Genomic DNA, 72,089 nt, shown 5'->3' on the forward strand with positions numbered 1-72,089 from the left:
AACTCTTGGGACATCTTCATAGGGCATCGACAATCCATGAATTTCCTTCACGAACCATGTCAGTCATTTCATCCTTTATTTCATCGGAAATTGATCTACTAGTCCATATCTAGATTTTCTTCATATAGTTACCTTTTCCACATCAAGTTTACTTCATGATCTTCCATCCCACCACATGAGTACTAGTTGTAGGTGACATCCACAGCTCAATTTTCGGTAGCCTTGTATCAGCCCATCCAGATATTGTTCAAAAATAAAAATAAAATCAAAATCAAATCAAAATTACCTTTTGTGATGGCCCTTCATCATGACGTCTGCTTGTTGCAACATCAACATCCTTATACATATTGACACATCTCCAAGATATTCATTGTCAAGGGTCTCCTTCCTTTCCAGACTTCATCAGAGTCTTCATACCTTTTCCATGGAGATGTCATGGTCAATTATTCTAGTCATCGAATGTTGATTTCCATTTCTACATGTCCATAGTTTCATCTTTCGTGATCTCTTCTTTCTTTCTTCACATGTTGCTCCTCAGGAAATTCCATCCATAGTTACTTCATATTTTTCAACCACCTCATTTTCAATATGAGGACATATTATGTTGATTTTATCTTTTTTATATGTGAATTATGCCTTCATGCATATTTTCAACAGAAGAGGTCCCTTTCCTTTGATCATACTCGTGAGGTAGAGTATTAACTCATTCTATTTGCAACTATATGAGGACATGACTTAATATATCAAAAATATATATACATACATGTTTTCTCCTTTTGGTCATCTAGACTTCCTTTGACAACTTCCTTTCCTTGATTGAGATTACTTCAACCATCTTGATATGTTGCACTCCTTTGTTACCATACTATCATTCTTCCACACAATGAATCTCGTACAAGGTGGAATTCTCAGCCAAACACTTGCTTCTTTCAAGAGAGGTGAACCTTTTAATGAAGATTCCAATGGAGGATCTTGATTATCCTCATCCTGCAACTACTCCTTCCCAATGATGATGATGTATGATGAACTCTATGCTAGATGAATTCTACTTCAACTATTCTTTCAAGCATGTGTAGTCCTTGATTGATTCTATAAGAATTGTTTGAGACCTTATTTCCGCTTCATGTATTTTGATAGAGCTTGAGCTTCTTCCTTTTGAGGTTCTACAATTAAACCCTTAACATGATCAATGACTTCATTTTATATGAGGATTAAATTTGTCCTCTTCTTCCAAGCAAGATAGTTTGTTGACCCAACCAATTTGTTTCTTTCCTTGCAAAATGAAGTCATTTTGATAGATTCGGATGTGGACATAAAGATACTTACTTGTGAAGATATTTCTTGATGACAATATCTTCAACTTGATGCCTCCTTGATTTTCATGATCATGTTGATAATAGAAGATGTCTTCTTAATGAAGATATATTCTTTCAAAAGTGATACTTGGCTCTTAGAGAGGGATATCACCTTGATTTCTAGATGAAGATGACAACATCTTCTCCTTGCTTTTATTTGATGTAGAGGCTTCAAGATGCTCCAATGTGAAGTCATTCTTTGAGATGAGAAAGAGTCCTTGAGATATTCTTTGTGATGGTGATTTAGGAATGTTTGAGCTTCTCAAGAATGCTTCAAATGTAGAACGCTTCTTCGGATGAGCTAGGGTTTTGAGGTCTTCTTCTTCGAGATGTGATGATCCTTGAGATGAATGGTCCTTCTTGATGATTGATGCTTTTGATGATATTCTCGTGCTTCGGCCTTTGAGTGTCCTTCTTTAAGCTGCCTTTCCATATCTTGCCACCTTAGCTCTAATACCATGTTGAGAAACCTAGGGTAGTTAGGTTGTGTGATTTATCTTACTTTGGTAATTGCTTGTGATGTATTTTTGCTTTTCTTAGTTATAATATTCTTCGACTTAATTATTATTGTGTTATTTTCATCAAACATCTACCAAACCATGAAGAATAGTGAGACAAGAGGACACAAGATATAGGCAATCAACTAGGGCCAAAACCTCTTCAGTTGAGAGGAAACCCCACAATAATTCTTCTCTTCTTGTAGAATCTTCAATTACTGAATTCCAAGACCTATGACCCTTGACCAAGACCCTTCAAGACCAAGTCACTTGACGAGCTTTCCTTCTAGAAGTTTCTCAGCAACTCCTGCAATTTCGACTTCCAGCAAATTCTTATGCCTAGGAAATCCTTTTTCAAATTTGACCCCTCCAACAGTTTCTTCTGCAACTTCGTCCAACAAAGTCTACTGCAACTTTGAACTCTTTAGAAGATTCACAACTTCGACCTAGTTGCAACTTCACAACTTCGATGCAACTTCACAACTTTGATGCAGCTTCAAAATTTCATCTTTCTTGGTAACTGCAAAAAAAGCTAACACAAGAGAGAGAGAGATGCCCAAACCTTCGATCTTGTTCTTCTTCTTCTTCGTCATCCTTTTTCAACTTCTATCTTGAGGAGATCAAACTTACTTGAGAGTCTGTCCAAATGAGGTTGAGTTCCTTCTTATTTATAGGGTTTTGTGGGTAATGAATTTCTATCTTGAGGCCGACTTGTCCCTTCATGTACACCGACTTGATCTTTGTGCCATGACGAGGACTTGGAGGTCTTTTGAATCAAATAAATTTTCTTTACAATATGTAACATGCCTAAAAGGGTATGTCATACATGACAATGACCCAATTGAATTGTCGTCTCAATGACAAGCCCTAGAAGCACTCAATGGGTGCTTTACCTAAAAATAAATGTTTCTTGAGAATGAAACCCATGCCTCAAGGACAACAATAATAAATTTATTTTTCTCTTTTCATTAAATACATAAAATCATGATTACACCTGTCAGTATGAAAACTGAACCTAGTTAAATATTTCAATACAAAGATGGCATTCTTAGGTTGTGTATTGATTACATGCAGCTAAACAAAGTAACCATTAAGAACAAGTATCCTCTACCCAGGATTTATGATTTGTTTGACCAATTGAGAGGAGCTACAATGTTTTCCAAGATAAACTTAAGGTTTGGGTATCACCAAGTTTAAATCAAAGATGAAGACATTCATAAAACAACTTTTTGGACTATATATGGGCATTATGAGTTTGTGGTGGTGCCTTTTGGGTTAACTAATGCACCAACTACATTCATTTGTTTGATAAAAAACATCCCATCAATTATTTCGATATATATATATATATAGATATATATATATATATATGTTCCGGTTTTCATTGATGATATATTTATTTATTCAATTACAAAATAAGCACATGAGGATCATCTTTAAATGGTATTGCAAGAGTTGAGAGAGCACAAGTTATATTCCAAGTTTAGCAAGTGTGATTTCTACCAAAAAGAAATCCATTATTTGGGACATATAATTTCAAAGCAAGGATTTGTTGTGGATCTTGATAAGATAAAGGCCATCAAAGATTGGCCTACCCTAAGAAATGTCACAAAAGTGAGATCATTCATGGGACTTGTTAGTTACTACCAAAGATTTATCAAAGGATTCTCTCAAATTGGTCATCCAATTACTTCATTGCATAGAAAGAGGGTGAAGTTTGTTTGGTCATGGAATGTGAAGAAAGTTTTCAAAAACTGAAATACTTACTTACAAATGCACCTATGTTAAGAATTTCGGACCCAAGCAAAGAATTCTTAGTATGCATTGATGCTTGCAAGGAAGGACTTGGTGGAGTTCTCATGCAATATGGGTATGTGATATTTTATGAGTCTTAGAAATTGAATGAGCAAGAGAGGAAATATGTGACTCGTGATTTGGAGCCAACAACTATTTTTCATGCACTCAAAATGTAGTGACATTATCTACTTGGGATTTGACTTATTTTGATGTCAGATCATAGTGGACTGAAGTATTTATTTAATTAGCCTTGCTTGAATGCTAGGAAAGTTAGTTGGCTAGCATTGATAAGTGAATTTGACTTTGAAATTAGGCACATCAAAAGCAAGGAAAATTATGTAGCATATGCTCTAAGTCAAAGTTTGCAAGAGAATTGAATTGGAACAATTAGTTCCATTGAAACTAGCTTGAAATATATGATAAAAAATGCCTCACGACATGGTGAACACTCTCAAAAAATTAACGAATGTTTGCAGCAAGGAAAAGAAAGCTCAGGCTATATTGGATATCAACTAACAAGGGACGGATTGTTGTTATATAAGAATAGGTTGTATGTGGTAAATTCCAATGAATTAAAGAAGTTGATCATGGATGAATTTCATAAACAACCATATTTCGAACACCCCCGGGATATCATAAAATGATAACAATAGTAAGGAAGCATTATTATTGGCCCAGAAAGAAGAGAGAGATTGTTGAGTACATTAATAGATGCTTGGAATGTCAGCAAGTCAAGGCTGAACATAAGCATCCAGCAGGTTTGTTGCAACCTCTTTGAATTCCAGAGTGGAAATGAGAGACTATAACCATGGATTTTATCACTGAATTTCCCAAGACAAGTAAACAATGTGATTCTATCATGGTTGCAATGGAAAAGTTAAGCAAAGCAACTCATTTATTTCTAGTGAATTCCAATCACAAATCAATTGATATGATGAGATATTTATGAAAGAAATCTTTAGGTTGCATGGCATGCCAAAGGTAATTGTGTCCGATAGAGATGTTAAATTTACTTGAATATTTTGAAAAGCTTTGTTTGGAGGAATTGGGACAAAACTATAATTTAGTACAGTGTATCATCCCCAGACAGCTGGACAAACATAAAGGAAAACCTAGATTTTAGAAGAGATGCTCCATATCTATGTAATAAGAAAACCAAGTAAATGGAAGTACTATTTGTTATTGGTAAATTTTGTTTATAATAATGGCTATCAAGAAACATTGAAGATGAGTCCCTTTGAAGCAATGTATGACCAAAAATATTATACACCCATTAGTTGGGATCTTCTAATGGATAGAGTTATTCTTGGACCTGATATGTTATACGAGATGGAGTAAGAAGTTCTATTAATCAAATAGAAGTTGAAGGTAACCCAAGATCGTCAAAAGAGGCATGCATACAAGAACAAATATCACAAAGAGTTCAAAATTGGGCATCATGTGTATCTCCATATTAAGCCAAAGAGAAGTTCCTTGAGAATGGGAACTTGCATCAAATTAGCACATTTCTATTGTGGACTTGTGTATGAAGGAGTGTGGACTTCACTTTTATGTTAAATATGGCTTTAAAATTGTGTCCTAAATCCCTACGTTTAGTTTTCTCTCAAAGCGTCAAGAGTGGCTTCCCTGTAATAGAAGTTTGAAATATTGGTTCACTGTAATTTTGAATATATACCCTAAGGAAGTTGGGTCCCCTGAATGCTCCTAAAATCAGAACTAATAGTTGTGTTAGCAAAGTACAAAAGAAAAAAAAAATTGATACCCCATATCCTTAATTAGGCTTTAAGGGATTGAGTTTGAGAATAGTTTGATGCCCCACATCCCTAATGAAGGCTTAAGGGATTAGGTATGTGACATGGGGTTTTAAAGGTGGAGAAAATGATATTTGTGGATTCAATGCGTCATCTTGGAATTATCGTTATAAATTTTCTTTGGTGATGTTTTAGACCATCAAATCTCGAGAATATAGAATCAATATCTATGTGTACATGTGGTAAAAAATTCAAACATTTGTTCACTATATTTTTGGATATATGCTTTGAGGAAGTTAGGGTTCTTGAAAGCTCCTAAAATGTTATTCAAATAGGTCACCTTGGAATTTTCATTATAGATTTTCTTCTAAGATGTTTTAGACTATGAAATCCGAAGGAGATAGAGAAAAGATACGTAGATACTCGTGGTAAAATTTTCATAATTTTATTCAATATGATTTAAGAGGTATGCCCTATGGAAGTCAGGGTTTTGAATAGTCTTGAAATGAACTTCAAACAGGTCATCTTGATATTTTTTCTATAACTTTTCTTCTAATATGGTCCAAAGTATGAAATCTTGATACGATGGAGTAAAGATCTCTAGATACCTGTGATAAAAATGTCATTATTTGTTTCACTATAACTTCAAAGATATTCCCATCCCTAGATACCTGAGATAAAAATTCCATTCTCTGGTTCACTACAATTTTGAAGATATGCCCTATGGAAGTTGGGATTTCTGAAGAGTCTTGAAATCAACTTCAAATGGGTTAGTTTGATATTTTTGCTATCACTTATTTTCTGAGATGTTTTAGATTATGAAACTTCATAAACCTATGGATACATGTTAGATCCATAAAATACTAGTGTATCCCCTATATTGTTATTTTATGCCCCATAGAAGCCCACTTGTGTTACTATTGTGCCCCTACATTATTATTGTTATGTAGTCCTTGATTATATTTTGAATCTTTACACTCCTATATATACCAAAGAGGTCTTGTCAATTGAATCATCAAATAATTGTTCATTTATGTTATGTAAATGGAGGTTCCCCCTTGAATTGGCTTATTATCTAGTTTTTTATCTTTCTTTTCTTATGTTTCTGTGTTATTTTGATCTGGATACATAACATTTGGTATCAAAGCTCTTGATCCTATGCTTCTGCTACTTCAAACGGGTCATCGTGGAATTTTCGTTATAACTTTTTTCTATGAAGATTTAGAGCATGAAATAGATACCACAGGAAGTAAAAATTTTGATGAACATCTCGTTACAATTTCAAACCTTGATTCACTAAATTTTTATAGATATGGTCCAAGGAAGTTATGGTCTCTGCATGCTCCAAAATTCATTCTTAAACAGGAATTCTGGGAAAAATCATCATGAATTTCCCTTCGAGAATCCAATTTGAATTTTATAAAATTTGAATGATATTGCAAAAACTTTAGTTTATTGGGTATGATTTTTAGGGTAGAAGGTTAAAACAATGACACATGGCATCCCGTATAAGTTCGATCTACTGAACCAATCCATAATCAGGTCATCATGGGAGAATTGGCATAATTTAACTTGAATAATTCAATCTCGGTCTAACTGGTGGGGTTGGAAAGAAGACACAAATGGATACCACGGGATGCAATTTCAGACCTTGGGAGGCCGAAATCACATAGATGTGATAGATTTAAGGTCAACCTTATCAACAAGCTCAAAATCAAGCTCTAAAAGGTGTGTATTTTTATATTTGCATAACTTTTGTTTGAAAAATCAGTTTGAAGTGATTCAAAGGGAATAATGAAGCATAGATATCACTAATTAGTTCCAAAATTCTTGCCAAACAAAAAAAGATATACACTCATTAAGCCCTCTGAAATATCTACTACGACGCATGAAGAAGAGGAAGAAATGTAACGTGATATATCAAAATTGTGGGAAAAAAAATCGCTCACAAAGAGAAACCAAAAATGAATTGGGAGTGATTAATGTTAATATGGATGGTTTAGAAGAAAATACATGGACAGTTTAAAATCATACATGGAATTTTTGACAAAGTTGTTAGAAGAAAGGTGTTGAAGATTGACATCTTTAGTCAGAATTTTCTCTAGCAAAATAATGAAGAAAAATAAAAGATAAAAAATGAAATTTATAATTTGAATTTTCCCTCAAAATATTTACAAGTTGGATTCATGGTTTTTCAAGTCGGTTGTGCTCCAATAAGACTCCGATTTGACCCCCACTAAAGTCTACATAAACTTTGGCAGAAAAAGGTTGTTGAGCCTCGATGTATTGTTTTCTCACTCACATAAAAAATGATAATCATACAATATATAAATACATCAGGAGTATGTCTCAATATAGTGCATCTATCTTGAACACAATCACTTTGGTTGAATGAATATCTCAACCACGCACTAATTTGGGAGCCTAACTGGTTGGAGAAAATATTTGAACCAACTAGACCTAAACAAACTTCCAAGTTTGAGGAATTGACTCATTATAGAATAGACAAGTAGGAATTAATCCAAGTTTTATAATTTTAATTATTTGGACTTATTGATTGTTTTATGTGAGAGTGAGGCTAACATTCCTCCCCAAATCATAAGTCCAAAGTAAGAACCGGGTACCATCTCAAAGTCTTCATGATGAAACTCTTGCGCTGATCCTCAATGAAGAACTGCCTGAAAAACCGTCAAAACTGGATGTCGAAAAATCTAATATGAAGAGAGCAAACCAAGAGACATGAATCAACTCCAATTCTGATACATCCCTTAAAGTTTCTTGACAACTCCATCAAATTCCAAGCTATAATGTGAAAGGATTCATCTATCCTTTGATTGGTCCAATGACCATCCAAGTGAACAAAAGAATGTCCACAAATGATCTCAATCAGCGTCCCAGTCGCTTTCCTCTGGAAAATGTCAATGCCCACTGGCAGATTTGATGATGCCCATTGGCCAATTTGTTGAGTTTGTCGAAACTTTTAGTCTGACAACCATCTTCAATTCCACTATCATTTCCCCCCTTTATGAGCTGAAAGGAGAGACAATCATCTACATTTGATTTTTTTATCTCCCCCCCAAGGTTTAGGAGAGTTTCTCTTGTTATTTCTTTAGGAAACTTTATCTTTACGTTTGTCTTAAGTAGAATGTAGGACTTATGCAGCTTCTTTAATTCTAGATTCCATTTCCAAGGGTTTATCCATCCATAATTAACTGTTATTTTAGTCTTCTTTTGCATTCAACATTTCTCTAATAGATGATTTGTCTTCCCACAATGAAGACAAGGATGGAGGTCGAAACATTTACTCTCCATATGACCATTTCTCTTACAATGGTTACACATAACAAGATTCTGGGTATTTTCTAGAAAACCTGCACTTACAAACTGAACTAGTTTTGAGAAATCTGGAACATAAAAAGTGTTTTCTTTGTTGTATCCCAAGCCATGTCGATCTTTGTTGAAAGAAATTTCTTCCCAAGGTTTGATCACCTTCTTGGAAAGATCATTTTCTTGTTGTTCTTCACACCTACTATGGTTGCTAATATTTTGCGTTGGATTCCTTAAGTCATCTATATCACACTGAACATCAATCACCTCTATTAACAATTCATTTGTATTACATGTTGCATCAAACTTTTCAATTAAATCTTCAGTACTACTAGTTGCATCATTTAGTAGCACAACTTGCTGAATGAGATCATTTGTGTCAGAAATTTCATCAATCTGGTGGATTAGATCATTTGTGTCACAAATTTCATCATCTTGGTGGATTAGATCATTTGTTTCACGACTTTTATCAGCATGTTGAATGAGTTCATCTATTTCACAAATTATATTTGTTATTTGGATGAGGTATTTTGTGTCACACACAAAATCTACCTTGTCTGTACATCTTGCATCAAGTAGATCTTGTTTTTCTCTCAATTTTATCTGGAGTGAATTAATGAGTTGTTCTTTCATATCTAGTTTGTTTTTAATATCTTTTGTTGCTTCTAATGTGTTGGTCATCTGATTGATTATCTTTTTATTTTGTTTTAACTTCCAATCAAGTACTTCAATTTTGTTATGCAATTCATGATTGCACTCTTACAATTCTTTGATTTGTAGTTCGTAGCTTTGAAGACGTTTTTGTTAGCCTCACTCTCATATGTTAAAACAATTCTAAGTCCAAATAATTAAATTAATTAAAATCATGAAAGTTAGGATTTAATCCTACCTTTCTAGATTGAGTTTGTTCCTCATGGTTAGGAGTGAGTTTAGGCTTAGTTGGTTGAGAGATTCTCTCCAACTAGTTAGTCTCCTATATTAGTGTCTTGTTGAGATATTTTCTCAACCATAGTGTTCAAGATAGACGTACTATCTTGAGACAAACTGTAGTGCCCACTCTAGTTTCCTGACCCTAATATGACATTATCTTAGATACTTTAGTCTATGAGGAACTCAGGTTGAGGATCCAAAAACGTGACTTTATTATTAGTGAATGTGATGGTTATGTATGTTCTCTATTAACATTATGATTACGATATAATTAATGGTTATGTGTACTCTCTATTGATATCATGATGGTGATAGTAGTAAAGGATAGACATGTTTTCTATTGATGTTATAATGATGATAGCTTTGATCTATATGTATGGTTCCATTAAGGTTATGATGATGCTAGCCATGATGGAGGTATCCCCTATGTTAGCTACTTACATTAGTTCTGGTTCACAATGAACAATGATGTGAATGACCAGGTGATGGTAATAATGCTATTATGACAATGACTAACACTGAGAAACCTGGTTACTAATTATTATTGAGTATGGTAGGAAACCACCAGAGGCACTCGCACATGACGAGTTGACGACACCTGGTTTGATGAAAATTTATATTATTTTATCTTTGAAATTCTAAGTTGATTTCGAAACCTGCTATATATCTTTATCTATATTCTGATGATATGTTAATGGGTGAATGACACAGATTAGTTGCTTGGCCGACTGACTCACATATGGGTGATGGGGTTGTACAAGTGGATGGAACTACATAGGAGGGGTGGGACAGTGTCCCTGATCTCACCCACTAGCACTCTCGTCGTGACTTGGGCTAGAAAGTTTGAAACACCTTCGCCTTGAAGATCACGATGCCATGAGGGCAAATCCCAAAGTTGGGTCTCTCATGAGGATTTTATCGGGGGCCGCGCATCACGTCAGATTCCTTGATCCCCAACACCATTAGTTTCACTATAGTAGGCAACATAAGAGATGATAGCGGTCTATGACGTTGCACCTATACTTTCCCCTCGTAGTCACTAAATGCTTGAAGGGCAAGTGGTGTGGCACCCTCGGAACTTCAAGGAAATTTCTTGAAGGGCACAACCAACTTGGCACCCTTGGCATCACAAATAAACTATTAAGTGTGGCACCCTTGGAACTTCAAAGGAAGTTCTTGAAGGGCACGACCAAACTTGGCACCCTTGGCATCACAAATAAACTATTAGGCGTGACACCCTTGGAACTTCAAGGGAAGTTCTTGAAGGGCACAACCAAACTTGGTACCCTTGGAATCATTAAAAATAAATAAATTGATAAATATAATCAAGAAATGAAGGCTAGGTAAATTACATCAAGGGTAAATGATGTTAGAAATTGAGGTAATTAAATTAAAAATAAAACTTGGGTTACGAGGATCATAGGAAGAAATAAAATAGATTACCTTAAAAACTCTACCCTTCCCTTTTTGGAAAATATTAGGTAAATTATGTAGTTAATTAGGTAAAAGGGGAAAGAGGGACATAATTCTAAGGATAAGGATTAATCCTAAACTAATTAAACCTAATTAAGAGAAGAGGAAGGTGAATTAAAATAAGAATAATAAATTAAATTTAGAGAAATGCAGAGAACCTCCATGTGGAAACAACCAACATAAGAATATCCATCTAAGAGATAACTTGAGTTAAATTAGAGAGTACATAGGGGATAAAATCTTGACTCATTAACTGACTTTAGTAATGAACACAAATTAAGGAACAAAAAGGGGGATAAAGAGGCAACTAGGAGAAGAAATAGGAATCTTGTTGAGGTGAAGAAAATATTAGTTTTAAATTAAAATTTAAGTAAATAATTTTGGGAGACCCTTGATGAGAGAGTGACACATGGGTGGGTGAATAATCAAGCTATTGAATTATAAAAAAATAATTAGTTATGCATGACATGCCAAGTGTCACCTATGAGGACTCCTATAAAAGAAGGGGCAAGCCATGGGAGAGGGCACTTTTTTTTTGGGGGGGGGAGGGGAACCCTATTGTTGGATGGATGAGATGATGTCAGAGCAGTGATTATGAAACTATAGTGAGTTTGGTGAGGTAGAGGATTTTAGAGAGGGGACTCTTGAGCCAAGGAGTGCTCTTCTCTGCCAGCGAGTGCATTCCTCCATTGTACAACCCCATTGCAACTCAGGGGTCCGCAGGGAAGAAAAGTACCCAAGGAGTAGGCTGAGAAGTTAACCGGTGGGTCATCGCATTCGGATCAAGTACGTCGTCATTCACTCGTGGAGGTGACCAGCAACAAGGGAATACCAATAACAGCAAAGCAAGCAGAGTCTCGTCTTTTGGTGAACGGTACATATGTGTTGCAATACTATTTTGATCTTAGTTAAATGTATGTAAATGTTATGATATGTTTCCTGAAATGAATTTCAGGAATGTGTTAGACAGCGCTGAATAAATTTTAAATCCCAATGTGTTTCTCTTCTAGTGGTATTTTGCTGTGATTTATTTTTTAAAAAAAGAAAAGAAAATATATAGTATGGATGTGGTCCTTACACAAACTTCCTCATTTATTTATTTGTACTATTATCATTCTTTGTACATTACATTGTGAGTGTGAGGAATATAATACAGTGAGGCTCTCTGGCCTTTTTCGCCATGTCTGATTTGTATATTTCTGCGATATATTTTATGAGTGTTTTATTAGTTGTTTATTAAATTTCTTTATTTGGTATCAGAGCTCCCCTTCCCACTTCTCTCATCACTGACTACTTCACGGTCTTTCATGGGCCAAACTGGGTTAGGTAGCCACCTAGAACCATCCATGTTCTCATTGAAACTGTAATCTTCATTCATGGTTTGAATCTGTGACTGCTTTGGCAGACCATTCCAAACAGGTACCTCTGCCTAGAATTGTGGTCCTATTGAAACCTTTTTCCTCGAAATGTGCTCGAAACTGCTAAATCCATAACCTGCTGTGACATTGAGAATAGTAGGAAATTTTTGAGAATGTTGTTCCATCTGATGATGGTCAATAGGGATTGAAGAAGCCATGTCGCACCATGTATGAACACCAAGCAGAGATGAAGCTACACAAGAAGAGGGAAAATGTGCTAGTTGATGGAAGTCATTTACCGGGACAGGCATTTCGTTAATCATTTGTATATCCAAATCTTGGCTCTTGGCCTCTACAGGCTCCTTGTCATAGGTTGGATGAATCTTTTGTTTCTTCTGAGAATATTGCTTGTGGTCAGCCTCGTTGAAAACCAAAAGCCTTGCTCTTTCAGCCCTCTTAAAGCACTCCTCGGCCCACTTCTCCCCATATGACCAACCTCGCAACCCCTTGCCAGGGCTCACAGCAACGCACCTAATCCATTCCAACGTGCCGGCAAGAACATCATTATTAGCCTCGACCCTGCCACTCCTCCATTGTTTTTGAAAGGTCACAATCTCGCCATTATTGTTGGCCGCCCTGAGCTTGTGCAGCCATCTCTCCGCCAGCGTCAAGTACTTGGCAAAGATGAGCTTCAGGATAGGCTCGTAGGAGGGCTCCAGGCCCAAATTCTCGGTCACGACGCCCCACTTGCCCTTTTCTGTGATGGCTTGGTAACTGCCTAGGATTCGAACCCAGGCGGATAGGTCGTAAAGATCGACGCGCTTGCCTTCTGCTACAAAGACTGGGAAGGGCCTGGAACGCGCCTGGGGATAGCCTTTCAAGAACGTCATCAGAATTTGATTGAAAATTTGTTGTTGCAATTCTTGCTCACTGACACGACCGTTGTTGCTGCTATTGCAGTTGGCCATCTTGCATGGGATGATTGGGTCGACCACTGATTGATTCCTCGGCAATGCAAGAAAAATTCCAAATCATGGAGCTCAGAAGAGGAGCACAAGTTTTGGGCTTTGGTGAGATTAAATCCCACCTCGCTTGAAAATAATTTCTGGAGAGGTCCACATATGCAATGTGCATGGTCTTCGTGGAGAGGTCCATGTGAAACCCACCACAGATTTTCCAGAAGAACGTTTTCTGAAGCTAGGTGTGATGACAAATTCTAGCGTGAGCCCGCGTAGTGCAATGGAAACTTGGTGAGCCAACGCTATACGCAAAAAGCAATTTTATATTCTGGCTATACAACAAAAGACCAAATTAAATCCAACCTAATCCAACCTGTGAGGCAAGTTTAAAAATTGTTTAAAAGGTTTTTTTTAAAAGGGGTTGTAGTCAAAGTTGAAAGGGTCATAGTTTTCCAAAGTTAAAAATTCTAATATTTTAAGAAGAGTGGAGAATATAGGAGGGATGAATGGCTTTCAAAAAAAAAGGAAACCTTTAATAACTTTTTATAAAGTAACTTCATACAAATCATTACATTATTTTGAAGAAAAGCATGATCATAAATTCTTTTTAAAGAGTAAATTTTTATGAAGAGATAAGAATGTAATAGTGAGGACATATTTTGTAATTTTTTGGAGAGATAAGGAATTTTCTATTGTTTGTATGTTGGAGAGATAAGGGAATATTTTTAAAACTTATTGTTGTAACTCAAAGTAATGTTTTACTTTGAAAGAGATTGAGTCCATAAACATCCATATTTTTTAAGACAAGTTGCTTCAAAGGGTTGCAAGCTTGGTATTATCATTGGTTGGGAAGTTAAAGGTTGATGTACTCAAATACTTAATAAAGACATTTTTTTTTGGTGTTGAAGTGTCCTAGATCTACTCGAAATTGAATAAGGGGATCTTAGGTACACCTTGTGTATTGATTGATTGTGCATGTTTTGTGTCTAGTTTTGACACTATATTATCTTATTTAACACACACAAGGAATCTAAAGCAAGTGAATGAAACAAGAAAATTAATCAAAGCACCTGAAGTTAAGAAGTTGCAACGAGCATTCAATTAAGCACAAACAATCACATGCATTTGTGCAACTACAACACATAATCAAAATTGGCAACATCAACATTCTACATCAACAAGAAAATTCACACAAGGTAATCAAGTTAATGCAACTACAAACTCGTGCATCAACATTCAACGACAATTAGTCATTGTATAACTTGCAAATAAATTTATTTTTTGTAAGTCAACTTGTAATCAAAGTCAAATTGAGTTGAATTGTAAGGGTGCATTCTCGGTTGAAACCGACACTCAAGCTTTGAATTGATAGGGGATCAATTAAACCCAGTGAATCCATTTTTTTTTAACTGAGCCATTGAAACCATTGTAAGCATTTCTCTTTGGTGCATTTTCGATAGTATTCGACACCCTTCTTTTGATCAATCAAGAGTGTGAGTTCAAGCAAGTGCAAAGTTCACATCATCAAGCGATCCAGTACAAGCGAGCGTGTCAAAAGTCATAATGGGTAAAGGAGGAAAACGTCTTCAAAGTGCAGAACAAGAGATTAAAGATTTAAAAGATTGCAATAATGAGTTACTAAAAATAGTTGAAATACTGGAATGGAAGTTGAATCATAATCAAACCTTAATCAATCAAATGAACAGTACATTAGAAGCAGCAAAAGATTTTCAAATTGAGCTCAAAGTGAAAGAAAAACTCATTCATGCACTTCAAATTAAGTTAAGTGAAAAGTAAGATTTACTAGATGCACAATGTGTAGAGAAGACAGATACAAGTTGTGACACATAAGACCTCATCACAACAGCACATGAAAGTTGTGATACAAGTGATCTTATTCAACATAATAATGAAGGTTGCAAAACAGATGGACTAATCAATCAAGTTGATATAAGTTGTGACACAAATGAACTAATCAAACAGGCTGATGTCAGTTGTGACACAAGTGATCTTATCCAACCAGTTGTACTACTTAATGATGCAACAAGTAGTACCAAAGATCAAATTGAGCAGTTTGATGCAGCATGTTAAACAGATGAACTGTTAATGCTTGATGCCCAGTGTGACACAAAAGGTTTAATAAATCAAGGACAGGATGTTAGCAACAGCAGCAAGTATGAATAACAACAGCAGGATATTCTTTCCAAGAAGGTGATCAGACCTTGGGAAGAAATCTCCTTCAACAAAGATCGACATGGCCTAGGATACAACAAAGAAAACACTTTGTTTGTTCTAGATTTCTCAAAACCAGTTCAGTTTGTAAGTGCTGGTTTTCTAGACAGTGATCAGAATATGGTTAAGTGTAACCATTGTAAGCAAAATGGCCATATGGAGAGTAAATGTTTTGACCTCCATCCTTGTCACCATTGTGGCAAGAAAAATCATTCATCCGAAAGATGTTGCAAGCGAAATCAACCACCCAGAGTGAAGATCAATTACTCATGGATTGATCCTTGGAAGTGGTCATCTACAGTCAAACAATTGTCTATGTGTTACCAAAGGATTCAGTCTCACACAAAGACCAATTCTATAGTAAAATGAAGATGGTGAAACTCTCCTACACCTGAAGGGGGGGAGTTCAGAAATCAAGTGAAAATAATTGTCTCTCCTTTCAACTGACAAAGGGGGGAAATGATAATGGAATTAAGGGTGGTTGTCAAACTGAAAGTCTCGACAACATCATCAAAAGCAGCCAGTGGGCATCTTCAAATTAGCCAATGAGCATCATCAACAAATCAGCCAGTGGGCATCGTCAAATTAGCCAGTGGGCGTTCATCAACATCAAATCATCCAGTGGGCAGTTTCAACATCAACAAATTCGCCAGTGGGCGTTCTCAATATTTTGTCAGTGGACAAGCAAATTTGCCAGTGGGTGTCATCAACATTTTGTTAGTGGACAAAGGATGTTGATTGAAAGCAAAGGAAAGATGGATCCTTTTGCAGCTTGGCACATGATGGAGTCGTCAAGCAAATTTCAGAGATGAATCAAACTTGCAGTTGATTCATGTTCTCTTTAGATTTGAGTTTTTTCAGCATCCAGCTTTGGCAGTTTTTCAGGCAGTGTTTTTTGAGGATCAACACTTTCAGCATGAGGACTTGGAGATGGTACCAGGTTCTTGTTTTGGACTTATCACTAGGAAGTAAATGTTAGCCTCATTCTCATATGTTAAAACAATTCTAAGTCCAAATAATTAAATTAATTAAATTCATGAAAGTTAGGATTTAATCCTACCTTTCTAGATTTAGTTTTTTCCTCATGGTTAGGAGTCAGTTTAGGCTTAGTTGGTTGAGAGATTCTCTCCAACTAGTTAGGCTCCTAGATTAGTGTGTTTTTGAGATATTTTCTCAACCATAGTGTCCAAGATAGACGTATTATCTTGAGACAAACTTCCTCATGTATTTATTTGTACTATTATCATTCTTTGTACATTACATTGTGAGTGTGAGGAATATAATACAATGAGGCTCTCAGGCCTTTTCCGATGTTTGGTCAATTTAGTGTGTCCTAAATTGCTATTTAAAATGTCAATCCAAGAGTCGTAAACTGCTAAAGTGAAGTGCACTTTATATGCAAGATAACCGATTTCTTATTTCTTTGTCGTTTTTGAGTTTTTGGTTTGTTTTTGGGTTTATCTTCTGTTGATTCCCTAATGTGAGATGGCAGAATTGATAGTCAAGTATGGATGGTGATGGTGACTTCTACAATGATTTTCCAAACTTTAAAGTTCTCAAAAAGGTTTCAAACTTGCTGTGATGAAATCAATTCCCAAAAGAAAATAAAAATGTACCAAAACAGTGAGCTAGTGACAATGAAGCCCAGTATCCTTACTGTTGTATAAAAAGAAAATAAAAACTGAACTCAAAGCAATTCAAAGTATGTAAGCAAAGCAAACTAAATCACACTTCTTCAACTCATATTCTAACCCCTCACCTTTCGACTCGCTCTGGCTATAGGAGGTAATCATAAACAAATTGAGTAATTTGATATCTAAATTGCAGGAAATGAAATTGCATAAAATGAAACTAAGATTAAACTACTCATTCATACTTCAATCCCTGAAAATGACATAAGTAATCTAATCACTAACTTGCAGAAAAGTAAAATAAATCATACTACATCAAATAATATTATGATTCCTCACTATTTGAGTCGCTTTGGCTATAGGAGGTAATCATAAACAAATGGAGTAATATGATATCTAAATTGCAAGAAAGTAAATGAGAAAAACAGAACTGAAAGAAATGACAATGCTAGAATTAAAACCCAGAAAATAAATCAGCAGAAGGACAAGATGATTTCATGTCATTAGTCATTAAAACTATGTAAATTGCCCGGGCTGTCTACAAGAACCTGAAAGAAAAAACACTGATCAATTAACAATCATGAGAAAGCATAAAAGAAAAGATGGACAACAGTTAACATGAAAAAAAATTGTTGCGTGCGCGCTTGAAGCCTGCGCCTGAGCCTACCTGGAGCTGCCCGATCGAGTTGAATCATGGATCCTCCAGATCCGCCCAGTGGGGATCCGGAGCTACAAAGAGCTTTTTCAAACCTGGTGAAGTCTCTCCCTCAGCAAAGACCCAGACCAACAGCAACAAAGTTTGTGAAAAAGCTGGATGTTTTTCAGGAAGTCCTTCTGCCTCCGACCATCCCACGCATGGCAGCCATTTCCTTAGTAGAGAAAGGGTTAATCGGGCAATTTACAGGACTATGGCCATCACCCAAGACAGTGCAAAGATGGGTTGAAAGAAATTGTTCGAACAAGATCCAGGGCAAAATATCCATCAGATTCTGTGGTAGAGGATATTTTACCTTTCATTTTGAAACCAAAGAGGATAAAGATCTAGTATTCAGAAACGGACCTTACTTTATGGATTCCAGGGGCCTCTATCTCAATAAATGGACCCCAAATTTCGATCCTGAACTATATATACCAAGTGTTGTTCCAGTCTGGGTTAGACTTCCTCACCTCCCACTTCACTTCTGGGGGGATGACTCTGTGAAAGCAATAGGGAACGCGGTTGGAAAATACATAGACCGCAGCGAACCCAAAGACAACATGCAGGCTTGTGCGCGGATTTGCGTTGAGGTCGATCTGGGCCGAGGACTGCCGGAAGCAATCAAACTGAAAGTAGACGACTGGTGCCATATTCAGCAGCTAGATTACGAGCAAATACCCTTCAAATGCAAGGTATGTCACGAATACGGTCACTTTTCAAATTGATGTCCTAAAATAGTTAATGTTGAACCAGAAGAGCAAGATGGGCAATGGGAAACTGTTAAACGGAAAAAATCATCCCTTCCCCTCAAGCCTTCGAACTCTGAAACTCCTGGTCCTTCCCATCAGCACCCTCCCCTCCAACCCTCTTCCCTTCATCATCCTTCTTCCTCCTCCCAGCAGCCCCCCCTTCAACATCCTTCTTCTCCTCCTCGGATTCCCGATCCCCCCATCCCTCCATCCTCTAATCCCTTTGCATCCCTCTCTGAGGAAGAATCAGTGCCTGATTTCCCCTCCTCTGACCCACCACTCCACCCCTCTCCCCCTCTCATTCCTCACCCCCCCCCCTGACTCCCCCTCCACCAGGATTACCAGAAGTTCTTCAAGAGATCATGGGGCACCCAGCGATGTTCCAAAGAAACATGGGCCTGGCAGAAAATCGGCCAAACAACAGAGAGAAGAAAGTACCCAAAAAGACATTGCAATGGGCTCTCAGACTCCTATAGAATCCTTTATTCTTGGGCATTCGGATAAAGAAAATAATAATAAGGGCAAAGAGAGGCGAGCACCTCTCCATGTAACCAGTAAATCATGATGAAAATACTATCCTGGAACAGTAGGGGATTAGGGCACCCCTCCAAGATAGCAGCCCTCAAGGATCTAATTCAAAGTGAAAACCCGGAAATCGTTCTTATCCAAGAAACAAAGCAAGATCAATCAGAAATTAATAGAGTCATCAACCAGCAGAAGCGTTACATTGGATGTGCAAGCGAAGCAAGAGGAGCCTCAGGCGGCATTCTAACAATGTGGGACAGTAATAAATGGAACTGTATCTCCACCAGCATACACCAGAACTGGATCCGTGCTAACCTAGAAAGCAAGATAGATGGAGCAGCGGTAGTAATCTACAATATATACGCTCTGAATCAGTATAGAGAGAAAGAAGTATGCTTGAACACTTTGGAAGCTAGTATAGAAGAAGAGCGGGACAACAATCTCATCATTGCAGGGGATCTAAATTTGGTATTGCATGAAAATGAGAAAAGAGGGGGGCACTTCGCCCCAGATCCTTTCAGAAATCGGCTTGAGAGCATTATGCAGGAGCAAGACCTGGTAGATATCAGGCCTAAGAACCGAAGATACACCTGGAGCAACAGAAGAATAGGAATCGGCAATATCATGGAGCGTCTTGATAGGTTCCTCATAAGCATAGCTTATCTGTCCACTTTCACTACTGGTCAGTCAAATATCCTCAATGTCTCCACCTCTGATCATTATCCAATAACGCTCACTTTGCATAGTCAATGTCAGCTAGGACCTCTCCCTTTCAAATACTGTTCCATTTGGAATCGTATCCCTGCAGCAAACGACGTGGTGTGGCAGGCTTGGATACAACACGTGGAAGGCTCCCCAACTTATATCTGGGAGACAAAACTAAAGAGAGTAAGACAGGCTTTAAAAAATTGGGCAAAGAACAATTACCAAGAGCCTGAATTGAGCAAAAAGAAAATTAAGCAAGATCTGGAGGAAGTGCAGCGAAACATTGAAGCCTTTGGGCTGACCCAGCAAGCCAAAGAGAATGAAATAAAACTATACTCTCAGCTGAGACAAACTATAAAGGATGAAGAAACAAAATGGAGATTGAAGTCAAGACAGCTCTGGCTCCAGGAGGGAGACAAAAATACTTCTTACTTTCATAAGCAGGCTACAGTTCGAAAGGCTAGAAACACTGTGAGCACAATTAAGGATAGTGAAGGGTACAGCTACAATACTCAGGATTCCATAAAGGAAGCAGCCACCAATCACTTCAAGAACCTTCTGACTGAGGATAAAGGTGAGGAGGACTACTCAAGTTTGTTACAGCATCTGTTCAAAGGAGTCACACAAGAAATGAACAGCAACCTCAAGAAAGAAGTAGAAGAAGAAGAAATCCAAAAAGCGATTTGGAGTCTTCACCCAGACAAAGCTCCAGGGCCTGATGGGTTTCCAATCAGCTTTTATAGAGAATATTGGCAGATGATCAAAAAAGATCTCATCAAGATGATACGTTGGGTTTTAAAGAAAGGCAAAATGGGGGGGTTTACCAACTCTACCTACCTAGCCTTAATCCCAAAAGAGAACAGACCGTCCACTTTTTCAAGATTCCGGCCAATATCTTTATGTAACTCAGCATACAAAATAATCACAAAAATTCTGTCAACTAGACTCAAGCCCCATCTTCAATCTCTGATCTCAGAAAACCAAGGAGGCTTCCTTCCCAATAGGCACATCTCTGACTCTATCCTTCTTGTGCAAGAGGCTATCCACTCAAGCATAAGCAGAAAGGAGAAAGGGTTTGTTCTAAAGCTGGACCTTGCCAATGCCTTTGACAGGGTAAGGCATTCCTTTCTATTCGTTGTCCTTCACAAAATGGGTTTTGACACCTCCTTCATCACAATGATCAAAGCCTGCATATCGGAACCCTGGATCTCTCCTCTGATCAATGGGAGGCCGTGTGCTGCATTTCAATCCTCCAGAGGCCTTAGGCAAGGTTGTCCCTTGTCTCCTTACTTGTTTATCCTCATGGCCGAGTCCCTTAGCCAAACTATTATAGCTCCAAATCCCACTCTTATGGTTTTTGATGCTGCACTCATGGCCTAGGGCAACCCATCCTTCCAGACCTGGTCCAAAAATTTAAAAAACAGTGTTTTATTCCCTATACGCGACATTGCCCTGAGTTAAACGCGTGTACACGCGGGTCTGTGTATACCCAACCCGCGTGTATGTATTAAAACACTTAAAAAAAATATAATTCCTTATTTTCGGGCGGTGATCGCGGGTTTTACCTGCTGGATCACCTGTTAGTGCCCGTGGCCCAACTGTTCCCAACCAACTCCTAACTAAAAAACTACTTTGGAGATGGTATAAAAAGACATCAAAGGGAAGGCCAAAGGGAGAGAGAAATGAGAGCAAGATTATTATGCTGAGATTTTCCCCTTAGACCAGGTCTGAAGTCCTTGGTGCTTTCTGCACTTCCCCCATTTTGGATAGGAAACCCTTGTTTCCATGTGTATTGGTGATCATTCATCCTTGATATCATCATTGAGTAAGACTTGGAAGGAGCTCTTGTTGGAGGCTTGAGGCTGGAACGAATCCGGGAGGAAGCTTTGCTTGGAGCCTGCTGAAGGTGTTCAGGTGATATCTTTCCGTTATATGTACTTTATTTGCCTTTATATATAAAGAAACACGTCTTTGTTCCCGAAACAATCTTTCTTTATGCTTTTGAGATTCTTGTTTTGAATTCTTATGCAAGTGGTTACTTAAAGATTTGTATAACTAACTTTATAGCATAAAGATGGTTTATACATAAGTATTTGTACATGTACTGTTGTGTTCTTTGATTTGTTTGTCTAGCAGGTCAAAGGAAGAAGAAGGGAACTCCAAGAAGGGTTTGGACCCTAAAGGCCTTCTCGAACGTAGGACCTTAGGTACGTACCCTTAACATTAGAATTTCCTTAAAAGTAAAAATGATGGCTGTGTGTGTGTTTCTTTGAATAAGAAATTTTCAGTCTGGTAGAGTCTTAGCCCAAAGGATCCTAGGGGTACTTTCCCTTCAACCAGAATTGGCGACTCCACTGGGGACAACACTCTTGTTGTTCCTAGTTTGGGTAGTCTTCAAGCCAATCAAGGCTTAGCCCCTCTGTTTGTTGGCTCTAACTGTCTGATCTTTTCTTGAACTCCAAGCTTTTCCAGCTTTTCAGTCTGTGTTTTTTTTATTTTTCTTGAAACACTTCAGATACGCTCTTTTTATGGATTACAGAAGCGTATATACGCAAGTTGCACTAAGTGAACCCGCGTATACGCAGGTTTCCTTAGTTACAGTCGCGTGTACACGCATTCTGCACTTAATTGCAGGCGCGTATATTACATAAATTTCAAGATTTATAAAATTTCTTTTTGCTGAATGTTTGTCTGGTGGTTTGGGTCAGTGTCAAACAGTCAATTTCAGTAACAGTTCTCTGTTTAATTGGGGGCATCTTGTTCTGAACTCTCTCTAGTCATAAGGAGTATTAGTCTTGTTTTCGTTGATTGCAAGCGTCATTGATTTTTGACACACAAGATTTCTGTTTAAGAATCTTGATTGCTCTGTTTCGGCAGAGTAGGAAGATTGGGTTCAATCTTTGTGTCCATTTTTGCTTTGATGACACTTTTGTTTGCTTAACGAAATCATTTTTGTGACCATTTGCTCCTTCGTTTCGGGAAAGTTGTTTGTTACCATTTTCTTGAAACTTGTCTTTTGATCTTTTGGACTTTCATTGCTGCTTCTGATTGTCAAAAGCGATTTCAAACACATTTATTTTTGTTGAGTTTTCATCATTTGAAAGTTGTCAATTCACAAAAGTGTTTAGTTTCCTATTTATCAATCATTGGTGTCAGTATTTTTGAGAGCTTTCCTTTGAAAAAGACTTTTTGGTTTGATTGAAAGAAAATCTTTTGAAAGTTTTGAGTTTCGCTTTCTTAAACTTGCTTTTCATTTGATTTCCTTTTTTTCGAAGTGAAAGTGCTTTGTTTTTTATCTTAGAACTTGTTTTTATTGTTTGGACGAAATGATTGGTAACATATCATCTTCTATCTAAGCATTTTAGTGGCAAGACAAAACTTGGTAAAACAGCAACTTTCCTTCTTTGTTTTTAGAAGTAGTCTTTAAATCTTGCATCCATATATAGTTCTTGCATTAGGATAGATTTGCATCTCTTTTTAGGCATATTTAGTTTTGTTAGTTTTTGTGAGTGTGGAGCCTGAAAAGAAAAAGAAAATTTGTTTGTATTAGAAGTACCTCTGAACCTCATAGAAATTGCTCTTCATCGAAAACAAAAAGTGCATGTGGATGTAGCTAAGTTTTATTAATTTCTTTTGCGTCTATAAAAACACCACAAGTTTCATCTCCATTACCTTGTGACTTAAAGAACAGCCTAATAAAATCAAGCGCTTAATTAAAATCCACTAGAACTTTTTGTTTTAGTTATTACACCAACAAGTTTAGGATTTTAGGGCCTTGGATTAGGCAAGTGGAGAGTTAACTCTCCAAGGCCACATAAAACGTCAAACATAAGAGTCTGATCAACGAGAGTAAATCCAATAGCGTTAGGAAGACCAGGAAAGCTCCGGATCTTGGAGTTAAGCACGAGGGTCTGTGAAGACAGGGAAGAGAGATACCCCCTCTCCTACTTGTCCGAACTTACCTCACGACTGTTCCGCCTGGCTTCTGCGACGAGTTGGTACCCATAGTTGCCTCTCCTAGGGATCTGCATAGGTGGCTGCGGAGGGGAATCCCGTGGCACCTGAGGTCGACGTTGCATCACTCTCGACAGTACTACTGGAGGGCACCCTTGCGAAGCTTGGGGGCTTGCACCGGCGCAGGCTGTTGTTAGGAGGTCAGCGTAACTTCCTCTGATACCTTCGCTGATAGGACTGGGCCCTCATCATCCCAGACTATCTTCGGAAGGCCCTTTGATTCACCTTCTCGTATTTTGGTGTCCGGTCCTAATCACCCGGAGCGGAAATACTTGGAAGTTGTTTGACTGGCTGTATCTTTAGGAACTTTATAGTGTGTGCTCTGTGCTCCTAGTCGGCTTAGCTTTTAATTTTTTGAGTCTTTAGTTAGATCATAACAAGAAATTCAAAGTGGCTGACCGGTCTCCAAGACGGTCTCGAAGACTTCGTGGTCTCTCGCCACCTAGTTTAGAGCCTTCTCCTAGAAGGCGCAAAGGGGATACTACCGGTGGGGTCCGTCCCACGTCGGTTGACGCATCGGGGATTGATCCTCCTCTCGGGGATATTAGCGGCCAAGCAAGGCCTGGCACTTCTGAGCAAGAGAGGGACACTCCAGTCCTTTCTCGAGTTCGCTTTCAAGCAGAGAATAACGTAGAGGTAGAAGAACTTTCAGAATCATTAGTGGTTCCAAATTCTCCTCTACCATCTAGTTATCCAGACGTATTGCAATACATTGGGACTCCGTCTCATAGACCATCGAGTCCAGGTTACGCTACGCGCTTACCATTTATGATCACTACTGGAAGCATGGCTTCTACGAGTGTTGCGACTATGCAAACCCCAACATCGGTGCAAGGGGGAGGAACCATTTCCATCCCCTCCGCTTCCTTGTTCGGACCTTTTGCTAGCACGTCTTTAATTGGGTCTACCTCCATTCCGTCTACGAGTGGAAATGCCCAAACCAATGCTTTTAGTACTGGTTCCTTCCTTTTTGGCACCCAATCACAGGGTATTCCAGCGGTTCCGCTTAGTGCCGCTACGTCCATGATGGGCGAATCGGCTTCATTCCAGGGTTTTCCTTTCGGAAGTGGTCATATACCACATTCCAACCCAACGATAGGATCCATGCCTTTTTCTTCAATAGGACAAAGCAGCGATCCTTTCCAAGGTTGGAATAACCCTGGGGTTAGTAGTGCAGGAACTACGAATCCATTTATCGGCCAACAAGGAAGTAGGTCGTATTCCACGGTTAGCATGTTTCAAAGCATTCCTCCCCTTGCTTCGGCTTGGAACCCATATCAGGGGTTATCAACTCCTTACCATTCTTTAGGAGGAAACTTTTCGGGCTATGGAGGTTATACGGCAGGAGTTGGTCAAACTCCGAATTTTGCTGGACCACAAGGCTTGCCTTTTGGTTCAGCCGGTTCTACTGGTCACTTCGGGCAGCATGGTGCCTCCCAAATCCCAGGACAATCTTTTCAGAACTTTGGGAGTTCTGCCCAGTCTGGGTGGAATCCCCTAGGTCCTCCGAGGCTTCCATTTCTGGCAACGTTAAACTTGCCAGATCTCACAAAGTTAACAAACGACCCAATCAGGTATAATCTGGCCTGGCCTCCGGTCCCAACCAAACTCCCTTCGGACATTCCAAAATTCGAAGGGAAGAGTGGTGAAGATCCGGGCGATCATGTAACCACATTCCATTTATGGTGCTCATCTAACTCCCTCATCGAGGATTCGATTAGGTTGAGACTCTTTCAGCGCACCTTGACTGGTAATGCGGCTAAATGGTACATAGAGTTGCCAGGGGGCAGCTTTACATCGTTCGCTGACTTAGCCAATATCTTCTTAAATCACTTTCAGTTGCCTCTCCGCTATGACGTCGGAACTGAACTTCTGGCTACCTTTCGTCAGGATAAGGCAACCCACATTTCTGATCACATTCAGGAATGGAGACGGAGAAAGAGGCTCATCAAAGCCGAAATCCCTCCGGAGTACCATCTAGAGTGGTTTTTGAAGTCTTTGCAACCTGAGATCTCCAAGGATGTCTCCATGTCTGGGGTCTATTCTGAGGAGCAAGCCATTTTCAGGGCCCAGCAGTTAGAACTGATTTACTCTCAGACTTGGATCCTCCAAAAGTACTTGCCAGATGCTCCTGGATCGAAGGTTGATTTGGCTAAGCCGAATCCAGGTCCGCATGCGGACGGTATCGTTGGGTCTGTAGACACATCTACAGTGAACTTGTTGAATCAATTGCAGCAGTTGTCTTTGCAAACTGCTTCTAACAACCAAGTCACATTGTCTAATCTTCCTGCTCCCCAAAATTCTTCCATTAACGCCGTCCAATCCGATAACCCCAAAGGAAATCAAAATTCCAACAGGAAAAAGAAAGGACGTGGTAAGAAGAAGAATTCGGATGGGAAGCCCGATGCAAATAAATCCGGCAACAACGCTGGTGGTGGTAAAGGTGAGTCGAGAAAGAAAGTTAAGTTCCCTTGCAAGTTATGCAGCGGGGACCATCTAACTCATCTCTGCCCTAGAATTGAAGACGCTCAGCGCTTGTTAGGACAGCAAGGGACTTCTAGTTCGCAAGCTGTGTTGACTAACCCGTTTCCCCAAGGGCAGCAACTTCTTGCTGGCACGAATTCGAATCCTGGGACCTCCTCAGGGGGCAACCAGGAAGGGGAAAAAGCATCAAATGTTTTTATGATGGGTTCAAATGTTAACGTGACTACTCGGTCACGTGATTATGGTGAAGCTGAAACATCTAAGGATAAAACTGTTCCCGGAGGTAATGACCTTCATATTGAGCGACCTCCTGTTGAGACTATACCTAGGATACCGAAAGGTTCCGCCAAACGCGCGACGATTAACCCTAATGCTAGGGCCGCCCAAAATTACTCCATTGTGGAGGATTTGGCTCAAAGCCCGTGTGCTATGTCCGCTTTGGAGGTTCTCCAGTCGTGTCCGTCTCAGAGAAGTGCTTTACTCTCCGCCATTGGAGCAGTCGATCCAGCTAACTCTTTAGTGCTCTCTTTTGACATGTCAAATGTCAAAAAGAGACTCCCTCATCATATGGCTTTTCAGATAAAGTCTACATACCGGAAAATCAATATTTTTCGCACCGTTATAGATGAAGGAGCTTCCACATGTGTCATGTCCATGTCATGTTGGAAGGCTATTGGTTCACCTTCGACTGTTCCTTCACCAACCGTCTTAACTGCATTTGATGGCCATTCTCACAAGCCGCATGGGATTATCCCGGCCTTTCCTATACGTGTTGGAGGGAAGGTCGTTAATATCAAAGTTGAAGTCGTAGATGCTAACCTAGACTATAATCTCCTATTAGGAAGGAACTGGGTGTACGAGATGGAAGTCGTTGTATCGACTCTGTTTCGTGTCATTTGCTTTCCTCATGAGGGGAAAATCGTTAAGGTTGATCAATTGGACTATTCTCCAATCGATCCTCAAGCAACCTCCGACTCTACTGTTCCTTTGGTGGATAACCCTCACCCGCCGACTGAGAATTTAGGAGTAGGGATGTATTCCTCATTGATGGGTACGTTTGATCTTCCCTCTCCTTTTGCAAGAATCAATGCTATTTCATCATCCAAGGAGTCTTCTCAAGAAGAGTTCTTTCGAACTCATTATTTTTCCGACCCTTGGACCTTGCCTTCACCTACCACCACATTAGTTGAAGGACAAGTGAATGGAATGGCGTTTCCTATATCTGCAGCTGAGCTTAGATATCAGTCTATCGTAGACTCTGCAGATAACCATTCTACTCCTTTTTCCGAAGAGGAATTAGATGGTCATGTGGCCCCCGCTTGGAGCTTTGATTCTAACTCTGCCTTGGACTGCTTAGATTCGGTTCTACCTTCTGAAGAAGCAATCCTCGAAGTAATGATGGGTATAGATCGACCTTGGGAAGACTTACACCATCGTTCATATTTTCTTCCTCCATTGCAGGAAGTGGAATCTAGATTCTCCGAGCTCGTTGGTAGTGATGTTTGTACGGTGTCGAACCCTTTGGCTCCAACACACGTACGTGCTGAAGGTAATATGTCGGTAATTTCAAAAACGATACCTATAAACATCTCTAAGGATCCTAACATCATCGAGAATATCTTCATCGGAATTGAGTGTTCCCCTGAAGAAATTCAAATTTATATCGACCTATTCAAGGAATATCGTGATGTGTTTGCTTGGTCTTATGAGGAAATGCCCGGCATTGATCCTTCTATAGTCCAACATGAGATCAAGACGTACGAAAATGCAAAACCGATTCGTCAAAGGCTTCGGCCGGTTAACCCTAGGAAAGCAGCGGCTATCAAAGCTGAGGTTGAGAAGCTGCTAAGGGCGGGTTTTATATACCTGGTTCCTCTTACGGATTGGGTTTCGAATCCAGTCCCTGTGGACAAAAAGCAAGGAACAATCCGCGTATGCATCGATTTTAGGGACTTAAACAAGGCTTGTCCAAAAGACAATTACCCCACGCCATTCATTCATCAGATTATCGACGAGTGTGCGGGTAATGAAATTTTTTCCTTCATGGACGGTTTTTTGGGTTATAATCAAATCTCTATCCTTCCTGAAGACCAACATAAGACAGCCTTCATATGTCCCTGGGGTACCTTTGCATATCGAAAGATGCCTTTTGGTCTTAAAAATGCTGGAGCCACTTTTCAGCGGGCCATGTCATACGCTTTCCACGACATCAAACATGTCATCGAGGCATACTTAGATGATCTCGCTACTCGCTCTCGAAAGAGAACTGATCATCCTAGTCATCTTTGATTAGTCTTTGAGCGATGTCGTTTCTATAAAATACGGTTGAATCCCAATAAATGCGTTTTCGCGGTTACATCCGGTCGGCTGTTAGGGTTTATTGTATCCAATGAAGGGATTCGGGTTGATCCCTTCAAGGTTGAGGCAATAGTTCAGTTGCCTCCCCCGTCCTCAATTCGTCAACTTCAAAGTCTTCAAGGGAAGGCTAATTTCTTAAGACGGTTTATAGCAAACTACGCCGAGATCACTAAAGGGTTCATGCGTTTGCTACGAAAAGGAGTCCCATTTGTGTGGGACGACTTTGCGCAGCGGTCGTTTGATGCTTTGAAAAAGGCATTAGTCTCTGCCCCGCTTTTGAGTCCACCGGATTATGGTAGAGACTTCCTTTTATATCTCGCTGCAGCAGAATCTACCATCGGTATGGTTCTAGTTCAGGAGGACGATGCTCTTGTCGAGCACGTGATTTATTATTTGAGCTGAGGCTTAATAGGCCCTGAACTCCGCTATTCTCCGGTTGAGAAGTTGGCCTTGGCGGCTGTCCATGCTGTCCAGAGGCTCCGTCATTATATTTTGCTACGCAAAACTTTTGTCTTAGCGGCGGTCAATCCATTCCAATTTGTCCTCAGTAGGCGAGTGATTGGGGGCAAATATAATAGATGGATAGTCATTTTACAAGAATTCGACCTCGAGTTCTTGTCAGCCAAGTCTAAGAAATCCATGGTCTTCGCGGAGCTAATTTCTGAGCTTCCTTGTGGAGAGGATATTGTTTATGAGGAAAGTTTACCCGACAAACATATATTCCTCATCTCTTCACAAGACCCTTGGTATGGAGATACCATTGTTTATCTCCAGACTTCGAAGTTTCCCTCTACTTTCTCCAAGGATGAACGTCGCAAATTACGTCACCTGGCTAAAAACTATGTTATCATTGGTGACACATTATACCGTCGAGGGGTTGATTCAATTCTTCGGCGTTGTTTAACCTTAGAGGAAGCAGAGTCTGTTCTTAATGATTGCCACAGTGGAGCTTGTGGTGGTCATCTATCAGGGCTTGCTACAGCCCAGTGCATCTTACGTGCCGGCTACTTTTGGCCTTCACTCTTTAAGGACTGTGAGGAAGCGGTCAAACGCTGCCACCCGTGTCAAATTTTTACTCGCAAGATGCGCGCGCATCCAGCTCCTCTTTTTCCCGTTGTCACCGTCGGTCCCTTCACTAAGTGGGGTATTGATTTTACGACTTGTAATCCACCTTCAGCGGCGAATCACAAGTATATTATAGTGGCTGTAGACTACTTCACGAAGTGGGCTGAAGCCATGCCTACTTATAAGAACGACAGTGACACGGCAGCTTTGTTTCTTTTCAATCAGGTTATCTCAAGATTCGGTATCCCAAGGGAGATTGTCACTGACCATGGCAGTCATTTCCAAAATCAACTAATGTCCGAATTGGCTCTTAAATTAGGATTCCGCCAGGAGCATTCGTCCCCTTACTATCCTCAGGCCAATGGACAGGTCGAGGCGGTCAATAAAACTCTTAAGACGATACTCCAACGGACAATCAATAAAAATCGGTCCAATTGGCACATTATGTTGTATTCGGCTCTTTGGGCATACCGAACCTCCGTCAAAACGGCTACTGGTTTTACTCCTTTTCAGTTGGTTTACGGGATGGAATCTATCTTTCCGGTCGAATGTGAAATTCCATCTCTGAAATTGGCTGTTGAGCTTCTTCTTAAGACTTCGAGTCTCGAAGAGCGCCTAGTTCACCTGGAACATCTCGATGAGCAGCGTCGAGATGCCGCCACGATGAATGAGGCCCATAAGAAAAGGGTCAAAACTCAGTATGATAAGTCTGTCCGTCCTCGTGTCTTTACTGAAGGTGACCTTGTCTTGGTCTATGACCAAGATAAGGATGCCTTGGGGGCAGGCAAATTCAAGCCTATGTGGTACGGTCCTTTCATTATCAAACGAGTCTTAGAAAAAGGATCGTATGAGTTAATTGATTTCGAAGGAAACAAGCTGGCGGAGCCCCGAAATGGGCTCTATTTAAAGAAGTATTTTGCTTAGTTTTACCAGGCAATGGCTTCTTTGTATTTTATGTATATTTGTACATATATTATCGAGCGTTTTCTGATATCAGCACTTTTTGGTCTGCTTTGGCAGGTGTTGATGGATGATTGGGTTTATTTTGGATTCGCCGATGGTGCTAGTCGGCACACTCGGAATCTTGCTTCCGCAGCTTGGGTACTTTATTACCCAACTGGTCAGTTGATGATATCGAGAGGCGTGTGTATCGGTCCTGCTTCAAACAATATGGCCGAGTATACAGCTGTTATCAATTTATTATCCGAGGCAATCTCTTATGGGATCGACTCGTTGGTAGTATATCTTGATTCTCAATTGATAGTGTCTCAGTTAAACAACATTTATCGGGTTAGAGATCCATTATTATATCGCCAATATTTAAGGGTGAGGTTGTTGCAAAGATCATTTATTTACATTAATTATTTGCACATTCCAAGATCTCAAAATTGGTTAGCTGATTCTATCGCTAATCAAGCATTAGACTGGCATATCAATCATTCATCATCATAAAATCATGCATCAAAAAGTCGCACTGTATATATATCGCAAAGCGTCTCGAGTGTACATATGTGTGTCCAAAAATATACAAAATTGGGACTCAAATGCCCATAATCATGTCAGGCATATCTAACGCCTCGGCTCTGGATGAGCAGCTAAATATGTAACTATAGCATTGGGCACGCGCCGAAAGACGTGAACCCAGTCACGTGGCATCCCAACCACATGACGCTGCATATCTGGAGGAAGATCCTCTATCTCGGCCATCGGTACTTGGCAGCTCAGTCTTGCCAAGTGTCGCTGGACGTTGTTGAGGGTCCTTTCCGCATCCACAGCCGCCTCTTCGGCTCCTCGGCCACACCGTCCATGCCACGGGAATCCATCTGGTCGCACGGGCCCAATGTCTGAAACATGATCATCATATTAGTCATTTGAATCTCATCAAAAAATATTTTTCAAAATTTATCATTATATTTGAAAAATCCAAAAAATCATAAAATCATAAAAATCAAAAATCTTACCAATCTCGCCCCATGCTGCATCCGGTGGTAACACTAGATCAGGATCTCCTCGTAAATCCAGTCCGGCATAGGGGTAATCATCTATGGCGATGATTTGCTGCTCCCACCAGGTAAAGAAATCATCGTCGAATGCATTCTGAGGGACTTCCCCACCCCCCAGACGTTTCATCAAGTCAGCCCACCGGCCCATGCGTGGATCACCTGGTCTACTGATAGAAACTGCTACCCTGGGGCGGAGTGCAGGAACCTTCTCGAAGAAGAATGTACATAAGATGGTTCTGAACCCAAAGTTCTTGGTCTGTCCCCTCCTGATGGAAGTGAGTTGTTCCTTCATGTTGGCAAGGAGAGGAGTGCACCAGTCAAACATTGTAGTGAGACAGTCCACTGCCACGCTCATGTTTACCCGTGACGCCTGATGTAGTGAGGATGATCCGTTCACTCGACTTATGGTGAACAAGATTATCCTGAGTGACAAACTCGCCACATGTGGGATAGAGATCTGGCTCCCGACCTTCCGATGACCCGGGCAGTAAATCTGTACATAGTCGTCCACACTGAGGCTATTCCGTGTCCTGCCCCGGGAATGCACTACCTCTCCCCTTCGGGAAAGGCCCGTGATAAAATATATATCTTCCACTTCTACCCTGAGTGGCATCTGATCAATGATGAATGCTTCCTCATCGACATCCCAATAATCAATGAGTCTCTCGAGCAAACGCGTGTTGGCTTTCATGTTTGGCAATTTGAAGAATTTTAGCAACCCGCATCCCCGTAGGGCATCTAATGCCTCATCATTGTCCATAACTTCATTATCTACAGCTGAGTGCTCTCTTTCACGCCATGTGAGAGTCATCCTGGAAGAAAAAATCATTTTCATCCGTTAGTTTTGTATATAAAATTAGTTTGCTGCGCACACGCGGGTTCCCTTGTATACAATCGCGTGTAGGGCCGTCGTATACGCGAGTTCTATATAGCCAACCCGCGTGTACGCCGCAGAGCAATTTTTTGCAAAAATCTAACGGTGAAACATCAATTAAACTTCCTAAAAACTATCACAATTAATTGCAAGACAAGTTTAGTTCTTACCTGGAAGTTTTCGACAAGTTTGAACGATTGAATAAGTCACAGGGAAGTTTGCTCCTTTTGCTCCACAATTTTTGCTCTCCAAGTCAAACGGTGAAAATGGTAACTCCAAAATTTCTTTTTATAAGTTTTGAAAATGCAAAATTTTTTCAAAATTTTATTTATTTTGGTTTCATGTCACTTTTAACTTGGGAGCTTGGAATGTCGAGATTGGGTTGTTTTTCAGGACATTTTGGACATTTTTCGACGGTTCGAGACGGTTCCATGACTGCTGACCCGTCATGGCAGGTATCGTGTTCTCACTGGCATATAGGTTAGGGACACCATTTTTTCGTTGCATTATGCATACTAGCCTCCATTTGACTGATACATCTGCCATAGGGTCGACCCCATCGTGTTAAGGTTCGTTAGCCATTTTCACTCGCCGATTCTTTAAATCATGACACGATGGTAGAGCCATCCTTTACATGGGCATCCTAGTTAGTACCTCACTGACATTTGTTGCCCATGCTGCTTCGTTTTGAGTAGGCTCGGGAGTCCTCTGTAGTCCCGCCATGACTTATGCGTTGAAGACTCATTCCTCTTTGCTTCTTCGCTTCGTTCTGGCCTTATACCCTAGAGGCTCCTATGAGTGTCGAGTTGTACTTTTGTATTGCATGTTGACCATTTGCACCTTTTGGCCTAGAGCCGGCTTCACTTGGACTCGTGTTTAAGCCAACTTTTGACCATGACGTCTGCAAAATCAGCCTTGCATACCTTTGACTTCTGCAACTTGACATACCCAGATCCGTGGAAGGAACATACCTCTGAGTGTCACTGACCAGTTTCCACCTCCCTGCATTGAGCATAGGAATGTTCCTTTCTCAGGAACTAGATCATCTGTTTCACCGACACTCGTTCTTTCCACTGTACCATAGCATTCTTTTATTCTTTTTCCGGCTTATCAGAAAAAGACAAAAAAATTAAATATTCCAAAAAAGAGCGGGAACAGGGACATTATTTCCATTTATTGTTGGCAGCTAGAGTCAGTCATGTCGCCCTTGAACAAAGCACTCAAAGCAAAGTCTCCTCCCCATGGGTGGGATTTAGTTTGACTTAGGTATGCCATAACCTTGTTATCGAGTCAGTTCTCCCCCGATTGGTTATCTCTTCCAATCATATGGAGGGTTCGTTCATGCCTCCTGCATGACGAACTTATACAGATTCATCATATGCTGCCACATAGTCACATTGAGTCGTGCTTTTGTTCAAGGGAAGTTAGCCTGAGTCGGCCTTTTTGCGGTGTCTCTTGACTCATTTTTCAGTCGGCCATCCCTGGTTGTCAGTGTCATGTCTATCATCACATCAGTTATATTGGTCCTTTACTCGTGCCGGTTTGAGAAGGTCCCCATTGACTTCTTGCTGGCGGGTCTTGTCCTTATCGACGACGACACCTTGCTCTGAGGACAGGCATAGAGCCGCACCCTGGCCCTATTTTCATTATTGATAGGTCACCTTGTGCTCAGCATCGATCAGTATCATGGGTCTTTGACTGAGTGGTTTCCCTTGTGTTCGACGTCAGCATACATTATCACACATTGGGATTCGTGCAGTACCTTGGTTTCCATTTGACCCTATTGGTGGATACCTCGCCTCTGTGTCAGCTTTCATTATTGGTTGGTTCAGAGGGTTTCTGCCGTGCGCTAGCCACATCTTGTGTACGCCGGAAACGTACTTCGGTTGGGTTACTACATCTTTTTCGTCTGATTCCTTCCACATTATTGGCCTACGGGTTACACTCGCGCTAGATTGATGAAGGATGCCTTAATGCCTTCCTTCTAGCGGATCTTTCCCTATCGACTCCGACTCATTGCTCTGGGGCAAAGATCTAGAGTCCATTTGGCAATACCTTGGGGTTTGCAGTCATTAGTGGCAGATCCTTCGCTATCGACAGTGGGAAACCATCATTGTCTCCTGATCGATAGATTCTTACAGGTGTTCGACTTCAGCTCATCTATTCACACTTGTTAGATTGTACTGGGTACCTTGACGCTCATTATCATTATCGGTGAGTAGTCTCGCGTTTGTTAACGGTATACATCAATGACCGGTAATCAAACGATTTCTCACATGGTCGACTTCAGATCATTTATTCCCATGGTGTAGAAATGTACCACGGCGGTCGGTGAAGACCTCAGGTTGTATCAGCATTCATTGGTTCACTTGACAGTTGCTCCTGTTACTGCTAGTTGATACCACTCCACCTTATATGTTGCAGTCAGTCATGGCGACATTCTATATGCTGGCACCTGAGTTTGCAGTGTAGTACCATCCTATTCCATCATGTTCAGTTGGTACCTTTTGGGATCAGTCTTTTATATCAGTAATCTGTTGCATCTTTCAGCATCATTGACAGTTTTGTTAGCGCTTGAGATTTCACCCTAGGCTGAGGAAGGTAAACCTTCAAGGCAACATCAAACCATTTCACCTCGTAGCTAGCCTTACGGGGTATGAGAAGGCTCTCTCCGGTCTATCTCGGCAAATTTTCAATGGGGTGAGATGACCAATCAAAGGTAACACTGATATTAGGCTAGTAAACTGATTAAAAGGTTGATTTGGGGGTTTTTGGGGTTTTTTGGTGGCAAATTGAGGATCTGCAATTTTAGGGTGCGGGGATTTGACACAGTTTCTGCAGGTGGGTCTTTGGGGCAAGGTAGGAGTTTGTGCTGATGCCTTTAGCTGAGATGGATGATCAAGGAGGAAAGAAGAGAAGCTAAAGAGGGCAAACAATGACTTTGAATCCTCTTTAGACAGTGGAAAACATAAACATTAAACAAATTTGAAAGCTGAGCATGGCAAGCATGAATTCAAACTTTATCACTTCATTTGTTTAATAAGCTGAAGTAAAGAAAGAGATGGAACACATAAACACACTTACAATTAGAATAAGAGAAGCACACCATCAACACAAGAATCCACAAGAATCCCAATGATGTCTGCAAAACCCTGGTCTTCCTTTTCCTCAAATTGCAGAGATACAAGTAAAATATACAATAGGAGCTTCTCCCTCAAGAGTCCAACCATGAAAATGAGCAAGAGAAGGCATAATATAGATGATCTAACTCCTTTCCCCACCTCTAGGGGTCGAGCTCAGCTTCCTAGGAGCTGTTTCAACTAATTCTAAACTGAGCACTAGATAATAGGCAGTCAAAACAACTTGCCTCTAAAACTTAGGAAACCTATCCATGCATTAAATATTTACCATTTACATCAAGGAAACTTCTAGAAGTGTTCAAGGAGAGTAAAAGTATCTAAGTGCTATGAAAATTACACAAAAATCCATCATTTACATGCCTCAAAAGTCAACCAAGATGAAAACAGTGTTTTGCTGGCCGAACTGGTCAAAACAGGGAAATTTCCCCGACAGGTCGCGCACATCACTCTGACTGGTCGCGCACATTCACAGCTCTGTTTGAGGGCCTTCCTGGTGTCCAAATCAGGTGCAAGATAGCTCGTTGGAAAGGTCTGCGAGTCTACTTTCCAACCCCACTAGAATTTCTGAATTTGGAGTTGATTTGACTCTGCAAAAGTCATTTCTCCCAAGACAGCTTTCTGCAACTCAAAATAGGGGCAGAAAGTCAAAAATTGCATGTATTTTGAGCTTTTGGAAGCCCAAATCTCCATAAAATCTGAAACCCATCCATAGGAAAGTGTATTTTTGCATGAAAATTCCAAAAATGCAAAGTTTTCCCCGTTCTGAGTTGCCCCCATGTATGGTCGCACGCGGGGTGAGACCAGTCAAATGGCCAAAACCTGTAAAATTCCCAAAAATGCCAAAAATGCTTCAAAACTCTCAAAATTTCTTGAGTTTGCTGCTAGGAGGATGCTAATGAGTATCATGGTGAGTGAGAGAGGCCTCAGCCAAGATACGGAGGGGATCGGGCCTCTTTCTGCCTTGGCCAAACTCCTTGGATCCGGCGATTGTAATTTTGGCATTTCTCTAAAACCATGACACCTGTGAAAAAAGTGAAGGAGGTTTTTCTTCTTTGGCATGTTATGGACAAAAACCTCTCTCAGTTTTCCAAAATTCATCTTTTATTGCTCTGGAACATCATTTGAGTGTGACTTGTCCCGATGTGTGAAAAAAGGGATTTTGTCGAAATGGAGCGAAATGAAGGGGATACAGGGCTTCTAAATTCCTGGGGAAATTTTTGGGAGTAGGGAGGGATGTTAGGAAGCAGGGGAAAGTTGAATCTCAGAGATTGAGTGAGGGGAAGGGGTCCAAAAGGGCAAAACACAGGCCCAACCTAGAAAATTGCCAGGTTGTAGCTAGAAACTAGGGTTTGTGCAAAAATGAGGAATTAGGGGGATCTAAGGGATGGGAAGTGTTTGATAAGGTACTTTAAGGATAGGGGAAGGTGTATGAACATCAGGAAACAAGTTTTGCCGGTGATTTGACCATCCAAGAGAAATTGCCTTCAAAACCCTAGGAGAGGGAAATAACCTTGCCTAGGCGCAACTGAAGCATGAACAAGGTGCACAATGACTCATTAGACACTGAGATGATAATGACAACCCTCTGAATGATGATAAACTCAGCTGAATAATGACATGGACCGCCATTTGGACAACTTTAGAAGGAGTGAAAGAAAACCCTAGACCTAATGCCTAGTGACCAAATTTTGCTTGAAAACTCTTTGAAATGACAAAATTTGACCTTGGCACTTCAAAATCACTTTGTAAGAGCATATTTGATCACTGGAGGAAGGCTGGAAAGACTGACACTAACAAGTTTTATATGTGATATTCAGATATGTACTTACTCATTATTATCAGATGATCCATTATGTATCTTCCAGTCATTTTATACTTGTATACTTAGTGGATCCGCTTGTACTTGATATGCGGACATGCTTTACTTTTCCTGAGCATGGGTATGCCCGCCTCAGACAGTGTTTCTTTCTGATCTCCTTTCGGTGGCTTGGCAGGCTGAATTCTGGTGCAGTCCTCCTCGGTTTTTCGACAGAGTTCCTTTCCATGTACTTACATAATATATTTCGGCCATCATGTTCCCCTTCTGACCTCATACATTAGGGGGCATCTGTTATAGCTCCAAATCCCACTCTTATGGTTTGTGATGCTGCACTCATGGCCTAGGGCAACCCCTCCTTCCAGACCTGGTCCAAAAATTTAAAAAACAGTGTTTTATTCCCTATACGCGACATTGCCCTGAGTTAAACGCGTGTACACGCGGGTCTGTGTATACCCAACCCGCGTGTATGTATTAAAACACTTAAAAAAAATATAATTCCTTATTTTCGGGCGGTGATCGCGGGTTTTACCTGCTGGATCACCTGTCAGTGCCCGTGGCCCAACTGTTCCCAACCAACTCCTAACTAAAAAACTACTTTGGAGATGGTATAAAAAGACATCAAAGGGAAGGCCAAAGGGAGAGAGAAATGAGAGCAAGATTATTATGCTGAGAGTTTCCCCTTAGACCAGGTCTGAAGTCCTTAGTGCTTTCTGCACTTCCCCCATTTTGCATAGGAAACCCTTGTTTCCATGTGTATTGGTGATCATTCATCATTGATATCATCATTGAGTAAGACTTGGAAGGAGCTCTTGTTGGAGGCTTGAGGCTGGAACGAATCCGGGAGGAAGCTTTGCTTGGAGCCTGCTGAAGGTGTTCAGGTGATATCTTTCTGTTATATGTACTTTATTTGCCTTTATATATAAAGAAACACGTCTTTGTTCCCGAAACAATATTTCTTTATGCTTATGAGATTCTTGTTTTGAATTCTTATGCAAGTGGTTACTTAAAGATTTTTATAACTAACTTTATAGCATAAAGATGGTTTATACATAAGTATTTGTACATGTACTGTTGTGTTCTTTGATTTGTTTGTCTAGCAGGTCAAAGGAAGAAGAAGGGAACTCCAAGAAGGGTTTGGACCCTAAAGGCCTTCTCGAACGTAGGACCTTAGGTACGTACCCTTAACATTAGAATTTGCTTAAAAGTAAAAATGATGGCTGTGTGTGTGTTTCTTTGAATAAGCAATTTTCAGTCTGGTAGAGTCTTAGCCCAAAGGATCCTAGGGGTACTTTCCCTTCAACCACAAACCCTGGACTTCAATAGGAGAATAGGTCTAATCACGGGCATCAAATTTGAGCATGGAACAAAGAACATCAACCACTCTCAATTTGCGGATGATACCCTCCTGATTGGAGGAGCATCCATCACTATAGCAAGGCGCTTTAAAAAGATCTTAGACCAGTTCATGGAATTCTCAGGGGGGAAGATCAATCAGCAAAAAAGTTGCATATATGGTTGGAATACATCAACTCACACCATCCATAGCATTGCAAGTATATTAGGAGTCTCCTACTGTTATGAAACCAGCTCACAAAAAGGTAGAAAAGAGAGATCCATGCCTTAGAATTCAGCCTCTTCGAGGGGGCAACCTCCTTTGCATTACATAAATGAACAATTCTTGGATGATACAAATGACAAAACCTCCTTTCTATATATAGGAGTCTAAGGAGTCACAATATAATCCAGCCAACCTAACAATAATAATATAAAGCCACAAAAATAACAATAGAGGGATTCTATGGGGCACAGAAATAACAATATGGGGGTAATAGGGGCACAAAAATATAAATAGGGGGTATAACTACAATAGTAATGGGGTAATAACTAGTATTATAGGGACCCAACACCTACAATCTTGTCTGGAGCCACTTCACCTATCTAGGGATGCCAGTAAGTATGGGACCGCTGAAAGCTGACACATGGAACGAAATTCTTGACAAAATAAAGAGAAAAATTCAACAATGGGGCACCATGTGGCTGAACCCCGCAGGACGGCTTGTACTTCTCAAATCAGGTTTGGCCTCTCTTCCCATTTATCGCTTTTCCTTATGTCAAGCCCCTGCTGTTTTCCATCTCAAAATGGAAAGAGCTCTCAGACATTTTCTATGGCAAGGAGGGAAAACGGAAAAAAGAAAATTCAATCTTGTCAGCTGGAAGAATGTCATCCAGTCTCAGGAAAAGGGAGGATTAGGAATAAGATCTCCAAAATTGCTGAATTTAGCTCTTGGAGCTAAAATAATTTGGAGAATGATCACAGGACCTACAGCATGGTGGAAGAAGGTATTAGAGGCAAAATACTTGAACAGCTCAAGGCAACAACTTCTGGAAACCAATATTCCCAACAGAGATAGTACAAAAATTTGGCAACTCTGCAAGAAAGTCATACCCTTTATGTCTCAAAATATCTCAAAAGTCCCAGGAGGGGGGAGTAGCATCAATTTCTCCACAGACAGAATCCTAGGACAGCAACCAATTGAATCAAAAGTGGAGGCAACCCCTGCCATAAACTGGCTAAATGGAAAAGGAATATGGTATTTAGCTCAAATATCACAATGGGACAACCATTCCCAAGCATGGATAGGTTGGAAGTTCCCGGATTTTCCCAGGGAGCTAGAAACCAGCCTTGCTGCCTTAAAGAACCTCCTTCACAGCAAAGCTCTGATTCAGAAAGACAAGCAAGATGGTTATCGTTGGGACCCAACTGGAACTCATTACTCGGCCAAAGCAGGGCACCAACATCTTTGTGACAACACCTTCCCACAGGATATATGGCACCAGTGGAAACTTGTATGGAGGGCAGAAGCACCCCCCAAAGTCAAATTTTTCATTTGGTTGCTTCTGAAAGGAAAAATACTAACAGCAGAGAATTTAAAGAAAAGAGGCATAATGGGACCATCCAGATGTCCGAATTGCTGCAGGTCAGAGGAAACAATACAACACTTGTTCATAGGTTGCCCGGTTGCTGATGAATGCTGGAGAAAGATGGCCTCAATTGGGGATGCCCCATGGGAGCCTCAGGCAACTATTGCAGATACAATTCACAAATGGAGAAAAAATTGCCCATGGAAAGAGAAAAGCAGTAAATTGACGCAAAGGATATGGAATGCCATTCCTCTAACCCTCCTATGGCGCATCTGGTTGGCACGAAATAGAAGGGTTTTCCAGGAGAAAGGCTATAACATCAGAGCTATGTGTCACAAGGCAAAGCACTTAGCAGTGGAGACAGTCACAATCCACACCAAAGGTAAGATAGAGACTAATAACTACAGCATGGAAGAGAGGAGCCTGGTCAGTTATGCCCAAGAGAACATAATTAGCGCACAGGAATTAAGCCAAGGAAGGACTCAAGCGAAAGAAACAAACAGGGCTTGGAAGCTGAGATTAAAGGAAGCGGAATTTGCAAGCTGGTTGAGAAACTGTAATAAGTTCTATTTATTCTTCGATGGCGCTTCTAAATCAAACCCGGGCCAAGCCGGTGCAGGGGGTCTCATCTGCAATGCTAATGGAGAAAGAATTCTTCAGTTCGAATGGGGACTGGGGGAGATGTCCAACAACAGGGCAGAGGGGTTGGCTTTGTTCCAGGGCCTCACTCAGCTGATTAAGTTAGGAATAAGGAAGGTAATAGTGTTTGGGGACTCAGCAATTATCATTAGACTCATGGCGCAGAGGCTGAGCACGCCGAACATCCTTCTCCAACAGATAAACTATAGGAACCAGATCCTCCACGCCTCAATGGAAGAAGTCATCTTTTACCACATCCTCCGTGGACTGAACAAGGAGGCTGACAAGTGCGCCAACAGGGCATGTGAGCGCTCCAAAGGTATTCTGTGCTGTAACAACAACTCCTCCTTACAACCGTTACCATGATTATTCCACATCTAGTCAACAGCAGGTGTACCGTGGATAATAGAATCTATGACAGCAGACAAACAATCAACTCAGTTGGCAGAATAGGTATGGTAGGCAAGATTTTGATCAGAAATAAGATTGGGAGATCTACTCAGAGGATGGGAATCAAGCGAATCGCAGGTGAAAATCGTCCTCGTAGACAGACCACTTGTGCAAATCAAGATAAGTCTTTGACCACGAGCTGGAGCATTGGGAGATGTAAATGGGCTCCTTCCCGCTCCTCTAGCCTGCGGACAGTCTCTATTTATAGCTTGGGCTACATGACCCTCCAATGCATTGAGAAAGCCTGTGCCCACGAGCTGAAGAGCAATTCCGCATCCGCCTATCTTCAAGCAGTCCGGGGGAGCCAACAAAAACGCAGCAGCCCTGCGCGCGCTGTGGAAGTAGCTTGCAAAAAGCAGAGAGACCTGAGCTCCTGTGTTAAAGAAGTGAACAGAACATGCAAGAACCATCCAGCGTCAATGGATCGCCCAGAAGACTGCTTTCACTGTAGAGATCTACAGGCTGAATTTGAGGAACTGCGAGCTCAACAGCGGGCCCTGGAGGATCAAGTGCGAAGCCTGGAGGCAAGACTGGAAGACCAATACCGAATCCTTAATGAGAAATATCGGGCTGAGATAAATCTATTTCTTCACAGAGTCAGCTCCTTACATGAGCAATTCAACAGTCTGGCCAATAGATGTAGCCATGCTGAAGAATCGATAACAGTCCTCAAATTCATGATGGACAAAAAGTTCAAAGATGCTCCTTCCTCCTCTAGTGCTAAACAGAATGAGCCAGATCCTAACCCAGAAGTGTCCACTACAAGGAAGATCAGTCACATAGAGATAGATTAATTATGTTGTGTAGTTGTAAATTTTGGTGTCTGCAGTTTGTTCGGATTTACAATAGTTTAAGAAGCCTCAGAGGCAGGAACACTAGAACAAGGGTCAAGGAAGAGATATTTTTTGTAATTCCTTGGACCCAGAATGCTCAAGAAGCACTATATGTATGGCGAAATGCCTTCTCTTTTTTTCAGATCAATATATAGCACCCGAAATTTGTCTAAAAAAAAAAAAACATGAATATCAGAACAATGTAATATATACAAGCAAATGATTATAAAAGCAGTAACATAATGAAAGCAAGCAAGAAACTATATAGTAGATACAGAGCCTTGGTGTACAGGGGCCCTCTGCAACCTCGGCCAATCAATACTCAGTCACAAATTGAACTTAAGAACGTTGTCTTCTCATATATTAAAGTGCAGTCATAAGATAAAGATAGAGCACGGCACAGTGGGCTCGTAAAAACAGTCAAGATTACAGATAAAAAGCTAACTATCAAGCGTATGATAACGCGTTATTTATAACTGAGGATGCTATAACTAATTCCTAAATTCTGCGCTGCCAAACAGACACGTGAATAACCACGTCCTGAGATCTAGCAGTATGGTAGCCGTGACAATTAAATCTAAGGAGTGGTGGCTGTTCGATTTGGTTCACGGATCGATCCACAGGTGTTAGCACACCTCCGGAGATTGAGGAACTTGCCACACAAATCTTCACGTGGTAAAAACAGAGTCGTGCCACCACAAAACTCTTGGTTTGACCACTGCTTTGACTGCCCTTGACCGTGGTTGTTTGTGAGTGATTCGGCTGAACCAAGGGGACACGCTCCATGTACACATCATTTGCAGCTTTCCCATGTGGCCGGATTCTCCAGTGGACACCTGTAACATAGTCTTCAACAAAATGGCTACGGAAACTTGAGCTGGCTGCGAAAAGTGACAAGTTTCCGCAGTTGATTGAACAAAAATCTAAATCAAACAGCAGTCACAAGACATAGTTAGGAAACCATTTTATAAGCTCTTTTTAAACTAATATGCAATGATTTGATAGCTTGGTGGGTCAAGTAAATGGAAAAGAAGGTTGAAAAGGTGTATAGGGAAGATGCAAGTTTGGGACTCAACATCGACCATGTCTGATTTGTATATTTCTGCTATTTATTTTATGAGTGTTTTATTAGTTGTTTATTAAATTTCTTTAGTTATCCTCCTTACCCATTTTGGTCTTTAACATGCTCACTTGATTATCATGCTCGCTTTCTTTTAATATTTGATCACCTGATTTTTGCTTCAATAGAATGAGGGTGTCAGGGACCACCAAAAATGCACCCAATAGAATTTTTACAATGATTTAATGACTTGACTTACTCCCTTGAAAAATGAAAATGATTGACTCACTTGACTTAATTGACCCTATCAATTTGAGTTAATGATTCAAGGCTTGGGTGTCAGGTTCAACCAAGAATGCACCCATACAACTCAAAATACCAAAATTTTGATGCAGTATACCAAACCAAAATTCTCACATTTCAAGACTTGTGAGCAATGCTTTAGGACCTTGATACTAATTGGTTTTTAGCTCAAAATACTTGACATGGACTCAAACTTCACTCCCAAATATAAATACAAAATTTTTACACTTATCACTCCAAAAAATTACTAATTATACCTTCTTTCACCCCCAAATATAAATACAATTTTTTCCACTTATCACTCCAAAAAATTACTAAATATACCTTATTTCTCCAATTTTCAAGTAAAAAACACACCTCTGTAGTGCCCACTCTAGTTTCCTAACCCTAATACGACATTATCTTAGACACTTTATTCTTCGAGGACCTCAGATTGAGGATCTGGACCCATGACACTATTATTAGCGATTGAGATATTCATGGTTATGATGTTTATGAATGCATTCCATTGATATTATGGTAGCATGAATGGTTATGTATCTTATCTATCAGTATTCTGATGATTGCAATATTAAATAGTTAAGTTGGTCTCTATTTGAAATTATGATGAGGGTAGTAAAGAATATGTATGCGCTCTACTAAAAGCATAATGAGGATAAATTTTATGGATAGGTATATTTCTACGATGTTACGATGTTGATAGCTTAATGAATATGTATGTTTCCATTGATGATTATTGATGATAGCCATGAGGGATGTGTCCCCTATGTTACCTACTTCCTTTAGTTCAGACTTACAATGGACAATGATGTGAATGACCAGGAATTGTTAATGATGCTATTATGATAATTGACTAACATTGAGAAACCTTGTTACTGATGATTATTGAGTATGGCAGGAAACCATCAAAGGCACTCGCATATGACATATCGATGACACCTGGTTTGATGAAAATTTATATTACTTTATCTTTGAAAGTCTAAGTCGATCTTGGAAGCTGCCATATATGTTTAACTATATTCTGATGACATATTAATGGTTGCAGGCATAGATTAGTTGCTTGACCGAATGACTCACATATGGGTGATGGGGTTGTACAAGTGGATGGAACTACATGGGATGGGTGGGACAGAGTCCCTGATCTCACCCACTAGCACTCCCGCCATGACTTGGGCGGGAAGGGTTGAAACACCTTCGCCTTGAAGATCACGATGCCATGAGGGCAGGTCCCAAAGTTGGGTCGCTCATGAGGACTTTACTGGGGGGCGCGCATCAAGGCGGATTCCTTGATCCCCGACACCATTAGTCTCACTATAGCAGGCAACATAAGAGATGATAGTGGTCTATGACGTTGCACTATACTTTCCCCTCGTAATCACTGGATGCTTGAAGGGCAAGTGGTGTGGCACCCTTGGAACTTCAGGGGAATTTCTTGAAGGGCACAACCAACTTGGCACCCTTGGCATCACAAATAAACTATTAGGTGTGGCACCCTTGGAACTTCTAGGGAAGTTCTTGAAGGGCACAACCAAACTGGCACCCTTGACATCACAAATAAGCTATTAGGTGTGGCATCCTTGGAACTTCTAGGGAAGTTCTTGAAGGGCACAACCAAACTTTGCACCCTTGGAATCATTAAAAATAAATAAATATAAGCAAGGAATGAAAATTAGGTAAATTTACATCAAGGGTAAATAATGATTAGAAACCAATGTAATTAAATCAAAAATAAAACTGGAATAAGGAGGATCATAGGAAGAATTAAAATAGAGTACCTTAAAAACTCTACCCTTCCCATGTTGGAAAGTACTAGGAAGATTATGTGGTTTAATTAGGAAAAAGGGGAAAGACAAACATAATTGTAAGGATAAATATTAATCCTAAACTAATTTAAACCTAATTAAGAAAAGAGGAAGGTGAATTAAAATGAGAATAATAAATTAAATTTAGAGAAATGTAGAGAAGCTCCATGTGTCAACAACCAACATAAGAATATCCATCTAAGAGATAACCTGAGTTAAATTAGGGAGTAGATTGGGGATAAAATCTTGACTCACTAATTGACTTCAAGTAATGAACACAAATTAAGGAATAAAAGGGGGGAATAAAGAGACAACTAGGAGAAGAAATAGGAATCTTGTTGAGGTGAGGAAAATATTAGTTTTAAATAAAAATTTAAGTAAATAATTTTGGGAGACCCTTGATGTGAGAATGACACCTGGGTGGGTGAATAATCAAGCTATTGAATTATAAAAAATAATTAATTATGCATGACATGACAAGTGTCACCTATGAGGACTCCTATAAAAGAAGGGGCAAGCCATGGGAGAAAGGACTTTTTGGAACCCTATTGTTGGATGGATGAGATGTTGTCAGAGCAGTGATTACGAAGCTATAGTGAGTTTGGTGAGGTAGAGGATTTAGAGAGGGGACTCTTGAGCCAAGGTGTGCTCTCCTCTACTAGCTAGTGCTTGTCTCCATTGTACAACCCCATTGTAGCTCGGGGGTCCGCGGGGAAGAAGAGTACCCAAGGAGTAGGCTGGGAGGTTAACCGGTGAGTCTTTGCATCCGGATCAAGTGCGTCATCATTCACTCGCGGAGGTGACCAGCTACAAGGGAATTCCAGCAACATCAGAGCAAGTGGAGTCTCGCCTTCTGGTGAACGGTACATATGTATTTCATGACTATTGATATTAGTTAAAAGTATGAAATGTTATGATATGTTTCCTGAATGAGTGGCAGGAATGTGTGTGCAAGATAAATTTGAATTTCAATACGTTGTTTTCTGGTTGTATTTGCTGTTTTTAACAAAAAAAAAAAATGTATATCGTCTCATTGCGGTCCCTACAACCTCTCTCCATTAACTTTGCCTTTTAATTCCTTTTAAACTTCCATTAAAAAGATTTTATGAACTCAATTTGAAAAGTGAATTCTCCTTTCAAAGGTCAAAGTGCACCTTTAAAAAATTCATAACACACCCCATTAAAAGAATTAGTAAATCACACCTTAAAACAATTCATTGGAGAGATTATATAGGACAGGAGAACTTATCAATGCATCTACTCATTAACATAGTCCTCTACGCAAATGGCTTCCACGCTAGCTCAAAGTACATTCAAATGTTGACGATGCTACAACAATATTCTTGCTTCCACCCACCTCTAAGTCACAGGGCACTCTAGTTTCTATATAACACATTCAAAAGGCGAAAAAATCATCAACAACCTAAAATCCAAGCTTCAGTGGTGGTTTCTCACGTATAGAGTTGGCGTTGTTGCACCATCCAGTTTTACTTTCGTGACTTCCATTGGCTAAACCTGCAACTTTAATTTCTCAAAACATATACATATACAAAAAGTAGCAGTTCCCAAGTTTCGAAATGCTCCACCAACAGTTGCACTTCTTAATTTGAATCCTCCTCATGCCACAATCCACACACATTCAATACCACCTCCATCAAGTTTACATAAAATAGAGAAGTGACCAAGCATGTCAGGCTTGTTCCATTCAAACTCTGGCATTTTATCTTGCACCAACTACGCAGATAGAAGCACAAATGTCGACGGGAGGAATCAGTGGCAGTAGGCGAAGGTATGGTGGAGCCGCGGCAATGGGCTCTAATTGTTCTGTCACTCTGAAACAGCTCAAGAACCTCTGTCAACAGGGTGGGTGCCGATTCGACACCTTTGAGATAAAATTAGATGATAAAATATATTTTTGATCTCTAGGACACCTTTTCCGATCAAAAATTCACCGTGATAATGTTTTTAATGAATGAAGAGAGTCAAAGCCAAAGATGAACCAAGTTGAATATCAGTGTATGAGGAACAAATTTCAAAACCTTGTGTTTTTATTTGCGGTTCCAAACCCTCGATTTTCTCTGTTCACCGTCAACAGATGCTCATGATAAAATACTTTTTGTTCCTTCCTGCAATCTCCGAAATAATCGAATACGAATGGAAAACTAGGATCAAATGTCTGGAGAGCAGTCTTACCTCCCTATGAAAAATCACACCAAATCCTCACTGCAATCCATTCTCCAAGATCGAAAAACTCACAAACTAACCTATTCTCTATGCTCCAATACCAAATAAAAAATAATAATATCAGAGGCATAAACTTTGGCAGAAAAGGCTTTGGAGCCTCAATGTATTGTTTTCTCACTCACATAAAAAATGATAATCATACAATATATAAATACATCAAGAGTATGTCTCAAGATAATGTGTCTATATTGAATAAAATTAGTTTGGTTGAGTGAATATCTCAACCACGCACTAATCTAGTAGCATAATTAGTTGGAGAGAATCTTAACCAACTAGACCTAAACAAACTCCCAAGTTTGAGGGATTGGCTCATTTTAGAATAGACAAGTAGGAATTAATCCAAGTTTTATAATTTTAATTATTTGGACTTATTGATTGTGTTATGTGAGAGTGAGGCTAACATTTCCTCCGCCATTTAGATATATTGATCTATCATCACATGAGTTATGTTCCAACGAATTTCAGGGGGAGGAAAGAGAGTCAAAATTTCAGGAGCAGGGTTTTGGTTTACTTATTATTCCTTGGATTAAGAGACTGTCTAATATTTAAATCGCAAGTTGAGGTTCCCATCAGACAACTTTACTAATAAATTTATTTTAATTAGTTACACAAACCTTTAATAATAATACTATTATATTAATCCTTACTAGTAATATCATCCCTAGATCTATTAATACATATTCCCCTTAGATAAACTAACCATTAATGATAAGAATAATACTTTTTTAGAACAACAATAATATAATAATAACTAATATTTATATCCATACTATTACTAATTATACATGTTAATTATTAGTATAATATTCCCCCTTTGCATGTCTAATTTGAGCAATCTAGCTTAAACATTATAACAATAATTAATATTAATTTGATTATTATTAAATTCCTTGCTAATATCCCTAGGTCTATTAACACTTATTCCAATTAGATAGACTTTACTGTTAAATTTATATCAATCAGTTATACAAGCCATTAATAAGAAGATTAATACTATTAATTTATCATTATGAGTTTAGTTTAATATTAAAACCTTTCAATTACTAATAGTTATTATATATATTCCCTAAATGAAATGGTGTTAACCCAATATCCGTTTTACTTAAAATAACTCTTAATAAATATTAAAATAATATTTGTTTTAACATAATAATAATATTATTATAGTTAAACAATTTAAATAGTCAAATCTAGCCGTTTCTTGGTCAATTATAGCTGTTTGTCCAGTCTAACCTAATATAGTTGTTTTTTCAGTCAAACCTAACCATTGGATGATCTGCTCTCCCTATTTAGTTTGCAGCCATGATCTAATTCTTCAACTTGTCCTGACGATGAACCACACTTGTTGGTTCGAAACGCGTCAACAAATATATTATCATGTGATTTACGCCGAAATTTTTTTCTCATAAATTTATTTATTACAAATAAAAATAATAATGAATTGTTTTAACAAACTAAATATTTAATTAATAAATTAAATAATTGTTTATTTCTTTCTGTGTCTCTTAGTCTAGTCAAATGTAGTTGTTTTGTTATCCTTTGTAGTTGCTTCCTTGGTCAAAAGTAGGCATTGAATGATGCATCTCTCTATTTAACTTTGGGCCATGATCTGATTTTTGATCTCGTCCTGATGATCAACCACACTTGTTGGTTTGAAACGCGTCAACAAATGAATTTCAATGTGATTATTGTCAAAAACCATCTTAATAATCTTGATATGGATCACAGAAACCTAAATTCAACTTGCATTTTGTAAGTTGAAATGCCTTCAATACTTTTGGCATTTAGAGTTTGTGAACCCTAGCATAGTTTGGATCAAGAAGAACCCTAGGATAAAAATCATATATAATCATGTCCATTGTTAGAGGTATATCTAACCCTCGTTGTTTAATGTGAAGAACAAGGTTGGTGAATAGGTCCAAGATTAAGAGAGATCTAATCCTTCTCAAAAGATAAGTACTCTATATTTCCTGGTTTATTTTTTTGCCTTGTCCCTTTTTTTTCTTTTATGTTCTTCTAATAAAGGTTGTAGGTCTAGGCAAGATCTATCTAAAGCTTGACTATTAGATGAAAGATTTGAGAGAACATGGCAAAGCATGAAGATTAAGAAGGAAGAAGGAAAAGTCAGTTATATGGAAAAAAGTTCACCCACCTCACCTGGAAAGAGGGAAATATGATTGGTTCGATTATCAGGTACTAATGTTGCTAGAAGAATGAAAAGATAGACAATGATAAGAAAGTAATGTCGACTTAAAAGGGAGCTAGAAGCACAAAGTGACTTGAAGAATCTTACAACTTGGAGTAGCATCACTTGTTTTGGAAATTTTGATGATGAGGAAAGATGTTTGCGATATGGTATGACTTCCAGGAAGAATATATAGCTAAAGTGTGTACATTGTAAAGGTAAGAAAGGCAGAAAATTGATACAGGAAGTTATGAGATAGTTTGTTAATCACTTGATGGTATGATGGATTCGATATTGATCTAGGAGAAGTTCACTTTCCTCAGATGGAAAGAGGGAGATATAATTGGCTCTACATTGATTGTTTTGACATATACTATTGTTGGCAAAGATACTATTGATTATTAGTGGAAAGTGATATAATTTCTTCAAAAGGATAAAGGAGAGAAATGTGTCCCCAAGTAGAGCCATATGTTGATCATGTACATGTCAATAGTCCAATAAGCAGAGGAATTTTTTTTTCAAAGATCATTATCATCATTCAATATCATTTTTACCATTGTAAACCCAATTTCTACAAGTTTATTGTAAATGATTCTAGTATGACTATTAATCCATGTAACAACATTTAGGTTAGCATATGATTCTTCTCAAAGGGTTTCATCCTAGGTATTTTTTTTAACCTCCCTAAATTATGTGTGTTTGTAAACACACATAATCGACAGAGTTTTTCTCCCAGATATACCCCAAATCTAAGGTGGAATTCTTTGACAAGGTCTTAGGTGAGTCCTAGTGTTTATTGAGTCTATGTATTTTTTGTTACGAAACCAGCTCACAAAAAGATAGAAAAGATAGTTGAACACCTTAGAATTTAGCATCTTCGAGGGGGAAACATCATTTACATTACACAAATGAACAATTCTTGGATTATTCAAATAAAAAAACCTCATTTCTATATATAGGAGTCTAAGGAGTCACAATATAACCCAGTCGACCTAACAATAATAATATAAAGACACAAAAATAACAATAGAGGGATTCTATGGGGCACAGTAATAACAATATGGGGACAATAGGGGCACAACAATATTAATAAGGGATACAACTACAATAGTAATGGCGTAATCACTAGTATTATAGGGACCTAACATGCCCCTCTCCTTCAAAAAAGTGTTGTCCTCAACACTTGAGTAGTTCTTGATGTTTCTGTATAAAATTCTCATCCTGCCATGTGGAATCTTTAGCAGATAAGTTCTTCCACTTTATGAGATACTCCGAAATTGATCAATTTCGTAGCTGTCGAGTTCTTGCTTCTGTGACTGCTTCCGGTTTCCAATATAATTTTTCCTTCCTCGTCAAGTTCTGGCAATATTGTTTGAATTGGGAGCTTGTCGCCTATAACCTTCTTTAAATATGAAACATGGAAAACTGGGTGCACTCGAGAAGCTGCAGGAAGCTCCAATTTGTATGCCATAGTACCAATCTTTTGCAACACCTCATATGGACCATAATACTTTGGTGATAATTTATTATCCTTTTTAGCTTGCTTGAGGGACATTTGTTTATATGGTTGTAGCCGTAGGAATACCCAATCGCCTACATCAAAACTTCTTTCGCTACGATGTTGATCTACCTGTTGTTTCATTCTATTTTGCGCCAACACGAGGTTATCCTTTAAGAGTTGGAGGACTTGTTGTTGATGCTCGATGTGATGAAGGAAGCAATTCAATTCTTTTGCTACCTTACAATGAATAAAATTGTGGGTACTTCCTGAATCAATCAACACTATTACCTTTTTCTTCTTGATTTGTCCTTCTATCTTGATGGTTTGAGGAGTGGCAATTCCAGCCAATGCATTACAAGATATGGTTGGATTCATTTCTTTTTTATCTAGGCTTTGTTCCTGGAGTATATCCTCTTCTTTTGACCTTTTTTGTTCCTTTGCTTCTTCCTCTTCACAATCTATGTAGAATAATTTCTTCTCAGCACACTTATGACCTTTAGTGTATTTGCTATCACAACTATAACAAAGCCCTTTTTCTCTTTTTTCTTCCAATTGTTGTGGTGTCAACCTTATAGGTTGTGGAAGACTAGGGGCAACAACACTTCCATCTTTATAATTGTGAGTGGTATGCTTCCTGGTTGCCATAGTTTTGCTTTTCATTTTTCTTGCTAACTTGAATGCCTTCTCTAATGAATCAGGTTCCCAAAGGCGAACATCATGTTGGATATTATCCTTTAAAGTCCCTATGAACACATCAATCCTATGCTCCTCTGGAATATTTTTACCCTTATGTTCAATTTTTGAAACTCCTCAATGTGCTCCATTATTGAACCCTTTTGTTTGAGACTTATCAATTGGCTAAAAAAAGTGTTGATTTTTGTATCCTCATAATTTTTTGTCAATTCTTCTGTAAAAATTGCCCAAGTGATAATTTGTTTACGAGAGCAAAGCCATTGATACCATACAAAATGATTTGGTTCCAAATATAAAGTTACAATATGTACCTTTTGTGTGTTTTGCACATTATTGAGATCGAAAAAATGCTCCATCTGTAATATTCATGTTGCGGGATCCTTGCCATCAAACTTCCTCATATCAATTTTTGGAATATGGTGGGTCTTCGATCCAACATTAGAGTCTATGAAATCATGATTAACATTTCTTTTGTTCGCATCATGAGTTTCCTTTGTTACCCTTTCACCATTAGTAAGTATTTCTTGTAGAAAATTTGTCAAATTTGTCTTCAAATCTATCTTCAAATTGTCAATCTTAGCTTCCACGCCATTCATCTTAGCTTCCATGCTATTTATCTTAGCTTCTGTTAGCTTTCGTGAGAGTGAAATTTCTTGCACCTGGTCTTGTAATTTTGATATGTCATGTAGCATTTCTTCCTCTTCTTCATGAGTCATGCTAGAGCTTTCAGGTTGCTTACTAGGTATTTGCATTTTCTTTCCTCGGGGCATCAGTGACTGATAATAATGCTCTATTATGCCCTTTGAATTCCTTCAAAATAATTTTTCAAACCAAGCTTAAGCAAAAATTTAAAAAAATCTACACACCTTTTTTCACTATGTAGGAGCTTGATATTGCCTTTGATGTATCTCTGTATTTCAGATCATCCAGTTTTGAAATTGCAACCTACAGTAGCCCTCTGTGTCCTCTTTCCAATGCCACCAATCTGATCCCAATTCAATTATCCAAGGAAGAGTTATACCAAATCTCCAACAGTGACCTGATTATAGATTAGTTTAGTAGAATGAACTTGTACGAGGTGCCGCGTGTCCCTGTTTCGACCTTTGGATCTGAAAAATGTATACAAGAAACTATAGTTCGTCCTCTTTCTGTACCTTCTTACGAAATTTCAATCTGATGCTCAGAGAGAAATTTATGACGATTTTCCCCAGGTCACCTATTTAGAATGTAATTCAGGAGTCTGCAAAAAGACCAACGTCCTCAGATCATATCTCCACAAATATAGTGCGAAAAGCTCTAAAATTCGGACCCAAGGTTCAGTGCGATTTCCTCTAAAATGGGTTTTTTTTTCGCTTCTAAAACGTCACAAAAAAAAAAGTTATAGCAAAAATTCCACGATGACCTATTTGGAGCAGTGAAACCCTAGAATCCAAAAGCTCTGATACCAAATGTTATGAAACCGACTCACAAAAAGATAGAAAAGATAGTTAAACACCTTAGAATTCAACCTCTTCGAGGGGGCAACCTCCTTTACATTACACAAATGAACAATTCTTGGATGATTCAAATGACAAAACCTCCTTTCTATATATAGGAGTCTAAGGAGTCACAATATAACTCAGTCGACTTAACAATAATAATATGAAAGCACAAAAATAACAATAGAGGGATTCTATGGGGCACATTAATAACAATATGGGGACAATAGGGGCACAACAATATTAATAAGGGATACAACTACAATAGTAATGGGGTAATCATTAGTAATATAGGGACCTAACATTTTTCATACTATATCATGTGTCTTGTTGCAAAGTTGGGTAAAGTCTTGAGGGTCTATGTCAAATGTGTATTCCCCCTAATAAGGGTTGATAATTTAATTTTTTGATGTAAAAGTGTATCTAGGAATAATTTAGTGCATGGTTACTCATATTTAGACAACATAGCTAAATTATTGTATTATAGATACACTTATAAGGTTGAAAAATATTTGTTCCCCTCTTGAGTCTTTTAATTAATTTTTTTCTGGCAAAAATATATAGAAATAATTAGCTAGAAAATTAGTTATTTTGAGCCAAAAGATAATTTGAGAGAAATTAAATTCCCTCTAAGTGGAAAATCGTTAAAAATTCATGGGTCAAAAAGGAAATAAATTTTGGAGGTCCCCCGCCAAGGGAAAAGTGGATTTTTTAAGAAAATTTGACCCCTTGGACCTTGATGGTCAAGTCAAAGTGAATTTTTTGAGGATAATGTTATACAACTAGCTCACAAAACAGGAGAAAAGATAGATAAACGACTTCAAATCAACCTCTTCGAGGGGGAAACCTCCTTTACATTACACAAATGAATAATTCTTGGATGATAGAAATGAAAAGACCTCCTTTCTATATATAGGAGTCTAAAGCATCACAATATAATCATATCCAACATAACAATAATATTCTAAGGGCACAACAATACAATAAGGGGGTTGCGCTAATAACAATAAGGGGCTACACTAGTAGTATCAGGACCTAACATGCCCCTATCCTTCAAAAAAGTGTTATCCTCAATGCTTGACGAGTTATGGATGCTTTTGTATAAAATTCTCATCCTCCCATGTGGAATCTTCAGCGGGTAAGTTCTTCCACTTAATGAGATACTTGTAATTGATCAATTTTGTAGTTGTCGATTTCTTGTTTTTGTGGCTGCTTCAGGTTCCAATATGATTTTTCCTTCCTCTTCAAGTTCTGGCAATATTGTTTGAACTGGGATCTTGTCACCTATAACCTTCTTTAAGCATGTCACATGGAAAACTAGGTGCACTCGTGAAGATGCAAGAAGCTCCAATTTGTATGCCATAGTACCAATCTTTCGTAACACCTTATATCGATCTGAATTTAAACGGGAACACAAAAAATTACAAAGATAACCATAAATACAGAGATGCAACAGAAATAATACTTCATTTCATTAATGTAAAATACTGAAATATGCTTACAAACAGAAATGGAAATAAACTGGCTCGGCGATGGTGGCTTATCTCTGAGAAGAGATGTGGTGGCTACATGCCTCTAAACTGCTTTACAATGAGGCTCAAGGGCCTTTTTATTATTGAACAATAAGAGAAAACCCTAAACAACTAAAACCCTAACCCGAGGAGATGTAACACCAAGAGTTTATGGGCCCCATTGGGGTTAGTTGGACATCCAACTTCGCGGGCTCATGACTTGGTCATATTATCTCTGTTTGACATGCATGATACCTCGTTGGAAAGATCTCTCCGAGGAATACAATGGAAAAGTTGATTTTATCAAAAAACAATTGGCAGTAGATTGCCAAAAAAACATCATTTAGGGCCTCAAAACGGCTCCAGAAGTTTAGGACCCGAAAAACTGCTAAAAATAGTAAATTGTGCTACAATTAAGGAAACTAAAAAACTGAAAGTGATAGTTGTGGGGTCCAAGTGGGATAGGTGAGTGGCCACCAACATCCACTTGGATCATGTACGAACCATAATACTTTGGTGATAATTTATTATCCTTCTTAGCTTACTTGAGGGAAATTTATTTGTATGGTTGTAGACATAGAAATACCCAGTCACCTACATCAAAACTTATTTCTCTGCGATGTTGATCTACCTGTTGTTTCATTATATTCTGCGCCAAAGTGAGGTTATCCTTTAAGAGTTGGAAAACTTGTTGTTGATGCCCGATGTGATTTTCCACTGCTTGAACCTTAGAATTTTCTCTTAAATATGGTGTGACTGATGGTGGATGACATCCATAAAGTTCCATAAATGGGGTCATTTGTGTTGTAGTATGGAAGGAAGTGTATACCACCATTCAGAAAGAGTCAACCACTCAACCCATGTTAAGTTATGGTATGTTCTATGCTTATAACATTTTACTTCTTTTTCTTATTATATTCCACCGATTAGCAATCACATGTACATAAAGTAAAGTGTAGATAGAACATTAAACGATCGACAGAAAACAAGCCAAGACAAGAGACACAAGATGTGGCGGCTAGCCAGGGACAAACCCCACAATGTGTGGGGAAACCCTTTGATCAAATCTTCTTTTATCTTCAATAATTCAGCAGAGAGAAATAGTACAATAAATCTGATTCATATCAGCAGTAGCAAACCCTAGATCAGTAGCATCAGCATTAGCGGCTTCATTATCAAACTAGGGCAGACCATATCTCACAAACCGATGGTCGGATTGACTTCATTCCACCACCAAAATTTCGGCTTCCAGAGGAGGTTCAGATGAACCTATAGCATAGTTTAGATGAGGAGATCTTCTAGGCCACGCAAGTCAATATTTACTTCTGCAGTTGCAGCTTCAGATTCAGCAGTTTCCGGCTTCAAACGTGTGAGAGAGAGAAACCCATTTCAGCGCAATAGAGAAGAGACTCATATCTGCGCAGTAGAGAGAGAGAGATGTGATGAGATGAGTGAGTCCAAATGAGGAAAAGTCCTCTTATATTTATACACAACGTTGGTGGGTGAATAGATGCGACTGTTGGGCTTCTGAGCCTACATGAGTTGTAGGTCGGCTTTATAATAATTCCATAATCAAAATAAATTCATATCTCCATGAATACTTATCGAAATTGGATGATCTTTATATCAATCCTACACCTCTCGACGAGAGGAATCTAATAAAAATATTATTATCCATGAATAAGATGACCCACATGAAGTTTTTCCCTGGTTGCCAATTTTAACACTCCCTCTCAACCATGGAGAACTTCATCTGCAATCTGTCTATCAGTCGTTACTATTCATCCATCAAATGCACTGCCCTGTACATCCTGACCCTTGCCCTGCCCTGCTTTATTCTGCCTATTCTGCTTTGTCTTGTTCTACCCTGCACTAATCTATATTGTTTTGCTCTGTTCTGCTTTGCTCTTGCATTGTTCTGTTCTGCTCTGCTTTTGTCCGAATTATGAAGAAGAAGAAATGATCGAGGATGTATCATACTGACTCAAAGTCAGTCTCAGAGTATGTACCACTGGCCCCATACCAGTCTCAACTGACCCGAAGTCAGCGTCATAGTATGGTACAACTCCTACCACTGGTCCCAGACCAGTATCATTGATCCCAGATCAATGGAGGTCATCCTAGCGTAGGGAGTACGGTAGTTACAACGATGCGTCCATTGGTACTACTATGGTCCCTAACTTCATTTCCCTGCTCATTGATCAGATGAGAGGTACTTCCCATGAGTCCCAGACTGCATGGGTAGGATGCCTCGACAGGAGAACTAATCAATCCTGTCCTCACAGGAGAACACATCAATCCTGCTACAAATGCCATGGAGAACACATCAATCCAGGCCGCCATGGAGAACACATCAATCCAGGCCTCATAGGAGAACACATCAATCCTGCTACAATCGCCATGGAGAACACATCAATCCAGGCCTCACAGGAGAACTAATCATCCTGCTACACAGGAGAGCGAATCATCTTGTTCCACAAGAAAGCGAATCATCTTGTTCCAGTGTGCACCACCAGGGGAGGGTGAGTCACCCTGTGGTTGTATGTTGCTCCAGTAATAACCGCAAGCCCTCAGAGCTCCCAGAGCTCAATGTATGCAACATGCAGGACCCTTTTACAAGGGTTTCTTACTGACTCCAAGTTGTTTGGGAAAATCACAGATTAGATCTTTCCTCGGGGCTTTGACAAGGTGTATCAACATGTACATCATCTTAATGCGATGGAGCCTCCTTGCTCATCAACTTACCATATCCAAGATGATGTCTATCTGTTGGAGCAATCGACGAATACGGGATTCCTCAATAATCGAATCCCACCTCTAGTTGTTACAGAGAATCACAGTGGTATCCAATGTAAATCCAAACAGCTCACTGAAGAGCTTTCGCAACCAGACTACCTCACACGAGGTTATGCTAGCAACAATATATCCTGCTTCGGCGGTGCTCAAAGCCACCAACTTCTGCTTCCTGCTCATCCAGGATATTGAAGCAGATCCCAAGGTGAAACAGCACCCAGAAGTGCTCTTACGGTCCACCACACTGCTTGCCCAATCAACATCAGTATATCCAAGTAGTCTCACATCTCCGGCAGTGTATCTTAATCCATGAGAGATTGTGTCCTGAAGACATCTCAGAAGATTCCTAGCATCAATCCAGTGAGGCTCAACCAAATATGAGCTCACAATGCTAACTGCAAAAAATATGTTCGGACGGAGGTTCACCAAGAACATCAATGCGAATGAGTTTATGAAACTCAGAGGCATTTCCCAAATCTGGTCCGACATCACTACCATATAACTTCTAAAAGTTAAGATCCTCGAGGTAGTCACAGGCTTGCAGTCCATCATACCAAATCTTTCCAATATCTTTACCACATATTTCCCTTGAGATAGGAAAATTTCCCTTGGCTTCTGCCATACTTCAAGTCCTAGGAAGTAGTGCATCAGGCCTAGGTCTTTCATTTCAAATTCAGAGGCCATCTCCCTCTTACATTTGTGAATGAGAGGGTCTGCACCTATTAGAAAGAGGTCATCCACATACAATACCAGTATGAGAGGCTTGTCATCTTCAACCTTAAAGTAAAGGTTAGGATCGGCTTCAATCCTAGTGAATCCCATCTTCATCAAGTAGCTATCAATCCTCTCATACCATGCTCGGGGTGCTTGCTTCAGCCAATAGAGAGCTTTCTTCAACCTGTATACATGAGATTTTCGATCATAAATCTCAAATCCTTCGGGTTGCTCCACGTAGACCTCTTCTTTGATCGAGCCATGCAAGAACGCAGTCTTGACATCCATCTGATGTAGGTTCCATCCTTGTTAAGCAGCAAGGGCTATGATCAAGTGGATGGTCGTATATCTGGAAACAGGTGCAAATATCTCATCATAGTCTATACCTTCCTTTTGGGAGAAACCTCGAGCAACAAAACGAGCCTTAGACTTTTCCGTGCTTCCATCTGCTGCATGCTTTATCTTGTAAAGCCATTTTGAAGTAACAATTGTCTTGTCCAGGGTCTGGGAACTACTTCCCAGACATCATTCTCCATAATAGACTCATATTCTACGGTCATAGCATCCTTCCATACTTGATGCTTGACGACATCTGAGAATGACGAAGGCTCATTTTGTATGATCGTGCTCATGATGGTCAGGTATCCTTGATACCTATTAAGTTTCTTACTTTGACGGAAGGTTCCTCAGGGTGCAGCATGTCCTTTAGCATCATCAAGTATCCCCCTAAGCCATGAAGGCCTCTTCCTAGAAGAGGAAGGCTCATGTGGATGAGAATCTATCAGATCCATGGGTTCTTCTACATCAGGCATTGATTCATCATCCTTTTCTTTCGGTTCCCTGGTGTTGGCTTCTTGAGAGCTCCTCAAAGTCGAAAGATTGTTCACCTTGCGGTGAACTTTTCTTAAGGAGTCTTGGAACCCAATGCTTGATGAGGGCATCAATTTTGTACATATATGACGATGATTGTAGTTTCAGCCCATAGAAACATCAGAAGTCTTTGATCATGTAGCATGGCCCAGACAGCTTCCATCATCGTGCGGTTCTTCCTTCCCACCACACCATTCTGCTCAGGAGTATGTGGTGTAGTAGTCTCCCTCTTAATGCCAACCTCAGGTATGCCTGAGTGAACCAATTGTAATATATCAGAGGTCTTGCTTTGGCTTGAGGGGAATGGTCCCCTTTTGAGCTTTCCTTCAGCACATCCTAGACATACACCTTCATTCTCTATTCAGAATTCGGGCATCCCTATCACCATTTGTCTTACACCGAGTATAGCTTTATAATGAAGGGAGGAAAAACCTCTAATGCCAAAGTTCGGACTGAAGAGATGTGTCATAAGACATGACACCTAGCAGACTTCCATCGACCTGATATAATGAATCAACACTAAACCCAAGAGTAAAGGCATCTTTAACATTATTTTTCCATATACATACCTTGCCATCGCTGAAGGTTACCTTGTAGCGTTTGTCTTCCGTTCCCGAGATGGACACTAGGTTCTTTTTGAGGTCAGGTGCATTTAGTACATCCTGGAATTTCTGGCCTTCTTGAATGCTTGTCCTCTTCCTTGATTCCCAGCTCTCCTCTTACATTTGTTGTTGAATTTGTCATTCCTTTGATTGCCATCAGAGGGATTTTGATCATCATCCTAGAGTGAGTCCTTTCTATCAGGGCACTCCCTTGCATAGTGACTTGCTTTATCGCAAATGTAACATCGTCATTTTCTTCTAGCCTTAGGTCCAGCTTTTCCTTTTGATTTAGTCCCGGAATTATTTCTTTTCTTTGCATGAAAAGAAAAGGCAGCAGGAGGACCTTTAGGCATGGGCATTTCTTACACTTCTTCCCTTGTTTCTTCTTGAATGTATCTAGCCATTAATTCCTCGAAACCAGGAATTACATTATAGTTCAGAAGAGTAGTCCTGAACACATACCATTCAGATGGTAATCCTTCAAGAGTTGTGAGTGCCATTTCTCTGTCAGTAATAGTTTCCCCAATAGATAGGAGATCGTTCTTGATCTTAGTGATTCTTAACAAGTATGCTTGCATACTTTCATCTTTACCCTTCTTGATTTCCCTCAGCTTATTTCTAAGAAACAAAACTTGATTTGCATCATTAACTTTAAATAAACTCACCAGTCTGTCATAGATTTCCTTGGAGGTGTCTAGATCAGAGATGTAGGCCGCCAAGCGCTTGTCGATAGAGTCCCGAATGATCTTCTTTGTTTTGACTTCTCCATTTTTCCATTTGTTTCAGGCAGCAGCAGATGCATTTGATGAAGGCTCAACAATATTGCCTCTTACATGGTCCAGCATTCCTTGATCTTCAAGGGTTAGATCGATAGACATCTTCCATCCGTGGTAGTCAGCTTTCTCACGGAGCTTGTCTTCGGCAGGAAAGAGTGTTGAGGACCCCATAGTTCTTTTAGGATAGCCTTGCCAATCTTCTCTTCAATGATTGCTCTTGCTCTTGCTCGGGCTTTGTCTTCACCTCAGCTCTGATACCATGTTAAGTTATGGTATGTTCTATGCTTATAACAGTTTACTTCTTTTTATTATTATATTCCACCGACATGTACATAAAGTAAAGTGCAGATAGAACATTAAACGATCGACAGAAAACAAGCCAAGACAAGAGACACAAGATGTGGCGACTAGCCAGGGACAAACCCCACAATGTGTGCGGAAACTCTTTGATCAAATCTTCTTTTATCTTCAATAATTCAGCAGAGAGAAATAGTACAATAAATCTGATTCATATCAGTAGTAGCAAACCCTAGATCAGCAACATCAGCATTAGCGGCTTCATTATCAAACTAGGGCAGACCATATCTCACAAACCGACGGTCGGATTGACTTCATTCCACCACCAAAAGTTTCGGCTTCCAGAGGAGGTTCAGATGAACCTACAGCGCATTTCATATGAGGAGATCTTCTAGGCCACGCAAGTCAATCTTTACTTCTGCAGTTGCAGCTTCAGTTTCAGCAGTTTCCAGCTTCAAACGTGTGAGAGAGAGAGACCCATTTCAGCGCAGTAGAGAAGAGACTCATATCTGCGCAGTAGAGAGAGAGAGATGTGATGAGATGAGTGAGTCCAAATGAGGAAAAGTCCTCTTATATTTATACACAACGTTGGTGGGTGAATAGATGCAACTGTTGGGCTTCTGAGCCTACATGAGTTGTAGGTCGACTTGATAATAATTCCATAATCAAAATAAATTCATATCTCCATGAATACTTATCGGAATCGGATGATCTTTATATCAATCCTACACCTCTCGATGAGAGGAATCTAATAAAAATATTATTAGCCATGAATAAGATGACCCACATGAAGTTTTTCCCTGGTTGCCAATTTTAACAACCCATTATGTATGTTTATCAGATACAAAGCAACGAAGATATCCTTCCAAACATTTGTTCAATATCTCAGTTTGCCCCTCAGATTGGGGATGATAAGATGAGCTATGAGATAATTGAGTACCCAAACAAGAAAATAATTTTGTCCAAAAATTTCTAGTGAAAATGGGATCTCTGTCGCTTACAATAATCTTTGGGTTTCCATGTGGCTTTTGAATTGTTCCATAAATGCAGTAGCAATTGTATTGGCTTTAAATGGATGAGATAATGCACAAAAGTGTGCATACTTGGTAAGTCTATCAACTACCACCATGATGACACTTTTTTCTTCAGAATTGGGTAAACCTATGATAAAATCCATTGAAATCTCCTCCCAATATTGACTTGGAATGTATAAAGGTTGTAACAGACGCAGGGTCTTAATTGTCTCAACTTTATTTTGTTGGCAAACCAAACATTCCGCCACAAACTTTTGAATATCAGATTTAAGTCCATCCCAAAAAGAATCCTTTTTAACCCTATGGTAAGTTTTTAAAAATCCTATGTGCCCTCCTAAGGGAGATGTGTGCAATTCCAAAAGAATCTTTTATTTGAGTTGGAATTCCTACAAAGGTATAAGCGATTTTTGTACCATAATGAATCATTTTCAACTAAATGTATCAAATGTACCAAGATCTTGCTACAACTTTTGAATGCATTCCCACACTTCTTCATCATTCTTCCATTCATCCCTTGCTTCATTTATCCAATCTGGTTGAATAGTAGAATTGGCACAAAACAATGCTTCCATGTCCTCATCCTTTATTGAGAGTGCATTTACAACAACATTTTGCTTCCCTTTTTTGTAGATGATTTCAAATTTATCACCTAACATCTTTGTGACCCATTTTTGCTGATATTCTGAAGATAATATTTGTTCTAAAAAGTATTTAAGACTATCATGATCCGTTTTCACCTTGAAGTGTCTTCCCATTAGGTAAGGTCACCATTTCTTAAGTGCATCTAGTATTGCCAACATTTCCTTATCATAAATAGCTTTGTGTAAATACTTTTCTTTCATTGGACAAATTTCAAAAGAAATGGGTCTTCCTTCTTGCATTAAAACAACACCAATTCCATTTCCTGAGGCATCACATTCCACGATAAAGGTTTTTGTGAAATTTGGCATAGTTAAGACCGGTGCTTCTGGAGTCCAAGAAAATGCATCTTTCTTCAGTAATGTTGTTAGAGGTGTTATTCTCCCATAATTATTAACAAAATTTCGATAATACACTCTCAACTCGAGAAATCCTCACAAATGCTTTATGGATGTGGGGATTTTCCATTCCTTAATGGCTTTAATTTTCCAATGGTCTATCTTAACACCTTCATGAGATACAATATGACCCATACATTCCACCTCTTGTACTCCAAAAAAACATTTGGAGGCTTTTGCATATAATTGTTTCTCCTCCAATAGTTTGAGCACCCTATCAACATGTTGAACATGATCCTTCCAAGACTCACTGAAGATTAGTATATCATCAAAAAATACTGACACAAATTTTCTAAGGAAGGATGTGAAAATGGAATTCATCAAACCTTGAAATGTAGAAGGTGCATTGGTAAGGCCAAAAGGAATCACCAAAAATTCATAATGACCCTCATGAGTTCTAAATGTTGTTTCGGAATGTCTTCAGTCTTCATTCTGATTTGATGATATCCTGAATGAATATCCAACTTGGTGAAGTAAATTTCTCTATGTAATTCATCCAATAATTCATCAATGACAAGAATAGGAAATTTATTTTTAATAGTGAGCTTGTTGAGCTCCCTATAATCCAAACACATGTGCCATGATCCATTCTTTTTGTGCACCAATGCTACTAGAGCAAAGAAAGAACTTTGACTTGGCTGAATTATACCAGCCTCTAACATTTCTGCAACCATACATTCAATTTCACTCTTTTGGGCATATGGATATTTGTAAGGCCTGATGTTTGGAGGAACACTTCTTGGAATCAAATGAATAGCATGATCATGATCACGAATAGGTGGGAGGCCTTTGGGAGTGTCAAATATTTTGAAATGATTGTCCAAAATTTTTTGGAGATCTAGAGAAATAGATGATTTCGATGTGGGAACCTCTAGTGAACATAACTATGAAATTATGCCCCATTGTTCTTTCTTTAGAAGCTTTGTCATGTTGTTAGAGCTTATTATCTTTCCCGGTTTCCCTGCGATACCCCTTAATTCAACTTCCCTACCTTCCCAAAAAAAATCAAGAAAAATTCTTGAAAATTAAAAGCTATCATACCCAAAGATTATAGCCATTGGACTCCAAGTACAACATCAGCACCACCCATTAGAATGGAAAACATTGAACTATTCAATACATATTCTCCCATGGATAGCTTTATATTATGGCACTTTCCAGAGAAATTTATGGTTCCTCCATTTGCAACCATCACTTGACACTTTGGCGTTGGATATAGGAAGCAATTCAATTTGTTGGCTATCTTACAATGAATAAAATTATGGGTACTACCCAAATCAATAAACACTATTACCTTTTTCTTCTTGATGTTTCCTTCTATCTTAAGGGTTTGAGGAGTGGTAATTCCTACCAATGCATTACACGATATGGTCGGATTCATTACTTCTTTCTCTATGTTTGGTTCCTGTGTATATCCTCCTATTTTGATGTTTCTTGTTCATTTTCTTCCTCCTCTTCACAATCTAAGTAAAATAATTTCTTCTTAGCACACATATGACCTTTTGTGTCTTTACTATCACAGTTGTAACAAAGCCCTTTTGCTCTTTTTTCTTGCAATTGTTGTGGTGGAAACCGTATAGGTTGTGGAAGGCTAGGGGCAACAACACTTACATCTTTATAGTTGTGAGTGGTAGGCTTCCTTGTTGCCATAATTTTCTTTCAATTTTTATTGCCAACCTCAATGCCTTCTACAATGAATCAGGTTCTCAAAGGCAAACCTCATGTTGGATGTTATCCTTTAAAGTCCCTATGAACACATCAATCCTATGCTCCTTTGGAATATCTTTTACCCTTACATTCAATTTTTGGAATTCCTCAATATGCTCCGCCATTGAACCCTTTTGTTTGAGATTTATCAATTGGCTAAAGAAGGTTTTGCTTTTTGTATGCTCATAATGTGTTGTCATTTCCTCCATAAAAATTAACCAAGTGACAATTTGTTTACGAGAGAAAATCCATCGATACCATACAAATTGATTAGGTTCCAAATATAAAGTTTCAATGTGTACCTTTTGTGTGTTTTGCACATTATGGAGATCGAAATATTACTCCATCTGTAGTATCCATGTTACAGGATCCTTGTGATCATGGTGAGTCTTCAATCGAACGTTAGATTCTATGAAATCATGATTAAGATTACTTTTGTTCTCATCATGATTTTCTTCTACTACCTTTTCACCATTAGGAAGCATTTCGTGTAGTAACTTTGTCAAACCTTCTTTCAAACCTTCCATGTATTTCTTCAAATCTTCAATGTTTTCTTTTAGTTTTGCTTCTAAATAATCCATCTTAGCTTCCATATTAGTTTCCATGACATCCATCTTAGCTTCCACGCCATCCATCTTAGCTTCCATCCCTTTCTTTAAACCATCAATCTTAGCTTCTATTACTTTTTGTGAGAGTGAAATTTGTTGCATTTGGTCTCGTAATTTTGATATATCATGTTGCATTTTTTCCTCTTATTCATGATTCATGGTAGATCTTTTAGGTTTCTTACTAGGTGTTTCCATTTCCTTTCTTTAGGGCATCAATTTTTTTAAATTTTTTTCTAAGTAATATTATTCTATTGAAAAGAGGTGAAAATAAAAATACATCGAGGCACCGGCCTCTGCGGTGCAGAATAGAGTTATGTCAAAAAATATCAAAGACTAAACTCGATTGCCCACCGAGGGGAAACCAGTCTGAGTGAACCCAAGAAAAAACCGACGCAGGGGTCTCAAGACTTAACTTAAAAGGCCCATACAGGGGTCCCAGAAAAAAGCATTCAAAAATTTGCCAGAAGGTTCGAAAAAACAGAGGAAATAACCTCAGATAACAAGACCTCCAAATGAACAGCGAAGCGACACCTGGTGACTAGATCATCAGTCTGGACGAACCCCTTGAATGTCATCAGGGGTGGGTTCTTCGACAATGCGATATGCGTACTCGTACCAGTCATCATCCTCTACTGACGTGCCACGCAGGATGCCAGTAACTTCTTGTTTGCCTGTTGAGCTGCCCTCAGCTGCATGTTTGCTTGACGTGTTTCCCAAGATGCCACCAACTGTCTTCGTACCACCCGCTCTGCCTTCGGTAGCATGCTTTCTTCCTACCGGCTCCTCGCCATGCAGAGTGCCCATTTTCCTTGCCATCTGCTGCTTGCCTGGTTCACGATCATCCCTGTTCCTCTTAACAGCCTCCTGTTGCTCGCCTCTGTTCCTTTTCTCTGGTCCAAGGTCGTGCGTCTGAGCTTCCTGCCCAGCCTGTGGATTGAGCTCCTCACTGAAGGTAACAATGATAGTGGCTATGATAACTGGAAAAATCAACGTACTTTGGAAATGGAATTGGGTTGTGTGGTGAGAGGGGTGAGGGGTGGTGGGGAGAATGGCTAATTGGGTAACTGCGTTTACTCTTCGAGCACCATGGGCCTATGACCTACCATGGCCACTACGCGTATCAGGGTAACTTCCAGAAAAGGGACCACAGGAATGGGTGGCAGAAGTGGAAGAGGAAGGAGAAGCAAGTTGAGGGTTGGGCGTTGCAGGGGGTGAATTCTTCCACCGCGAATACCCCCTCTTCTACTGCGCATTCGATGGCTAGTGCGAGCCATCATTGTATTGATTTCAAAGTTTGCAGTTGGGGAGGCGGAGGTGTCTCTGGGATTGAGGTGGCTATTCAGAGGAAGAGCAGAGGAAGTCTGAGCATAATTCGACGCACGGTGAGGAGTTTGGGAGAAATGGAAGCCATTTCCCAAATCGACACAACTAAGAATCCAACAACGCTTGCCAGTGATGGTGCGAGAGCTCGGCTCTGCAGTGTGAGGGGGGCAAGAGCAATTTAACAGGGGAGGAATGTATGAATTGTGGTTTGCAAAGGCCATAGCCTTATGCCTGTTGCAAGTTCCTCGACTTGAGCACCAGAGTAATGGTGCTTGCAGGTCGTCTGTAACATGCCATAAATTGGCACAGAAGGGGATGCAGGTGGCCATGTGGCTTAGCCTCCTGTCGTCCTTCTATCTAATCTTCATTAATTGCATCATAATCACCTGCATCCGGGTGCCTCTTCACTCTGTACCAAATCATTATATTCATGTATCTGGGTAGCAGTGGTGATTGTATTGAGCGAACCTGTGTGTAGAGTTCGATCACTATCAACTCCTAAATTAGCCAAGAGATCAGCTACTTTGTTGCCTTCTCTTCTGATATGTTTGAAGGTGAATGCTCTTTTGGTGGAAAACCAATGTTCAATGTGCTCTGTTCTTTCTGCCAATCTCCAGCTGCTGACCACTTTGTATGCCGGGGTCCCCTGCAGAATTTGATTAGCCATATTAATGAGAATTTGAGAGTTGCCTTCAATTATTAGGGGGAAGAAGTTGTGTTGTTGAGCTAAAGAAGCCCTTGCCAAAGCCCTTCAAGTTTTGCAAAATTGTTCGTATCCCATCCAATTGAGCTTAGGAAAATTAAAAGAGGTTTGCCTTTGTGATCCCTGAATGCTCCTCTGTAACCTGCTTTGCCTGGGTTACCTTTGGAGGCTCCATCAAAGTTTAATTGGATCATATTGTGTGGCAGAGGGATCCATTTGTTTGGTATGTTGTGGTGTAGAGAGGATTTACTATGCTTTGCTTGTACCTACTTCATCTAAAGATCCCATTTTTTCCATATGTTTTGCTCCTATGGAAGGGAAGGAAAGTCCTCTTCAGTCCAAGTTGGAAGCATTAATGTTTCTTGAAGATTTTTGCAAACATTGTTCCATAGGACTTCTAATGGTGTGGATTGATCTTTAAAGATGCAGCGGTTCCTTTCTTTCCATATAGTCCACATAAGAAGACTTGGGATGATTTTCCATAAAGATTTTAACAGTTTGCTCTTATACGGATTGATTGCCCAACTACAAAGGGTGTTGGTGATGTCCTCTTTAATTCTTCCTTCTTTTTGGCATTTGAAACTTACTTTTTCCCAAAGTCTGTTTACCAACTGGCAAGAGTTCATAAGATGCAGAATGGTTTCTTCATGTCATTTGCAGTTGGGGCATATGGAGGGTCCGTGGAAACTTCTTTTCCTGAGATTGTCCCAAGTGAGTATTTTGTTTTGACATAACAACCAGAGGAAAGTAGAAACTTTTGGCCATATGGTGGGGAACCATACTTTGTCCCATAGTGGATCCTTGACTGTTTGATTTCCAATTAGAAGTTTGTAAGCCTCTTGAGTGGTAAAAGTTCATCGTGCAGTATATCCCCGTCGTATTATGTCCTTCTTGTCGGAAAAGTGAATCTTCCTATTGATAAGCTCTGTCTCCAAATTTTTATGAATAGACTTTGTTCCTTGCCTGATGATGTGGGCTGTGTTTGTCCATTGCCTATATCTTGCGTGAGAGTAGGTATCCAGTATTGGCTAACTTTATCCATTTGATGCTCTTCCCATTCCTGTGTTTGGTGAGGTCTAATCAGGTCACTCAGCTTGGGTCTCTGCTGCCATGAGTCATCCCAAAAACATGCATGGTTGTCGTCCCTTATTTCCCAAAAACTATGTTGTTGGATTATAGCTTTGTGCTGACTAGCCGCATTCCAAATTAAGGAACCTTTCCCACTTCTGTGAGTCGAATTAACTCATATGTTGGTCGGTTGTTTGCATATTTGGCAGTCCAGAGGATGGCCTAGGGTGTATGCGGAGCAGAGATCCATTTCCACCGTAAACAAGCTCCCATGATTGCATTACTATGTCGAGGATCACAAAGCCCAGTGCCCCCTGAAGTTTTTGGAAGGCAGACTGTAGCCCACTTGACCAGAGCCCATTTTCTATGTTGTCCTGAGGATCCCCATAAAAAAATTCGCTGAAGAATTTTGATTTTCTTGAGCACCCATTTTGGTGCTGCTAACACAGAGAATAAATAAAGAGGCATGGATTGTAGCATTGCTTTGACTAATACGAGACGACTAGCCATGTTGAGGGCTCTATAAGTCCCGGAGGAAAGGCGAGCTTCCAATTTCTCAAGGAGAAATTGCCAGGTAGAGTGCTTTAAAGCAGAGTCAGTCATGAGTGCACACAGATATTTGGAGGGGAGAGAGGCAACCGAGAATCCAAAAATGCAAGCTATTGAAGATTGGGTGATGGAAGGGGTATGAAAGAAAAAGATTTGGGATTTAACATTATTAATACTGGCACCAGAGGCTTCAGAGAACTCATTCAAAAGGGATTTTATTTTATGTGCTTATTGAACCGAGGGATGGCCAAACAGCATGTTATCATCCACAAATTGTTGGTAGGTAAAGGTAGGGGTGTTGGGGAAGGAAAGACCTCTAAGCTGTTGTGATTGAAGAGCTTTTTTGATACTTCGTCCAAGCCCTTCCGCCATTAAAACAAACAGAAAGGGGGAGAGAGGATCTCCCTGTCGGATGCCTCTAGAGGGATGGAAGGGGGTGGAAGGTATGCCATTGACCAAAATGGAGAAGAAAGTGGAGGATATAAGACTCATAACCCATCTAACCCAAGGAGGGGAGAATCCGAAGGCTATCAGCATCTTTTGAATATAAGTGATGAGCCCCAAATTTGGTAACATTTTGGGCTCATTTGGCCTAACTACCTTTGCTCAATCCTTCATTTTTCATAACTTATGCATCATTTTTTAGTATGTTTATGTCATTTGTACGAATAAGGGCAGTCACTATTCCTAGGTGGCTAACACGTGCTCATTTCAGGTTTTTTGACACATGATTGGAACAAAACTGAGCAGATAAGGACCAAGAGACAGCCAAGATGGGGTTGAGGATTCGTAGGAGGGTTGTCCGGCATTAAATGGCCTTCCTCAGGATCTTCACCCCCAACTCTGAGCTCTAACAGCCACCACAACCGGATTTAGAAGGAGCCAAACAGATTTTGAGGAAGCATCAGTTCACTCCTAGTTTGGTCAGCCAAGTCCCACTGATTTAGGAGGCCAGCTTGGGGCCTCGTGATGTATAAATGATAAGGATTTAGCCTTCGAAAAGGACTTTTGAAACATTGTTGCACATTCTGCACTACGAGCTTCTAGCTTGGTTTTACTCTTTTGTAGCCATTATTGGCATGCTCTTTGACTTATGATTATTATTTTTTAATGGAAAGCAGTCAGATTTGATCTTAGTTCTGAGCTTTTAAAGGAGCCATAGCTCTCGGGGTTGGGCCCAACCTGAGAGCCTAAGGCCTCCTTCTTCTGTATTGTTATCTTTTCTTTCAGCATTATGGTTTTCTTTACATGCATTTGAAACGCAGTTTGTTGAGTTAGATTTCTTGGTGTGGTTAAGTAGGTCATTGTTAGAAGATAGAGTTGCTTCAGCTGTTTAGAATAGAGTGAAGAGATTGGAGTTGATAAAAGTTCCAGAAAAGGGTTGCCTGCACACTCATTTTCACCTCTTTCTAGGGGCTGGAATTGCAGACAGTGCTACCCACCAAAAACATTGGTTTACGTACTCATGCAATCTTTGGTGCAATATTTTCGTTTGTAGAAGTTGTCCATGCGCTCAGACCTCTTGGAATGATTCTTTGCTTCAGTACCAATACATGGTTTTCTTTAGAAGTAACGTGCTGATCATTGGTTCCATTAAAAAGTTAGGACAGATTAGGAATGTTTTGATTATGTGCAGGACGTGGATGATTTGATTCAGTTTACACTGTGCAGTGCTACTCCCTCACCCTCTCATCCTTCTAAGCCTTGCCCAGGCCAACTGCTCATCTCCCAATTAGACCCCTTGTCTCTCAGCTACTCTACTGCCCACGTTATCCTCCCTTTTCGGCCTTCCATTCCCTCTACCCTCCTTCAAACAAACTAGCTTAGCACACCCCCTCATCATCTCATCTCTCTGTCACTAAGTCATTACAAACCCCTCTCCTACCTCCCTATCCACCCATGCAGCCTCTTCCACTCACCTATCACCCAAAATCCGATTGTAGAACATCCTGTAGGAATTACTGAACATCCTGTAGAAATTCTGAAACATCCTGTAGAACCCCTGCAGACTTCCTATAGAAGCTCATAAACACGGTTTCTTGGGAGCCAAACTTTGTGAGACTCTCTGGAAGGGTGTTAGGGACCCCTTAGACCCTCTCTGAACCTTCCCAACCTTTTTCAAGCCTTTCTCCTCCTTGATCCACCTTTGCACAGTAAAAAGCTAGTTAAAAGCACATGCATGATAATTCTAATAATTGAAACAAAAATACAAAAGATGTTTTCTTCAGATAGAGGTAGTCTAGACACATGCATTTTACCTTCATATAAGTAATGGCATCTCCTTCAGTAGTTTGCATTCCCATCTCTGCATCAGTAAGACTAGTTGGTAGAATTAGGGTTTGCTAGGGTTTGCGTTTCTTGTTGGCTTTCAGTTCCTTTCTGCAAATAGATTAGCTTCCCTTGAGTTAGCTTTCATCCATCAGTTAAAAAGCTTCTTCTAAGAGCTTATAGAATTTGGCTTGAGCCCCTAGCGGACTTGTGCCAGCTGACCAGGTGACAGCTGCGGCAAGAGCTAGTACTTGTGCATACAGCACCGTCGCTTCCAAGTTTGTTAAGAACTACCGGGTTGATAAAATTAAAGAAGGAAGCTCCAGGAGTTGTAGCATTATTGCTACAATAGTGGAGCCCACCATCTTTTTGGTGC

This window comes from Pinus tabuliformis, chromosome J, assembly GCF_031772625.1.
Source record: "Pinus tabuliformis cultivar Carrire ecotype Pingquan chromosome J, CPIR1, whole genome shotgun sequence".
NCBI classification, from domain to species: domain Eukaryota; kingdom Viridiplantae; phylum Streptophyta; class Pinopsida; order Pinales; family Pinaceae; genus Pinus; species Pinus tabuliformis.